Source organism: Lolium perenne, chromosome 6, assembly GCF_019359855.2.
Source record: "Lolium perenne isolate Kyuss_39 chromosome 6, Kyuss_2.0, whole genome shotgun sequence".
Classification (NCBI taxonomy): Eukaryota; Viridiplantae; Streptophyta; class Magnoliopsida; order Poales; family Poaceae; genus Lolium; species Lolium perenne.
In genome coordinates this window covers 174,858,190-174,930,278 of record NC_067249.2, presented here as the reverse complement: position 1 = coordinate 174,930,278, position 72,089 = coordinate 174,858,190, and the positions used below count along the sequence as shown (strand labels likewise).

At 41.8% G+C, this 72,089-nt stretch overlaps 2 protein-coding genes and 5 long non-coding RNA genes across 8 annotated transcripts in view; 6 read left to right on the top strand and 1 right to left on the bottom strand.

Moving 5' to 3' along the window:
• Window positions 1–19,048: 19,048 nt before the first annotated feature.
• LOC127306896 (uncharacterized) lies at window positions 19,049–24,933 on the bottom strand. The gene is made up of 2 exons (XM_051337600.2): window positions 24,542–24,933; window positions 19,049–19,243 (listed from the first exon to the last, which is right to left on the bottom strand). The coding sequence occupies exons 1-2, from the start codon at window positions 24,768–24,770 to the stop codon at window positions 19,170–19,172; spliced, it is 303 nt and encodes a 100-aa protein (XP_051193560.1). The 5' UTR covers window positions 24,771–24,933; the 3' UTR covers window positions 19,049–19,169.
• LOC139832097 (uncharacterized) lies at window positions 21,364–22,445 on the top strand. Its single transcript, XR_011746652.1, has 3 exons — window positions 21,364–21,692; window positions 21,811–21,877; window positions 22,354–22,445. It is a non-coding gene; the product is annotated as an uncharacterized lncRNA (long non-coding RNA).
• Window positions 22,451–24,132, top strand: LOC139832098 (uncharacterized). The gene is made up of 4 exons (XR_011746653.1): window positions 22,451–22,763; window positions 22,833–23,053; window positions 23,307–23,567; window positions 23,652–24,132. It is a non-coding gene; the product is annotated as an uncharacterized lncRNA (long non-coding RNA).
• Window positions 24,934–34,313: 9,380 nt separating the features above from the next.
• On the top strand, window positions 34,314–35,346 carry LOC139832096 (uncharacterized). Its single transcript, XR_011746651.1, has 2 exons — window positions 34,314–34,605; window positions 35,047–35,346. It is a non-coding gene; the product is annotated as an uncharacterized lncRNA (long non-coding RNA).
• A 17,515-nt stretch (window positions 35,347–52,861) lies between these two features.
• Window positions 52,862–55,570, top strand: LOC139832850 (uncharacterized). Its single transcript, XR_011747452.1, has 2 exons — window positions 52,862–53,161; window positions 53,375–55,570. It is a non-coding gene; the product is annotated as an uncharacterized lncRNA (long non-coding RNA).
• A 7,793-nt stretch (window positions 55,571–63,363) lies between these two features.
• LOC139832849 (uncharacterized) lies at window positions 63,364–66,055 on the top strand. The gene is made up of 2 exons (XR_011747451.1): window positions 63,364–63,646; window positions 63,860–66,055. It is a non-coding gene; the product is annotated as an uncharacterized lncRNA (long non-coding RNA).
• Window positions 66,056–66,471: 416 nt separating this feature from the next.
• The window catches only part of LOC127306897 (uncharacterized), a 5,933-nt gene continuing 315 nt past the window's right edge, over window positions 66,472–72,089 (top strand). The window contains exon 1 of one of the 2 annotated variants that reach the window (XM_071822802.1): window positions 66,472–67,632. In XM_071822802.1, coding sequence (XP_071678903.1) covers window positions 66,525–67,632 — 1,108 coding nt within the window. In that variant the 5' untranslated portion in view covers window positions 66,472–66,524. Of the gene's footprint in view, window positions 67,633–71,371; window positions 71,664–72,089 lie in introns of those variants that run through there. The other variant, XR_011747450.1, reaches the window with a different exon arrangement.

The following is a 72,089-nucleotide window of genomic DNA, read 5'->3' as shown; positions in this document are numbered from 1 at the left end:
TATCATCAATAATGTGGCATGGAACATAAGAAATTATCGATACGTCGGAGATGTATCACAAAACTCTTTAAAGAGAAAGTTAAGAAATGGCATGATAGAAGAATAATCAAAAGAGAATTTAATGTTGGGGATAAAGTACTATTGTATCGGTCTCGTCTCAGATTCTTTGCAGGGAAGTTACTCTCAAAATGGGAAGGACCATATGTCGTTGTGGAGGTGTATCGTTCAGGAGCGATTAAAATTAGTTCTCTCCAAGGCGATGCCTCACAAGTGGTGAATGGACAAAGACTCAAGCATTATATCTCTGGAGATTCTTATAATGAAGATGTTGATGTTATTCGAGTGGTAACTCCGGAAGCTTTCATCAAAGGTCAAATTGACAGTCCGGCAGAATTCGACTTTGAATAGGTAACAGTACTGGTAATAAAAAGTTTGCGTTTTACTTTCCGAACAATGTTTTTGCTGTTTTTGGAAAATATGAAAAATTATGAGATCGAAACGGAGTGGAGGAGACGCACGAGGGCATGCCCTCATAGGCCGGCGCGGGCCCCAGCCTGGCCGCGCCGCCCTATGAGGAGGCCTCCTCGTTGCCCCTCTCCGACTCTGGTTCGACCTGGTACTTTCCTTTTGTCGCAAGAATTTATTCTATATAATCCCCGGACCCCTGGAGGTCCGTATATCATTTTCTCGACGTGTTTTGTTTCGAGCTGTTTTCTGCCAGGATCTACTTTGGATCTAGATCCATCATGTCTTCGTCGGGAACTCCGAAGGACAGCTTCTTTGAGGACGTCGTCAACCCGTACATGAACGAGCTGAAGATGCACCCCAAGGAATTGTTGCTCGTTGATGGAGAGTTGCAGATCAAAGATGTCCAGGGTCCTAAGGGAGAAGGAAGCTTGGAGGACAGGATGGAGAAGCTAGAACAAGAGGTCTTCAACTACAAGAAGATGGCGGAGCGTGAAGTGGACATCTTCCACAAGATTGTGTCTGAACTCATTGATGGACACAAGAAGGAGACTGCAAAGCTGTGGGACGACATCCTCTCGCTTCACGACACCACCAACAAACTCCAAGCTCAACTCTATGATGTTCAGAATCAAAACTGTGAGTATGAAAACAGGTTTAAACACATAAGCTATGCTGCTAGTTTCAGGATTCCCGAAACCAAGATGTCGTTTGTTGATGGAGAGCCTCTTCCTTGGAAGTCTGATTATGGGAAGAATTCATCACCACTATCGCCGAAGGAGTAATTCATCATCGGTATTGGCACCCCCTTGGTTTGTTCCAAGTTTGGGGGAGTGCCGCGGTATCACATCATCACTACCTTTTACCTTTTATTATCAATTAGTGTCATATCATGAGTAGGGAAGTTATCATATAAGATGGGTTGCAGTGTGGAAGTATCTCTCCTTTAGTTGGTAGTGTATGTATCCCTTGGTGTGAGTTATCGTTATGGAATATTAATGAGAAGTCTTATCATTTACATATTGCACATCTTATTTTAGTTTGCAATCTCTATTATATAATTGATCTTGTTATTAGTATTGGTATCACTTTGGGAGCATGGAGTAAATCTATTTGGTTTTGGCAAACTTAGCATTGGTCAATAGCAACAACACTTTGAGGTTTAAGTAGAAAAGAGAAATACATGTAGTTGTTTCATTGTCCTTCCTTCTTGTTAGCTCTTAGCTTATTATTCTGAAGTTAAAATTGTTTGTGCTTACAAGGAAGATGCATGATTGTTTCTATCACATGTATACTTGTTTGTTTCCCTCAACTCCTATGCTTGCTAATCAACCTTGCTAGCCAAAAACCTGTACTGAGAGGGAATGTTTCTCGTGCATCCAAACCTTAACCCAAACCTATGCCATTTGTGTCCACTATAACTACCTACTACATGGTATTTCCTGCCATTCCAAGTAAATACTTCGTGTGCTACCTTTAAACAATTCAAAATTTATCATCCCTTATTTGTGTCAATGTTTTATAGCTCATGAGGAAGTATGTGGTGTTTTATCTTTCAATCTTGTTGGGCAACTTTCACCAATGGACTAGTGGCTTCATCCGCTTATCCAATAATTTTGCATAAAGAGCTTGCAATGGGGTTCCCAGCCCCGATTAATTAACCTTCATAATTTTATAAAAAGACACTCCTTCATGGTATGAGAATGATTGGAAGGCACCCGAGGATTCGGTTAGTGATACGTCTCCGACGTATCGATAATTTCTTATGTTCCATGCCACATTATTGATGATATCTACATGTTTTATGCATACTTTATGTCATATTTATGCCTTTTCTGGAACTAACCTATTAACAAGATGCCGAAGAGCCGATTCTTTGTCTGCTGTTTTTGGTTTCAGAAATCCTAGTAAGGAAATATTCTCGGAATTGGACGAAATCAACGCCCAGGGGCCTATTTTCACACGAAGCTTCCAGAAGACCGAAGAGTCAACAAAGTGGGGCCACGAGGCGGCCAGATGATAGGGCGGCGCGGCCCCACCCTTGGCCGCGCCGACCTGTCTCCTGGGCCCCTCGCGACGCCCCCTGACCTACCCTTCCGCCTACAAATAGCCTTCATCGCGAAACCCCCAGTACCGAGAGCCACGATACGGAAAACCTTCCAGAGACGCCGCCGCCGCCAATCCCATCTCGGGGGATTCAGGAGATCGCCTCCGGCACCCTGCCGGAGAGGGGAATCATCTCCCGGAGGACTCTACGCCGCCATGGTCACCTCCGGAGTGATGTGTGAGTAGTCTACCCCTGTATTATGGGTCCATAGCAGTAGCTAGATGGTTGTCTTCTCCTCATTATGCTTCATTGTCGGATCTTGTGAGCTGCCGAACATGATCAAGATCATCTATCTGTAATTCTATATGTTTTGTTTGTTGGGATCCGATGAATAGAGAATACTATGTTATGTTGATTATCAATTTATATCTATGTGTTGTTTATGATCTTGCATGCTCTCCGTTATTAGTAGAGGCTCTGGCCAAGTTTTTGCTAGTAACTCCAAGAGGGAGTATTTATGCTCGATAGTGGGTTCATGTCTCCGTGAATCTGGGGGAGTGACAGAAACCTCTAAGGTTATGGATGTGCTGTTGCCACTAGGGATAAAACATTGATGCTATGTCCGAGGATGTAGTTATTGATTACATTACGCGCAATACTTAATGCAATTGTCTGTTGTTAGCAACTTAATACTGGAAGGGGTTCGGATGATAACCTGAAGGTGGACTTTTTAGGCATAGATGCATGCTGGATAGTGGTCTATGTACTTTGTCGTAATGCCCAATTAAATCTCACAATACTCATCATAATATGTATGTGCATGGTCATGCCCTCTCTATTTGTCAATTGCCCAACTGTAATTTGTTCACCCAACATGCTGTTTATCTTATGGGAGAGACACCTCTAGTGAACTGTGGACCCCGGTCCAATTCTCTATACTGAAATACAATCATCTTGCAATACTTGTTCTACTGTTTTCTGCAAACAATCATCTTCCACACTATACATCTAATCCTTTGTTACAGCAAGCCGGTGAGATTGACAACCTCGCTGTTTCGTTGGGGCAAAGTACTTGGTTTGTGTTGTGCAGGTTCCACGTTGGCGCCGGAATCCCTGGTGTTGCGCCGCACTACATCTCGCCGCCATCAACCTTCAACGTGCTTCTTGACTCCTACTGGTTCGATAAACCTTGGTTCTTACTGAGGGAAACTTGCCGCTGTGCGCATCACACCTTCCTCTTGGGGTTCCCAACGGACGCGTGTCGAACGAAAAGACAATACGTCAATCACGCGCATCCAAAGAAATTTGGCGCCGTTGCCGGTGAGATCAAGACACGCTGCAAGGGGAGTCTCCACATCCCAATCTCTTTACTTTGTTTTTGTCTTGCTTTATTTTATTTACTACCTTGTTTGCTGCACTAAATCAAAATACAAAAAAATTAGTTGCTAGTTTTACTTTATTTACTATCCTGTTTGCTATATCAAAAACACAAAAAAAAATTAGCTGCTTATATTTGCTTTACTTATTTCAACATGTTTCCTTTTAATTTTACCGTAAAAGACATGCCGGTAGGACGCGGGTCTATAATTGGGAGAAATAATATAGAAGAATTTTTCAATCATGTTAGTACCGTTGAAGATTTTGAAGATAGACACTTGGTAGAACTTGCTCCTACTTATGAAATTGCTGCTGCTGCTTTAGTTCGCATGTTGGAAACTAAATTTGTTAATCTCAATCCTATAATCCAACACATGTTTCTTACACTCGGTGATATGGAAGAAGGGGAAAAGAAAGATTTTGTTTTAGAAACCCTTCTTAGAGAATTTGGTGGTATAGCAAGAGAGGCTAGAAAGGTCTTTATTAAATATAAGATGCTTGGTTCTTATACCAATTTTGTTAGTATCCTTGAAAAGATGGATATGGATAGAATTAAGTATACTAATAATGTTAATGATGGTGGGGAGATCAAAGCACCAATACCATGTAAGCTCCTAGCGATGAATGAAGCACTAGAAAATAACTATGCTTGGCTTGTTCCTGAAAATTTGTTTGATGAGAGTAGCAAGCCCAAGACTAATGAAAAGGGAGCCGCTAAAACTTATGTATCCAATATACTATGCATGGTTGAGAAAACTCCACACCCCGCTGTAGATGCACCATCCTTCGATAATACTTGATATACACTTTCTGTGCCCAGCTGAAAGGCGTTAAAGAAAAGCGCTTATGGGAGACAACCCATGTTTTTACTACAGTACCTTTGTTTTTATTTTGTGTCTTGGAAGTTGTTTACTACTGTAGCAACCTCTCCTTATCTTAGTTTTGTGCTTTGTTGTGCCAAGTAAAGTCGTTGATAGTAAGGTTCATACTAGATTTGGATTACTGCGCAGAAACAGATTTCTTTGCTGTCACGAATCTGGGCAAAATTCTCTATGGTAACTCAGAAAATTATGCCAATTTACGTGAGTGATCCTCAGATATGTACGCAACTCTCATTCAATTTGAGCATTTTCATTTGAGCAAGTCTGGTGCCTCAATAAAATTCGTCAATACGAACTATTCTGTTTTGACAGATTCTGCCTTTTATTTCGCATTGCCTATTTTGATATGTTTGATGGATATTTCGATTCCATTGACTTTCAGTAGCTTTGTGCAATGTCCAGAAGTGTTAAGAATGATTATGTCACCTCTGAACATGTATATTTTGATTGTGCACTAATTCTCTAATGAGTTGTTTTGAGTTTGGTGTGGAGGAAGTTTTCAAGGATCAAGAGAGGGAGATGATACAACATGATCAAGGAGAGTGAAAGCTCTAAGCTTGGGGATGCCCCGGTGGTTCACCCCTGCATATATCAAGAAGACTAAAGCGTCTAAGCTTGGGGATACCCAAGGCATCCCCGTGGGCATCCCCTTCTTCATCGACAACATTATCAGGTTCCTCCCCTGAAACTATATTTTTATTCCGTCACATCTTATGTGCTTTGCTTGGAGCGTCGGTTTGTTTTTGTTTTTTTTTTGTTTGAATAAAATGGATCCTAGCATTCATTGTGTGGGAGAGAGACACGCTCCGCTGTTGCATATGGACAAGTATGTCCTTAGGCTTTACTCATAGTATTCATGGCGAAGTTTCTTCTTCGTTAAATTGTTATATGGTTGGAATTGGAAAATGCTACATGTAGTAATTTGCTAAAATGTCTTGGATAATGTGATACTTGGCAATTGTTGTGCTCATGTTTAAGCTCTTGCATCATATACTTTGCACCTATTAATGAAGAAATACATAGAGCATGCTAAAATTTGGTTTGCATATTTGGTCTCTCTAAAGTCTAGATAATTTCTAGTATTGAGTTTGAACAACAAAGAAGACGGTGTAGAGTCTTATAATGTTTACAATATGTCTTTTATGTGAGTTTTGCTGCACCGGTTCATCCTTGTGTTTGTTTCAAATAACCTTGCTAGCCTAAAACCTTGTATCGAGAGGGAATACTTCTCATGCATCCAAAATACTTGAGCCAACCACTATGCCATTTGTGTCCACCATACCTACCTACTACATGGTATTTCTCCGCCATTCCAAAGTAAATTGCTTGAGTGCTACCTTTAAACAATTCAAAATTTATTACCTCTGATTTGTGTCAATGTTTTATAGCTCATGAGGAAGTATGTGGTGTTTATCTTTCAATCTTGTTGGGCAACTTTCACCAATGGACTAGTGGCTTCATCCGCTTATCCAATAATTTTGCAAAAAGAGCTGGCAATGGGATTCCCAGTCCCAAATTAATTAATAAAAATAGACACTCCTCCATGGTATGTGATTGTTGGACGGCACCCGAAGGATTCGGTTAGCCATGGCTTGAGAAAGCAAAGGTGGGGAGGAGTGTCATCATAATAAAACTAAAATAAAAAGGCACTCCTTCATGGTATGAGATTGTTGGCAGGCACCCGAAGGATTCGGTTAGCCATGGTTTGTGAAAGAAAGGTTGGAAGGAGTGCCACACAAAAATAAAATAAAATGGGAGCCGCTCTTTGAAGGTTTGTCTGGCAAGGGGGTTAGAGTACCCACTACCATTCGTTGACAATGATACGTCTCCGACGTATCGATAATTTCTTATGTTCCATGCCACATTATTGATGATATCTACATATTTTATGCACACTTTATGTCATATTCGTGCATGTTCTGGAACTAACCTATTAACAAGATGCCGAAGTGCCGATTCTTTGTTTCTGCTGTTTTTGGTTTCAGAAATCCTAGTAAGGAAATATTCTCGGAATTGGACGAAATCAACGCCCAGGGTCCTATTTTGCCACGAAGCTTCCAGAAGACCGAAGAGGAGACGAAGTGGGGCCACGAGGTGGCCAAACCATAGGGCGGCGCGGCCCAAGCCCTGGCCGCGCCGACCTAGGGTGTGGGCCCCTCGTGACGCCCCTTGACCTGCCCTTCCGCCTACAAATAGCCTTCGTCGCGAAACCCCCAGTACCGAGAGCCACGATACGGAAAACCTTCCAGAGACGCCGCCGCCGCCAATCCCATCTCGGGGGATTCCGGAGATCGCCTCCGGCACCCTGCCGGAGAGGGCAATCATCTCCCGGAGGACTCTACGCCGCCATGGTCGCCTCCGGAGTGATGAGTGAGTAGTCTACCCCTGGACTATGGGTCCATAGCAGTAGCTAGATGGTTGTCTTCTCCTCATTGTGCTTAATTGTCGGGTCTTGTGAGCTGCCGAACATGATCAAGATCATCTATCTGTAATTCTATATGTTGCGTTTGTTGGGATCCGATGAATAGAGAATACTATGTTATGTTGATTATCAATTTATATCTATGTGTTATTTATGATCTTGCATGCTCTCCGTTACTAGTAGATGCTCTGGCCAAGTAGATGCTTGTAACTCCAAGAGGGAGTATTTATGCTCGATAGTGCGTTCATGTCTCCGTGAATCTGGGGAAGTGACAGAAATCTCTAAGATTATGGATGTGCTGTTGCCACTAGGGATAAAACATTGGTGCTATGTTCGAGGATGTAGTTACTGATTACATTACGCGCAATACTTAATGCAATTGTCTGTTGTTAGCAACTTAATACTGGAGGGGGTTCGGATGATAACCTGAAGGTGGACTTTTTAGGCATAGATGCATGCTGGATAGCGGTCTATGTACTTTGTCGTAATGCCCAATTAAATCTCACAATACTCATCATAATATGTATGTGCATGGTCATGCCCTATTTACTTGTCAATTGCCCAACTGTAATTTGTTCACCCAACATGCTGTTTATCTTATGGGAGAGACACCTCTAGTGAACTGTGGACCCCGGTCCAATTCTCTTTACTGAAATACAATCTACCGTACATCGTTCTACTGTTTTTCTGCAAACAATCATCATCCACACTATACATCTAATCCTTTGTTACAGCAAGCCGGTGAGATTGACAACCTCGCTGTTTCGTTGGGGCAAAGTACTTGGTTTGTGTTGTGCAGGTTCCACGTTGGCGCCGGAATCCCTGGTGTTGCGCCGCACTACATCTCGCCGCCATCAACCTTCAACGTGCTTCTTGGCTCCTACTGGTTCGATAAACCTTGGTTTCATACTGAGGGAAAACTTGCCGCTGTACGCATCACACCTTCCTCTTGGGGTTCCCAACGGACGCGTGTTGTACGCGTATCAGACAACAACAAACACCTCTCAAAATTTTACTTTTATGCTCTCTATATGTTTTCAAAATCAAAGCTCTAGCACAAATATAGCAATCGATGCTTTCCTCTTTGAAGGACCATTCTTTTACTTTTATGTTGAGTCAGTTCACCTATTTCTCTCCACCTCAAGAAGCAAACACTTGTGTGAACTGTGCATTGATTCTTACATACTTGCATATTGCACTTGTTATATTACTTTACATTGACAATATCCATGAGATATACATGTTACAAGTTGAAAGCAACCGCTGAAACTTAATCTTCCTTTATGTTGCTTCAATACCTTTACTTTGAATTATTGCTTTATGAGTTAACTCTTATGCAAGACTTATTGATGCTTGTCTTGAAGTACTATTCATGAAAAGTCTTTGCTTTATGATTCATTTGTTTACTCATGTCATATACATTGTTTTTGATCGCTACATTCATTACATATGCTTACGATAGTATGATCAAGGTTATGATGGCATGTCACTCCAGAAATTATCTTTGTTTATCGTTTACCTACTCGGGACGAGCAGAAACTAAGCTTGGGGATGCTGATACGTCTCCGACGTATCGAGAATTTCTTATGTTCCATGCCACATTATTGATGATATCTACATGTTTTATGCATACTTTATGTCATATTTATGCATTTTCTGGAACTAACCTATTAACAAGATGCCGAAGAGCCAGTTGCTGTTTTCTGCTGTTTTTGGTTTGAGAAATCCTAGTAAGGAAATATTCTCGGAATTGGACGAAATCAACGCCCAGGGGCCTATTTTCACACGAAGCTTCCAGAAGACCGAAGAGTCAACGAAGTGGGGCCACGAGGCGGCCAGATGATAGGGCGGCGCGGCCCCACCCTTGGCCGCGCCGACCTGTCTCCTGGGCCCCTCGCGACGCCCCCTGACCTACCCTTCCGCCTACAAATAGCCTTCATCGCGAAACCCCCAGTACCGAGAGCCACGATACGGAAAACCTTCCAGAGACGCCGCCGCCGCCAATCCCATCTCGGGGGATTCAGGAGATCGCCTCCGGCACCCTGCCGGAGAGGGGAATCATCTCCCGGAGGACTCTACGCCGCCATGGTCGCCTCCGGAGTGATGTGTGAGTAGTCTACCCCTGGACTATGGGTCCATAGCAGTAGCTAGATGGTTGTCTTCTCCCCATTGTGCTTAATTGTCGGGTCTTGTGAGCTGCCGAACATGATCAAGATCATCTATCTGTAATTCTATATGTTGTGTTTGTTGGGATCCGATGAATAGAGAATACCATGTTATGTTGATTATCAATTTATATCTATGTGTTGTTTATGATCTTGCATGCTCTCCGTTACTAGTAGATGCTCTGGCCAAGTAGATGCTTGTAACTCCAAGAGGGAGTATTTATGCTCGATAGTGGGTTCATGTCTCCGTGAATCTGGGGGAGTGACAGAAACCTCTAAGATTATGGATGTGCTGTTGCCACTAGGGATAAAACATTGGTGCTATGTTCGAGGATGTAGTTACTGATTACATTACGCGCAATACTTAATGCAATTGTCTGTTGTTAGCAACTTAATACTGGAGGGGGTTCGGATGATAACGCGAAGGTGGACTTTTTAGGCATAGATGCATGCTGGATAGCGGTCTATGTACTTTGTCGTAATGCCCAATTAAATCTCACAATACTCATCATAATATGTATGTGCATGGTCATGCCCTCTTTATTTGTCAATTGCCCAACTGTAATTTGTTCACCCAACATGCTGTTTATCTTATGGGAGAGACACCTCTAGTGAACTGTGGACCCCGGTCCAATTCTCTTTACTGAAATACAATCTACTGCAATACTGTTCTACTGTTTTTCTGCAAACAATCATCATCCACACTATACATCTAATCCTTTGTTACAGCAAGCCGGTGAGATTGACAACCTCGCTGTTTCGTTGGGGCAAAGTACTTGGTTTGTGTTGTGCAGGTTCCACGTTGGCGCCGGAATCCCTGGTGTTGCGCCGCACTACATCTCGCCGCCATCAACCTTCAACGTGCTTCTTGGCTCCTACTGGTTCGATAAACCTTGGTTTCATACTGAGGGAAAACTTGCCGCTGTACGCATCACACCTTCCTCTTGGGGTTCCCAACGGACGCGTGCTGTACGCGTATCAGACAACAACAAACACCTCTCAAAATTTTACTTTTATGCTCTCTATATGTTTTCAAAATCAAAGCTCTAGCACAAATATAGCAATCGATGCTTTCCTCTTTGAAGGACCATTCTTTTACTTTTATGTTGAGTCAGTTCACCTATTTCTCTCCACCTCAAGAAGCAAACACTTGTGTGAACTGTGCATTGATTCTTACATACTTGCATATTGCACTTGTTATATTACTTTACATTGACAATATCCATGAGATATACATGTTACAAGTTGAAAGCAACCGCTGAAACTTAATCTTCCTTTATGTTGCTTCAATACCTTTACTTTGAATTATTGCTTTATGAGTTAACTCTTATGCAAGACTTATTGATGCTTGTCTTGAAGTACTATTCATGAAAAGTCTTTGCTTTATGATTCATTTGTTTACTCATGTCATATACATTGTTTTTGATCGCTACATTCATTACATATGCTTACGATAGTATGATCAAGGTTATGATGGCATGTCACTCCAGAAATTATCTTTGTTTATCGTTTACCTGCTCGGGACGAGCAGAAACTAAGCTTGGGGATGCTGATACGTCTCCGACGTATCGAGAATTTCTTATGTTCCATGCCACATTATTGATGATATCTACATGTTTTATGCATACTTTATGTCATATTTATGCATTTTCTGGAACTAACCTATTAACAAGATGCCGAAGAGCCGATTCTTTGTTTCTCATGCTTTTTGGTTTGAGAAATCCTAGTAAGGAAATATTCTCGGAATTGGACGAAATCAACGCCCAGGGGCCTATTTTCACACGAAGCTTCCAGAAGACCGAAGAGTCAACGAAGTGGGGCCACGAGGCGGCCAGATGATAGGGCGGCGCGGCCCCACCCTTGGCCGCGCCGACCTGTCTCCTGGGCCCCTCGCGACGCCCCCTGACCTACCCTTCCGCCTACAAATAGCCTTCATCGCGAAACCCCCAGTACCGAGAGCCACGATACGGAAAACCTTCCAGAGACGCCGCCGCCGCCAATCCCATCTCGGGGGATTCAGGAGATCGCCTCCGGCACCCTGCCGGAGAGGGGAATCATCTCCCGGAGGACTCTACGCCGCCATGGTCGCCTCCGGAGTGATGTGTGAGTAGTCTACCCCTGGACTATGGGTCCATAGCAGTAGCTAGATGGTTGTCTTCTCCCCATTGTGCTTAATTGTCGGGTCTTGTGAGCTGCCGAACATGATCAAGATCATCTATCTGTAATTCTATATGTTGTGTTTGTTGGGATCCGATGAATAGAGAATACCATGTTATGTTGATTATCAATTTATATCTATGTGTTGCTTATGATCTTGCATGCTCTCCGTTACTAGTAGATGCTCTGGCCAAGTAGATGCTTGTAACTCCAAGAGGGAGTATTTATGCTCGATAGTGGGTTCATGTCTCCGTGATACTGGGAGTGAGAAACCTCTAAGATTATGGATGTGCTGTTGCCACTAGGGATAAAACATTGGTGCTATGTTCGAGGATGTAGTTACTGATTACATTACGCGCAATACTTAATGCAATTGTCTGTTGTTAGCAACTTAATACTGGAGGGGGTTCGGATGATAACCTGAAGGTGGACTTTTTAGGCATAGATGCATGCTGGATAGCGGTCTATGTACTTTGTCGTAATGCCCAATTAAATCTCACAATACTCATCATAATATGTATGTGCATGGTCATGCCCTCTTTATTTGTCAATTGCCCAACTGTAATTTGTTCACCCAACATGCTGTTTATCTTATGGGAGAGACACCTCTAGTGAACTGTGGACCCCGGTCCAATTCTCTTATCGAAATACAATCTACTGCAATACTTGTTCTACCGTTTTTACGCAAACAATCATCATCCACACTATACATCTAATCCTTTGTTACAGCAAGCCGGTGAGATTGACAACCTCGCTGTTTCGTTGGGGCAAAGTACTTGGTTTGTGTTGTGCAGGTTCCACGTTGGCGCCGGAATCCCTGGTGTTGCGCCGCACTACATCTCGCCGCCATCAACCTTCAACGTGCTTCTTGGCTCCTACTGGTTCGATAAACCTTGGTTTCATACTGAGGGAAAACTTGCCGCTGTACGCATCACACCTTCCTCTTGGGGTTCCCAACGGACGCGTGCTGTACGCGTATCAGACAACAACAAACACCTCTCAAAATTTTACTTTTATGCTCTCTATATGTTTTCAAAATCAAAGCTCTAGCACAAATATAGCAATCGATGCTTTCCTCTTTGAAGGACCATTCTTTTACTTTTATGTTGAGTCAGTTCACCTATTTCTCTCCACCTCAAGAAGCAAACACTTGTGTGAACTGTGCATTGATTCTTACATACTTGCATATTGCACTTGTTATATTACTTTACATTGACAATATCCATGAGATATACATGTTACAAGTTGAAAGCAACCGCTGAAACTTAATCTTCCTTTATGTTGCTTCAATACCTTTACTTTGAATTATTGCTTTATGAGTTAACTCTTATGCAAGACTTATTGATGCTTGTCTTGAAGTACTATTCATGAAAAGTCTTTGCTTTATGATTCATTTGTTTACTCATGTCATATACATTGTTTTTGATCGCTACATTCATTACATATGCTTACGATAGTATGATCAAGGTTATGATGGCATGTCACTCCAGAAATTATCTTTGTTTATCGTTTACCTACTCGGGACGAGCAGAAACTAAGCTTGGGGATGCTGATACGTCTCCGACGTATCGAGAATTTCTTATGTTCCATGCCACATTATTGATGATATCTACATGTTTTATGCATACTTTATGTCATATTTATGCATTTTCTGGAACTAACCTATTAACAAGATGCCGAAGAGCCAGTTGCTGTTTTCTGCTGTTTTTGGTTTGAGAAATCGTAGTAAGGAAATATTCTCGGAATTGGACGAAATCAACGCCCAGGGGCCTATTTTCACACGAAGCTTCCAGAAGACCGAAGAGTCAACGAAGTGGGGCCACGAGGCGGCCAGATGATAGGGCGGCGCGGCCCCACCCTTGGCCGCGCCGACCTGTCTCCTGGGCCCCTCGCGACGCCCCCTGACCTACCCTTCCGCCTACAAATAGCCTTCATCGCGAAACCCCGATGCATCGAGAGCCACGATGCGGAAAACCTTCCAGAGACGCCGCCGCCACCAATCCCATCTCGGGGGATTCAGGAGATCACCTCCGGCACCCTGCCGGAGAGGGGAATCATCTCCCGGAGGACTCTACGCCGCCATGGTCGCCTCCGGAGTGATGTGTGAGTAGTCTACCCCTGGACTATGGGTCCATAGCAGTAGCTAGATGGTTGTCTTCTCCTCATTATGCTTCATTGTCGGATCTTGTGAGCTGCCGAACATGATCAAGATCATCTATCTGTAATTCTATATGTTGTGTTTGTTGGGATCCGATGAATAGAGAATACTATGTTATGTTGATTATCAATTTGTATCTATGTGTTGTTTATGATCTTGCATGCTCTCCGTTATTAGTAGAGGCTCTGGCCAAGTTTTTGCTAGTAACTCCAAGAGGGAGTATTTATGCTCGATAGTGGGTTCATGTCTCCGTGAATCTGGGGGAGTGACAGAAACCTCTAAGGTTATGGATGTGCTGTTGCCACTAGGGATAAAACATTGATGCTATGTCCGAGGATGTAGTTATTGATTACATTACGCGCAATACTTAATGCAATTGTCTGTTGTTAGCAACTTAATACTGGAAGGGGTTCGGATGATAACCTGAAGGTGGACTTTTTAGGCATAGATGCATGCTGGATAGCGGTCTATGTACTTTGTCGTAATGCCCAATTAAATCTCACAATACTCATCATAATATGTATGTGCATGGTCATGCCCTCTCTATTTGTCAATTGCCCAACTGTAATTTGTTCACCCAACATGCTGTTTATCTTATGGGAGAGACACCTCTAGTGAACTGTGGACCCCGGTCCAATTCTCTATACTGAAATACAATCTACTGCAATACTTGTTCTACTGTTTTCTGCAAACAATCATCTTCCACACTATACATCTAATCCTTTGTTACAGCAAGTCGGTGAGATTGACAACCTCGCTGTTTCGTTGGGGCAAAGTACTTGGTTTGTATTGTGCAGGTTCCACGTTGGCGCCGGAATCCCTGGTGTTGCGCCGCACTACATCTCGCCGCCATCAACCTTCAAGGTGCTTCTTGACTCCTACTGGTTCGATAAACCTTGGTTCTTACTGAGGGAAACTTGCCGCTGTGCGCATCACACCTTCCTCTTGGGGTTCCCAACGGACGCGTGTCGAACGAAAAGACAATACGTCAATCACGCGCATCAGTTAGCCATGGTTTGTGAAAGCAAAGGTTGGAAGGAGTGTCAACCAAAAATAAAACTTTATGGGAGCCGCTCTTCGAGAGTTTGTCTGGCAAGGGGGTTAGAGTACCCACTACCATTCATTGACAACAACAAACACCTCTCAAAACTTTACTTTTATGCTCTCTATATGATTTCAAAACTGAAAAAGCTCTAGCACATGATTTAATCCATGCTTCCCTCTGCGAAGGGCCTATCTTTTACTTTATGTTGAGTCAGTAAACATATTTCCCTCCATCTTAAGCAAGCATTTGAGTTGTTGTGATCAAATCATTTATATTGTGATCTATTTCATCATGCCTTTTACTCTTCCTTGTTTAGTACAAGTTTTATCTGAATGAATATAGCTTTGAAAGTTATCAATGATTATGAGGAGATTATTATGATTGAGTATGCAAGTTGTGCCATATAAGCTTTAACATAAGAGCGCTGCTCGATAGATAAGTACAATCTGTTAATTGTTCTCTGAACAAGAACGAAGTTTGCCATCACCAACTATGATTTCTTATGCACCTTTATTTGTGATTACCTTCTACTTGTTTCAAGTTGAATTATATGAGGAAGTTGTTCACTAGAATGTCTTGTGTGAATTAATATGATGCTTCTTGTCCGTATTTTGTTTATCGACTCTTCACTCCATAAACATGTGGTCCTGTTTACCGAGTTCAGTTTCGCTTGGGGACAAGCGAAGTCTAAGCTTGGGGGGGGGGGGGTTGATACGTCCATTTTGCATCACTATTTTATATCATAATTTACTGTTATTCATCGATATATTTCGTATTTAGAGGTGATACTTATGTTATTTCATCTATTTTGCATGTTTCATGATTATTGGAGAATCATGCATCGGAGTCAGGATTCTGCTGGAAAAAGCGCCGTCAGAATGCAATATTTCGGAAGATCAACAATTGACAGAAATTATATGAAAAATCCTATTTTTCTAGAAGACGAAGGGAGCCAAAAGGAGGAGCCGAGGAGGGCCTCCATGGGCCCCCCTCACAGGCCGGCGCGGGCCCTGCCCTGGCCGCGCCGCCATGTGGGGAGGGGGCCCACAGCCCCCTCTGGCGTCCTCTCCTTCACGTACTTCTTCGTCCCGAAAACCTAAGCTCCAGAGGATAGTCGCGAAGAGTCACAACCGCCTCTGCGGGGCGGAAAACACCAGAGAGAAAAGAGCTCTCCGGCAGGCTGAGATCTGTCGGGGAAATTCCCTCCCGGAGGGGGAAATCAACGCCATCGTCACCGTCATCGAGCTGGACATCATCTCCATCGTCATCACCATCATATCCATCATCATCACCGCCATCTCCACTGCTGCACGTTGATACGTCCAAAACGTATCTACTTTCCCGAACACTTTTGCTATTGTTTTGCCTCTAATTTGTGTATTTTGGATACAACTAACACGGACTAACGCTGTTTTCAGCAGAACTGTTCTGGTGTCTCGTTTTTGTGCATAAATCCAACTTTCGGGAAAATCCTCGGAATTTATGCAGAAGGCCCTATTTTCCCAGAGAACTGACGGAGCCAGAAGGACAAACCAGGTGGAGGCCCGAGGGCCCCACACCATAGGGCGGCGCGGCCCAGGGGGGGCCCGCGCGGCCATGTGGTGTGGCCCCCTCGGCCGGCCTCCGACGCCCTCCTTCGGACTATTTATCGGCCTCGACCTAAAAACGCACGGGGAGAAGTCGAAGTCGCCAGAAACCCTCCAGAACGCCGCCACATCGCGAAACTCCGTCGCGGGAGCCAGAAGTCTCCGTTCTGGCACTCCGCCGGGACGGGGAATTGGAGGAGATCATCGCCGCCATCACCGCCAATGCCTCTACATCAACCAGCCATGTTTCCCCCATCCATGTGTGAGTAATTCCCCCGCTGTAGGCCGAAGGGGATGGTAGGGATTGGATGAGATTGGTCATGTAATAGCATAAGATTGTTAGGGCATAGTGCCTAGTGTCCGTAATTGGTACTTTGATGATATTGTTGCAACTTGTTATGCTTAATGCTTGTCACTAGGGCCCGAGTGCCATGATCTCAGATCTGAACATGTTATTGTTTCATCATGATATTCATTGTTTATTGATCTTACCTCGCAAGTTGTATACACATGTCGTTGTCCGGAACCGATGGCCCCGAAGTGATGTAAATCGGGACAACCGGAGGGAATGGTAGTGATGTGAGGATCACATGTGTTCGCGGAGTGTTAATGCTTTGCTCCGGTACTCTATTAAAAGGAGTACCTTAATATCCAGTAGTTTCCCTTGAGGCCCGGCTGCCACCGGCTGGTAGGACAAAAGATGTTGTGCAAGTTTCTCATTGCGAGCACGTACGACTATATATGAAACACATGCCTATTGATTGCTTTGTACTTGGACACCGTTTTATTATTATCTGCAAATGTCCTGCTATGATTGTTACATGAGTTTCTCTCATCCATGCAACGCCCGTTCATCCGTCCCCGTGCCTACAGTATTTTAATCCTGCTGTTTACTATAATCACTACTGCTGTCTGTGTTACTCTGCTGCTGTTATTTCACTACTGCTACTGCTATAAAACTGTTACTACTGATAAACTCTTGCGAGCAAGTCTGTTTCCAGGTGCAGCTGAATTGACAACTCCGTTGTTAAGGCTTCCAAGTGTTCTTTGTCTCCCCTTGTGTCGAATCAATAAATTGGGTTTTACTTCCCTCAAAGACTGTTGCGATCCCCTATACTTGTGGGTCATCACACGTCGTCACCGCTGTAACAATTAGGGTTGGATCTTGATTGTTTGATAGGGGAAACTCTCCCGGTATTGATTTCTACTTGTTATTGATGCTATTGAGTGAAACCATTGAACCAAGGTTTATGTTCAGATTGTTATTCATCATCATATCACCTTTGATCATGTTCCATATGATGTCTCGTGAGTAGTTCGTTTAGTTCTTGAGGACATGGGTGAAGTCTAAATGTTAGTAGTGAATTATGGTTGAGTAATATTCAATGTTATGATATTTAAGTTGTGGTGTCATTCTTCTAGTGGTGTCATGTGAACGTCGACTACCTTTATGGGCCTAGGGGAATACATCTTGTATTCGTTTGCCAATTGCGGGGTTGCCGGAGTGACAGAAACTTGAACCCCCGTTGGTATATCGATGCAGGAGTGATAGCAGGACCTCAGAGTTTAAAGCTATGGTTAGATTTATCTTAATTACTTTCTTGTAGTTGCGGATGCTTGCAAGGGGTATAATCACAAGTATGTATTAGTCCTAGGAAGGGTGGTGCATTAGCATAGGTTCACACACACAACACTTATCAAAACAATGAAGATTAATCAGCTATATAAAGCGAAAGCACTAGACTAAATTCCCGTGTGTCCTCAAGAACGTTTGGTCATTATAAGTAAACAAACCGGCTTGTCCTTTGTGCTAAAAAATGATTGGGCCACTCGCTGCAATTATTTCTCTTGCACTTTACTTACTCGTAGTTTATTTATCTGCTACATAAAAACCCCTGAATACTTGTCTGTGAGCATTTACAGTGAATACTTCATTGAAACTGCTTGTCAACACCTTCTGCTCCTCATTGGGTTCGACACTCTTATTTATCGAAAATACTACGATACACCCCCTATACTTGTGGGTCATCAGACACGACTTTTCAAAAATATTTAACCCTGCTGTGGTGTACAAGTTGTATCCACACGTGACGACCATTTCCATTGATACCCTTGCAGGGGACACCAATGAAAGCGATCAACTACAACCTTTACCTTGCATCGACCTATTCCATGAGCCACGGCAAAAGGTTTTAACCCGCCACCGTAAGTCGCCCGTCTCCGACGCGGAACCGTTCGTTGTGTGCGGAGGTTGGTTTCCTAGGGACTTTAACCCCAGGGACTCTAACCCCCAGCCAACCCCGGCCACGTCCCTGTATGTATGCACCTCTTTGCAAATGTTTTTCCATCCTCATGCGTATGGCAAATGGAACGCTCAAACTAGGTAGCTCATGGATAGATCTAATCAAGTTAGTTGGTCGATGGGAGTCCCACACCTCCACGTGTGGCTGTACGCCCAGTCTTGGATCAAGTGACAAGAACTCGGGTCCTAGGGTGGTAGAACAAAACAACCCACCACATCCCAATGTGGCCTCTCGTCCACACCTTTTTAAGCATATTATACCACTCATACCATATACACTTTCCACGTCATCCTGTCATACTAGAATCATTTGAAGCTCCAGTCCGAAGACTGGAGTGAAAGCGCATAAACTAAGCATTGCTAAGCACAACAAATATAAAGGCTCTAGCGATGCATTCTAGCTTAGCCTAGGTATGCTAGGAGCATGGGGTAGGAGTGTTGTGGCTTCAAGGTAATAACATGCATCAAATAGGTATAACTCTACCTAGCGATAAAAGGCAGTGGAATCGGATGCAATATGTAAGAACCAGAATGGAAACATTTGTAAAACAAGTATGGACCAGGTTAGGGCTTGCCTTGACTGTCGACGGAGTTGTACTGCTCGGTGGCGTTATCGACCTCCATCTCGGACTCGTGCTCTATCGAGAAGAAGCAACACCGAAAAAGTAGAAATAACATTCAAGCATGGCATTGATGCAAGCAATCATCATGGATGACAATTTAAGTTGCAAGAAGTAAAACCTATGAACTACCGGGCGATTTAATCGGGACTGGAACGCTCGAAGAATGGCGTTCTGGTAAATCCCGGACATCACTTAAGGGGGTTATTTCTTGTTCTAACAAACTTGTGAAATGAAGTTGTTCAAATGACTTTGATTTGTATTCCAAAATGTAGATCTTATTTTTCTGATCATTTTGATATATTATTTTATATTTTTATGATTTAAAATGAATTTCTTTACTATTAAATGGGAGTTGGTCGTTTGACACTCAACGCACTTTGCGGTCGTCATTAAAATCATCCGGGCCGTCCAATATAACATCAACCCCTCCGCTCAACATCGGTCCGTCCATCAGATCCACTTTCACCGTGAGGTCCCTCCTTCCTTTGTTAGTACAATCACTGTTTGGAAAAACGAAAGAATGGCTGGAATCACGGGAAAGCGAACGGAATGTTGAGGATTTGATACACAATTAATTAATGTCAAATTAATTATCTTTCCAAACTACTCTCCACGGGAGACATGGCAATGATGTCATCCTCGCTGCTCGGGCTTCATTCATTTCTCTGTTCCTCTCCTCTCATCTTCCTCGTTTCTCCAATCGTCGGCGCGACAGCGACGAGTACCAGGCTTAGAGGCCTCGTCAACGGGAACTAGGTCCAGTAGCGGCGGCTCGCAGGCGAACAAGCAAGGCCAGGGCGGGTGTGGCTGGTGTGGCGGCTCGCAGGCGCGGCGGCGATGGCTCGCAGGCGAGGCGGCCGTGCAAACCCGAGGCGGGTGTGGCGGCGAGAATCAGGAAGGGAGGGCTGAAGTCAGGTAGCCGGTCCCTGTCCACTCGAATTTGGCCTCCTGCGCACAACCATAGCCTCTGCTCCGGGCGATTTGCATGTACAACTATGCAGGTTTGGTTGTTTTGATTGATGCGATGCCCCAGTGATATGGTACTTGCAAAATGATCTTCTAATGTCTTTGTTCAATCAAGCTTCTGCTGTTAAGAGTTAGACTGAGTTTCTTATTGTATTGGTACATTAGGATGTTATTAAATTGAGAAACATAGATGAATCTGTCCTCTACATGTTACTCTTGTTCTTTGCTGCTTGTTCACCAATTGTTTGTTTCATGCTTGGTGGCAACTTATATTGTTCTTTGGACTGTATCAAGCTGAGGTAATGGCAGAACTTATACAAGAGAGATGTACATATATTATCATGACTTAATGACTTAATAGTTATTATTTTAGGTGAATCATGTCTTGCCTTCTCTGATTCTGACCTGAATTAAGAGTGATATAAGTTTGGCGATTCTGAATTCTGATGATATGGAGTTGCATTGAGGCTGTAATTGCGCTGCAGGTGGAGACATTGTTCTTAAAGGTACCTATGAATTTGAAGCAAACATCTTAACTCTAACGGGACTGGGTAGCTGCATTCATGGTGAATTTATATGTTTGAATTCTGAATCTATGTTCAGAGAGAGAATAACTCTATGGTAATGAATATATATTTTACTTTATGATATGTATTATTTATTTTAGGTTACTCACGAGCATAAACACGTCTATGATGGTAGTGAAGTGATTGATTCTGTTGAGCACAACAAGAGGTACCTCAACCTGTGTATAAAAAGCCTTTTTTTCCTCTATCTCTCTGTTTACCTGATATAATAATAATATCTTAATGACAAGATTTTTTTCATTCCTCACATAATGTTTATGCCTTTTAGTTTTTAATCAACTTTTCTACATTTTACATGTGGCTGATATATCTGCATGGTTCATTATGATTTCTTAACAAGTTTTATTTGTATTCACGGGCGCGTGAGGTGGTATAAGGATGAACGGGCCTGAGGACGCGTAGGGTGCCTTTTTTCCTTTATCTCTCTGTTTCTGATATAATAATAATAACTCAATTATAAGATTTTTTCATTCCTCACATAAAGTTTATGCCTTTTAGTTTAATAAACTTTTCTACATTTTACATGTGGCTGATATATCTGCATGGTTCATTATGATTTCTTACCAAGTGTTATTTGTATTCATAGGCGCGTGAGGCGGCATAAGGATGAACGGGCCTGAGGACGCGTAGGGTGTAATCATCTTGCCGTCTTTCTCAACTCCCATGGCCGGTCGGCCTTGTTTTCATCCTAATTGGTTGTAATCTATGTCCAGTCAACCTAAGTGGTGGCTAGAGCATTTGGATAGTAGGACATTGGCATGGAGCTCAAAATATTGATATCTTTTCTTCCATTAACTTTCATATCCAAAATGTAATTGTTGCTTATGAATTCTCAAGATCAATTCTTTTGTCAGTTTCTCGTGGGCGCCTCTATTCTTATATGGAACAACCAGATGCTGGGAAGTTAAATGGTGCGTACATTTCAGAAAATGACCCCATCTAATATTTTTGTTCATGATAATTGTGTACAACATCTCCTTTTTTGTTCTTTTGATGTATTCTATGTAAATAGTTTGTTTCTTTCTTCAGATGAACTGTGCAGAGGTTTGATACTAGAGGAGACTGACATGGATTTGGATGGGGCAAAACACTTGCGGTAAAATTATACAATTGTCTGTATTTAAATGTTTAGTGGCAACATCTATCCAGCCCCATCATTTTATGCTTAGGACTATGCATGCTCTTCTGGTGGTCGATAGTCCATTTAGTTCTCTATTCTTTGGTTGATAGAAACTGACAGCATGCTTGCTGTAGTCGTTGAGATTTAACTAGCCGCACAGATACTTGGAATGCCCATCACATGTTGGATGATTATCTCATAAAAAGCATTAATTTGGCAATGCTTGGATAGTTTTGTTGCTAAAAAATTACTCTGTTTGATCGACATGCTTGGACATTTACTTGACAACTTACTGAAGGTGACTACTTAGCTATTCTATGTATCTTGGTTAATTCTTCTATACAGATCGCTCATATAAGTTTATTTTTGGTTGTTCATTGTTAGATGCAGTACTTTTTTATTATTAGAGAAATTTAAAGGATTTACTTTGTTGTTGTTGTATTCTTGTATAGGCTGCAAATCAAGAAGATCAACTTTCATATCTTCTTTGCTGCCTCTTCAGAACACAAGATAAAGCCATGAAAATCTTGATTTAGTATCACATGATGTCAATTTGATGATATGTGGTACTCCAAGCACTTAAATACAAAATTGTCTATTTTGTTTCACGGCCCTGGTGTCTCTTGTAAGTAGTATAAGCACATATATTCTTGTTTCCTTCCTCGAGGAACTTACACAATTACACAAGACCATTGTAGTTACTTAAGTTCACAAGCATAAAATTCCCGAAGTACCTAAAATCAGGGATGACTATAATGCTTTTACATGGATGATGGACGCCACAAATACTCAAATGGAGCAAATCCATGTAGTTGGTTTTGCTATATACTATCGACAGTCGAAGTTACTTCTGTAAATATAAGTAAGTTTTAATTCCACACTCACTTTATATTCACCTTTCTGCCACTCACATGTTTGTGATGCATTTCAGGCAGACCAAAGAAATCGTCAAGACCTTGAGCAAACTGAACAATGAATCCAGTTCTTCGTCTCTAGGAAGTATGCTCCGCCATCGCTCAGTTTCTCGCTTGCTCGTGGAAACAAAATTGATGATACTAGAGCAACTGTCAGTATGTTGGAGTTCGATTCTTCTTGACTGTCATCATTTCCTGGATGTTTGGGATGATTTTCTAAAAAAAATTGCTCTAGAAGGTATACTGATGCCACTCTGTTCAAACCCTGTGATTTCCATCGAAAGATTTGTATCATAGAGAGAGCTACTGGAATTTATTCAGCATTACCTTTTGCAATCTCTTGGTATATTAACTTCTTATCTAGAACTTTATTCATTCAGCATAGTTAGTGCTTGTGTCATTTAGTATAGTTAGCTTGTTCCCGGCCTTCCTTGTCGGGTCAGAGCAAATCAAGCCTCGAAAACCACTTCTAGGTTGATAACTGCTTCTAGGTCGCACATGGGCGGTTGGTCGTGGGCGAGGTGTTCCTGGACTCCTTCAACGATGATAAGAGGCCACCGTTGCTCGTCATGGATTGCAAGACCTATAACAAGAGCCCGACAAACTCAGGACGTCTCCATTCTCCCATCCATCAGAGACCAGGGGACTAGCTCCCTTAGCCTTGGGTGCAAGCTCCTGGCGGCGCTGAAGAAGCTTCTTTTAGAGGCCCAGTCCGAATTGCTGAGCGTCACCGTCAGGCGCAGCTTCGGCAGGTGCACAGAATTCCCTGTCTTTGTGTGAATTATGGGTGATTACCTCTGAATTTATCATGGGGACTCTCTGTCTTTCTGTTTTAGGCACGAGCTCCGGAATCTGGACCTGTACCTCATGCTCAGCGCTCTCTCTCTCTCTCTCTCCCCCCTCTCTCTCTCTGCAACTGTTCAATCTTTGCAACTAATGTGGTGCTCGGATCGATGAATCCCTTTTGTTGTGCCTACAAAAAACATGCATACTTGGGTGTAAAGCTGCATGAGCCTCCAGAGATTTTGGTGTTTTTAGTAGCAGATTAGGCATGTGATCGTGCCCTGTATTTAGTTGATGCACTGCAGTCTATATGTTATACCCTGTAAACATCAATCAATACAAGTTAAATACATATTCATTACTCTAAATTCCAATTCTTAGGGTGGAGTTTTAATTCTTTGTTTAGGATTCGCTTGTGCATATGGAGATTAGATAGAGTGCTGGAGCTTTTTCTCCAATCTATATGATGTCACCATTATAAATCCATCTAATAATTATTTTTATAGTTTTTATTTTTATTATTCCGTAGCAACGCACGGGCATTCAACTAGTACTTATTAATTTTACAATTTTTTTATCCATTTTCTGTAATTCCAGAAATTATCAAAATCCTGACAACAGGGCCCACGGTCATATATTTTTATTTTACAGAAAAAACAAACAAAAACAAAAAGAAAAAGCCACTTGGCACCGGGTCGCACCGGAGTCCACCGCCGGCGCCGGCGACGGGCAACGCAGGCGCTCCAGGGCGTCCGCGGATGCGGCGTTTGGCGCGTTAGGAGCGCCTCGTCGCGGCGAGTCGAAGGGTGGCGGTGCCGCCCGGATTTGGTCGCCGGAGCGGCCGCGCCGGCGAGCAGCGCCATGGCCGGACACGGGTGCGCGAGGCGGCGGCGACTGGGAGGGGGAGAGGAAGGGGAGGGGCGCATCGGCACCGGAGGCTCACCACGGGGTTGTCGGACAAGGTGGTGACGGCGGAGGAGGTCGGGAACGGCAGCGGCGGGGGCAGCCGGCGTCGGGGAAGAAGGGTGCGGCGAGGGCTCCTGCGACCTCCCCTCGTCGATTCCTTCGACGGGGAGGGGCAGAAGGACGAGGCGGAGCTGGTGGCGGTGGTGGCTCGGCGTGGGGCGGCGGAGAAAAACGGCGGCCGGCGAGCACGAGGGTTTGGTCGCCATGGGGATTTCGGGAGAGAGAGAGAGCACCAGGGGAAGTGAGAGGGACCGAGGGAGAGAGGAGAGAGGCGCGAGGGAGGGCGCCGGGTCGTCCTCCACGTCGAGGAGCGGCAGCAGGAGGTGGCCGCGCTGGCCTCCACGGCAGGGCACGCAGGTGCCTGCCTGGCAAGGGAAGAAGACACAGGGCAAAATCTAAAAAGCCCCCTGGCCTTTGGTGTTTTCTCTGCAGAAAAAGAACAACTCTAGAAAGCAAACAATGTGATGTTCTGGACTGTTTTAACAACCCTAAACTTTCAAAAAATGTTGTGCCAACATTTTCTGTATCAAAAATTGAGCAACTCATGATTAGCACAAGTACTACTTTTAGGGTTTCGAACAGATGAACAACACACAGATGAAACACACTGTTAGGGTTGCGGGTTTTATTTTAACGCGAAAATTTCTGAGTGAATTTTACATGATGCAAAGAGTGATAGGTCACTTTATTTCAAACAGGGATGTTACAACTTTGCCGAAATTCCCAAATATGAAAGGAGTTTGAGACAATCACATCTCATATTTTCGGGTTTCCGAAACTGCCTCTGTACTCTTCAGTAACATGTCGACCACGGGGGCATCCGGACTTTGATTGGGGCGAATTTTATGTCTAAAAGCAAGAGAATAAATTTCCCTACAACCTTGTCAATTGGCATTTTTTCATTTGATCTGCCTTCGGGGCCATCTTCGGAAAGAGTACTGCAGGGACACATTTCAGGAAACTCCAGATTTCACCATAATGATTGGTTTCCTTATGTATTTGCCTATTTCCTACACAATAAGGTATAAAACAAGAACTTTTGCACTTATAAATATAATAAAGTTGTATATAATAAGGATTTTCATATAATAAACTACCAAGTTCATGTAGGCATCTTACATGCATCCAAATCACACTACTATATATGGTTGGTGCTCCAACATTAGATTACATGAAATCGACATCTCCATGGATTTAGCTTTGAACTTCGTTGTTTCTGAACATGTTAATTCTTACAATATATAGAGCATAAATTTGAAGTGCAACCTTCACCATCGTGCCAAGGAGATACTATTGACTCGATGCAAAGAAGAGCTAATTCATGTTAAGAAAGCAAATCAGCTACAAATTGGTGACATTGCAGGATTGAAAAATCAACCGGGACTAAAGGGCTCGCTGCAGACTACGACCGACGGAAGCCTCTTTAGTCCCGGTTGGTGTCCCCAATTGGGACTGATGGTCCTATGGTAGATCGCCTTTTTTGCTTTGTAAAATACAAAAAAAAGATATAAAATTAAAAAATAAAAAATCTTTTCTGATGTAGGTAGGTTAGGTGATCTAGTTATTGTGAAAAATAACAAACATGCCTTATTTTGAAAAAAAATGTATATTTTGGTAAGATGGCAATAACTTTTGCATCCGAACTAAAAAAAATGTTTAATATATGAAAATATATCTAAGCGGAAAAAATTTGATAAAGGATAGAGGCCCGAGTCAAAATGCAAGAAAACTGCAACCTACTCTTGTTCTAAGAGTAGGCACATACATCGGTAATTTTAAAAGTTAAATAGTTACGATACTCGTAGAGCCTTCGGCGAATACAGTTTGGGCCAAGGTTCAAGCTCGCTAGTCAAGCTTGACCCAAACTATACACTGAGGTGTTGGTAGAACCACTTCTGAATTTCATTGGATAAGGTATGTTTGTTTTGAAGAACTCCTAGTTATTTTGTTCCCACACATGCGTATGTAGTTATATGTAATTATGCACATTACTGTAGTCTTTGGTTTCTGTTCATGTCCATCCCTTTTCGTTTACATGGTTTTCATCTTTGTGATCTATAAATTTTTCTGACACATTAGATTATGGTAGTGGGGAATAGTGTAAGCACTAGTTACTGAATACCTTGTTCGACTTTCCAACGTGATATGAAGCGCTCTATAATACTCCCTCAATTCCTAAATATAAGACGTTTTGGGATATATTTATGAAAAGACAAGTAGTGATTAAATACATGTGACAAAATATTGTTTATCTCCTTCCTAGTAGCTTCTTAAATTTAATCCAATCAATGTTGGAGGATCAACATCAATTTTGTTTGGAACAAGAAGGATGAGTACTCAAGTTACACTTTAGGAGGGAGTAGATAGTTTGGCATTGCAATTGTAGTTACCGCTTATGTGTTATTGTTTGTAGTATATTTTTGTCTTTTGAGGTTACACTCTAAAAAGACATAGAAGGACTCATCAAGACAATGTATGCAATGAAATGGATGAAGGATGCCATTCTTAGCAAACGGCCAGATAATACATTTCACACTACTATGGGTGGTGATCCCAACATTAGATTACATGAAATCGGCATCCCCATGGATTTAGCATCGAACTGGGTTATTTTATGAACATGTTAATTCTTACAATATAGAGAGCATAAATTTGAAGTGCAACCTTCACCTTCGTGCCATAAAAATACTATTCACTTGATGCAGTAAAGAGCTAATTCTAGTTAAGAAAGCAAATCAGCTACAAAATGGTGACATTGTGTGCAGGCCATTCGAAGATGGAAAAACCAATCGGGAGTAAAGGGGTTGCTACATACTACAGCCGGTGCGAGCCTCTTTAGTCCCAGTTGGTGTCTCCAAACGGGACTAGAGGTACCTTTAGTCCCGTTTGGAGACACCAAATGTGACTAAAGACTTTCTAGGTTTTTTTGCTCCACACTCCTCCCCGGTGGATCACCTTATCAGCTTTGTAAACTACAAAATAAAATGATAGAAAATTCAAAATAAAAATTCTTTTATATGTAGGTAGGTTAGGTGATCTAGTTATTATAAAAAATTTAAAACATGAATTTTGAATTATTTTTCAAAAATAAATATGTATTTATTTGTAAGATGGCAATAACTTTTGCATACGTACTCAAAAAAATGTTTAATATATAAAACTCTATCTTCGCGAAAAATGTTTAGGTAACGGCTGGAGGCCCGACTAGAATGCAAGAGTGACCTGCTCCTGTTCTAAGGGTAGGCACATACATCGGCAGTTTAAATAGTTAAATAGTTACAGTACCTATTAAGTCGTAGAGCCTTGGACGAATACATTTTGGGCCAAGGTTCAACGTCGCTAGTCGAGCTTGAGCCAAACTATAAGCTGAGGTATTGGTAGAACCATCATAAGACTTCTTAATATGATTGGATAAGGTATGCTTGTTTTGTAAAATTCCTCGTTATATTAGTACCATACATTTATATGTAGTTATGCACATTATTGTATTCTTTGGTTTCCAATTATGTCCATCCCATTTAATTTACATGGTTTCCATCTTTGTGATATATAAATTTTTCCGGCACATTACATGATTGTAATGGAGAATAGTGTAGGCACTAGTTACTGAATATCTTGTTCGACTATCTTGTTCGACTTTCCACCTTGATACGAAGCACTCTATAATACTCCATCCGTTCCTAAATATAAGACGTTTTGTGATATATTTATGAAAAGACATATACTGATTAAATACATGTGAAAAAATATTGTTTATCTCGTTCCTAGTTCCTTGCTTAGACTTAAACCAATCAATGTTAGAAGATAAGCATCAATTTTGTTTGGAAGAAGAGGGATAAGTATTAAAGTTACACTTTAGAAGGGACTAGATAGTTTGACGTGGCAATTGCAGTTACGTCTTATGTTTTATTTTCTAGCATATTTCTGGATTTTACAGTTACACTCTAAAAAGACATATAAGAATCTTCAACATGCATGTATGGAATGAAACGGATGAAGGATGTCGTTCTCAGCAAATGGCCAGATAATTATTTTCGCACTACTATGGTTGGTGATCCCAAGATTTGATTACATGAAATCAGCATCTCCATGTTAATTCTTACAATATTGAGAGCATCAAATTGAAGTGCAACCTTCACCTTCGTGCCAACGAAATACTATTCACTTGGCCCAGTGCAGAACTAATTCATGTAAGAAAGCAAATCAGCAACAAATCGGTGACATTATGTACATTCCATTGCATGATGGAGATACCAACCGGGACTAAAGGGTTTGCGGCAGGCTGCGGCCGGTGCGAGCCTTTTTCGTCCCGATTGGAGACACCAACCAAGACTAAATAATTTCTAGTTTATTTTCTCCACACACCCCCTTGGATCGCCTTTTTCAGCTTCCCAAAATACAAAAGAAAATGATAGGACATTAAGTATTAAAAATCCTTTTAGATGTAGGTAGGTTAGGTGATCTAGTTATTATGAAAAATAACAAACATTAATTTTGAATTATTTTGAAAAAAGGTATTTTTCAGTAAGATGGCAATAACTTTTGTATACGAACTAGAAATAAAAATTTAATATATGAAAATTTATCTACGTGAAAAATGTTTCAGTAAAGGCTGGAGGACTGAGTCGAATGCAAGAAAAGAGCAACCTGCTCCTGTTCTAAGAGCGGGCACATACATCGGTAATTAAAAAGTTAAATAGTTACGGTACCTATTAGCTCGTAGAGCCTTGGATGAATACAATTTGGACCAAGGTTCAAGGTCGCTTGTCGAGCTTGAGCCAAACTATAGGCTGAGGTGTCGGTACGTACAACCATTATAAGACTTCTTGATATGATTGGATAAGGTATGTTTGTTTTGACAAAGCTCTGGCTATTTTAGTCCCACACATGCATTTGTAGTTATGCACATTATTGTATTCTTTAGTTTCTGTTTATGTTCATCCCATTTCATTTACATGGTTTTCATCTTTGTGATATATAAACTTTTCTGGCGCATTACATGATTATAGTGGAGAATAGTGTAGGTATTAGTTACAGAATATCTTGTTCGACTTTCCACCTTGATACGAAACTCTCTATGATACTCCCCTTGTTCCTAATTATAAGTCGTTGGGATATATTTATGAAAATACATATACTGATTAAATATATGTGAAAAAATATTCTTTATCTCCTTCCTAGTCGTTGCTTAGATTTTATCCAAACAATGTTGGAGGATGAGAATCAATTTTTTTTGGAAGAAGAAGGATGATTATTCAAGTTACACTTTAGAAGGGACTAGATAGTTCGACGTGTCAATTGCAGTTACCGCTTATGTTTTATTGTTTTTAACATATTTCTTTCTTTTTCAGTTACACTCTAATAAGACATATAAGGAATCATCCATAGGCATGTATAGAATGAAACGGATGAAGGATGTCGTTCTCAGAAAATGTCAGATAATGCATTTCACACTACTATGGTTGGTGATCCCAAGATTAGATTACATGAAATCGACATCTCTATGGATTTAGCTTCGAACTTGGTAGTTTCTGAACACGTTAATTCTTACAATATCGAGAGCATAAATTTGAGGTGCAAGCTTCACCTTCGTACCAAGGAAATACTATTCACTTGGCGCAACGAAAAGCCAATTCATGTTAAGAAATCAAATCAGCTACAAGTTGGTGACATTGTGTAAAGGCCATTGCAAGATGGAGATACCAACTGGGACTAAAGGGTTGCGGCAGGCTGCGGCCGGTGTGAGCCTCTTTAGTACTTTAGTCCTAGTTGGAGACATCAACAGGGACTAAAGACTTTTTAGATTTTTTTGCTCCACCCCCCGTGGATCCTCCTTTTTAGAAATGTAAAATACAAAATAAAATGATAGAAAATTAAAAATTAAAAATCAGATGTAGGTATGTTAGGTGATCTAGTTATTATTAAAAATAACAAACATGAATTTTGACTTATTTTGCATAAAAATTGTTTTCCTTTGGTAAGATGGCAATAATTTTTGCATACGAACTCGAAAAAAATGTTTCATATACAAAAATCTATCTAAGAAAAAAATGTTTCAGCAAAAACTAGAGGCCAGAGTAGAATGCAAGAAAAGTATGACCTGCTCCTGTTCTAAGAGTACGCACATACATCGGCAATTTTAGAAGTTAAATAGTTATGGTACCTATTAGCTCATAGAATCTTTGGCGAATACAGTTTGGGCCAAGGTTAAAGGTCGCTACTCGAGCTTGAGCCAAACTATACGCTGATCAAGGTGTTGGTAGAACCATCATAAGAATTCTTAGTATGATTGGATAAGGTATGTTTGTTTTGAAGAAGTCCTCGTTATTTTGTTTCACACATGCATATGTAGTTATGCACATTATTGTATTCTTTGGTTTCGTTTATGTCCATCCCATTTCATTTACATGGCTGGTTTACATCTTTCTGATATATAAATTTTTCCGAAACATTACATGATTGTAGTGGAGAATAGTTTAGGCACTAGTTACTAAATATCTTATTCGACTTTCCACCTTGATATGCAGTGCTCTATAATAATCCCACTATTCCTAAATATAAGGCGTTTTGGGATATGTTTATGAAAAGATAGATACTTATTAAATACATGTGACAAAATATTGTTTATCTCCTTCCTAGTCAATCATAGATTTAATCCAATCAGTGTTGGAGGATGAGCATGAATTTTCTTTCGAACAAAAGGATGAGTATTCAAGTTATACTTTAGAAGGGACTAAATGGTTTGACGTGGCACTTGTAGTTAACTCTTATGTTTTATTGTTTTTAGCATATTTCTATCTTTTGAAGTTACACAGAAATACAGATAAGGAATCATCAAAAGTCATGTATGGAATGAAATGGATGTAGGCTACCATTCTAAGCAAACAGTCAGATAATGCATCTCACACTATTATGGTTTGTGATCCTGACATAAGATTACATGAAATTAGCATCTCCATGGATTTAGCTTCGAACTTGGTTGTTTCTGAATATGTTAATTCTTACAATATCGAGACCATAAATTTCAAAAGCAACCTTCACCTTCATGCTAAGGAAATACTATTCACTCGGCCCAATGAAGAGCTAATTCATGTTAAGAAGCAAATCAGCTACAAATTGGTGACATGGTATGCTGGCCATTGTAGGATGGAAAAACCAACTGAGACTAAAAGGGTTACTGCAGACTACGGCCTGTGCAAGCCTCTTTAGTCCTGGTTGGTGTCCCCATCCGAGACTAAAGGTCTACGTCTAGTCGCGGTTGGCGAACCAATCATGACTAAAGACTTTTTAGGGTTTTTTCTCCACACCCACCCCCTTGAATCGGCATTTTAGCTTTGTAAAATACAAAATAAAATAATAGAAAATAAAAATCCTTTTAGATGTAGGTAGGTTAGGTGATCTAGGTATTATGAAAAATATAAAACATTATTTTTTCTTATTTTGCAAAAAATGTATTTTTCGGTAAGAGGCAATAACTTTTTCATACGTACTAAAAAAATGTTTAATATTTTAAAATCTAACTACGCGAAAAATGTTTCGGTAAAGGCTAGTTGTCCGAGTCAAATGCAAGAAAAGTTAGACCAGCTCCTGTTCTAAGAGCATGCACATATGTCGGCAATTGAAAAATTTAAATAGTTATGATACCTATATATTAGCTCGTAGAGATTTTGGCCAATACAGTTTGGGTCAAGGTTCAAAGACGCTTGTCGAGCTTGAGCCAAACTATAGGCTGAGATATTGGTAGAGCCATCATGAGACTTCTTAATATGATTGGATAAGGTATGTTTGTTTTGAAGAAGTTCTCGTTATTTTTTCCCACACATGCATATCTAGTTATGCACACTAGTGTATTATTTGGTTTCCGTTTATATTCATCCATTTTCATTTACATGGTTTTCATCTTTTCGATATATACATTTTTTTGACACATTACATGATTGTAATGGAGAATAGTGTAGGCACTAGTTACCGACTATCTTGTTCGACTTTCCACCTTGATATGCAGCGCTCTATAATACTCCCTCCATTCTTAAATAAGGCGTTTTGGGATATATTTATGAAAAGACAGATATTGATTAAATCCATGTGACAAAATATTGTTTATCTCCTTCCTAGTCTTTGCTTAGATTTAATCCGATTAATATTGGAGGATGAGATCAATTTTGTTTGGAACAAGAAGGATGGGTATTCAAGTTACACTTTAGAAGTGGTAATTGTAGTTAATGTTAATGTTTTATTGTTTTTAGCATATTTCTGTCTTTTTCAGTTACAATATGAAAAGAGAGATAAGGAATCATCAACAGGCATGTATGGAATGAACTGGATGAAGGATGTCGTTCTCAGGAAACAGTCAGATAATGCATTTCGCAATACTCTGGTTGGTGATCCCAACATTAGATTACATCAAATCGGCATCATCATGGATTTAGCTTCGAACTTGGTTGTTTCTGAACATGTTAATTCTTACAATATCGAGAGCATAAATTTGAAGTGCAACCTTCACCTTCGTGGCAAGAAAATACTATTCACCCGGCGTAATGTAGAGTTGATTCATGTTAAGAAAGAAAATCAGCTACAACTTGGTGACATTGTGTACAGCTCATCCAGGATGGAGATACCAACCGAGACTAAAGGGATTGCGGCAGGTTGTGGCCGGTGTGAGCCTTTTTAGTCCCGGTTGGTGTCACCAACCGGAATTAAAGGAACTAAAGACTTTCTAGATTTTTTTGCTCCCCCCTCCCGTGGATCACTTTTTTTTTAGCTTTGTAAAATACAAAAATTGATAGTAAATTCCTAATTAAAAATCCTTCTAGATGTAGGTAAGTTTGGTGATCTAGTTGTTATGAAAAATAACAAACATGAATTTTCCTTTATTTTGCAAAAAAAAATTGGCAGATGGCAATAACTTTTGCATACAAACTCGAAAAAATGTTCAATATATGAAAATCTACATATGCGAAAATATTTTGGTAAAGGCTGGAGGCCCGATTCGAATGCAACAAAAAGTGCGACATGCTGCTGTTCTAAGATTAGGCACATACATCAGAAATTTAAAAAGTTAAATAGTTACGATACCTATTAGCTCGTATAGCCTTCGGCGAATACAGTTTGAGACAAGGCCACTATTCGATCTTGAGCCAAACTATACGTTGATTGAGGTGTTGGTAGAACCATCATAAGACTTCTTAATATGATTGGATAAGGTATGTTTGTTTTTAAGTTCTCGTTATTTTGTCCCCACACATGCATATGTAGTTATGCACATTATTGTATTCGTTGGTTTCTGTTTATGTCCATCCCTATTTATTTACATGGTTTACATCTTTGTGATCTATAAAAAATTTCGGCACATTACATGATTGTGGTGGAGAATAGTGTTAGCCCTAGTTAATGAATATCCCGTTCGACTTTCCACCTTGATATGTAGTACTCTGTAATGCTCCCTCCATTCCTAAATATAAGTGTAATATCCCAAATTTTTGGAGCTAATCTTTTGTGCTTACTCAATTATTTTGTATAGGCTTTTTGGAATGGTTGGTTAGAGAAGAGGAAAACAAAAAAAAAACGTGTGTAGTAGTGCTTGAGCTCAAGACCTGTTGTTCTAAAACCTGTAGCTTTAACCATCTTAACTCATCGTGTTTCTAGTATAGAACCATCATCTTTTATTTTTTGTGGCCTCTTCAGTACGGGAGGTAGAGAAATCATGGGCTGGGCTGGGCTTTCTGAACGAGAGTCAGACACATTTTGCGGTCGCCCTGCCCTGTATACGAGGTTGTATTGGCCGCCGCCGCCACCGTTTTACCCTAGATTATTTTCTAGCGCTTTTGCCCCAGGCGCCGCCGCTGTGTCCTCCCGTTTGGCAACGTCGCCGCCATCAGTTGTCGCTGCCCCTGCAATACCTGCGAGGCTTTGCCGCTGCTCTTGACGGTTCGTCTTCATCAAGCAGTTTCGTCGGTCGATAGTCAGGCAATCACCTCTGTTTTGGTGTTGGTACTTCCGGTTCGGAATCCTACAATCAACAGTTTATGCCCCGCGGTTGAGGCAAGTTCATGACGGATAGTGAATTTTGCATATCTCTATTCACTCGGTTTTTTATTTAATGTTTATGATCTGATCATGATGCAAATGATAATGATGATGATGACCCATGCATATTATGCATACTGCATACTCATGATGACAATGATGATAAGGTGACCTACTTTGGTGGGCACAATGCGACCTTCATTGATGGGTTGCGACCCACTTTGGAGGCACCCTCCACTAGTTGGAGTGAGTAGATGCCGCCGGGTGTCTACTCAAGCGATACCGGTATCCGCGATGTGATGTGATGAGCATATAGGCATATAGGACATCATAATATGTTCTAATGGATTAATGATGGATTATGATGTGTTGGTGTTCCAATTTATGTAGGGTTTACTATCTGATTGTGAACTTGTTGAGTCTTTGTACTCACCCTTGTTGTTTCTATGTTTTTAGGTAATCCTTGAGGACGTCATGCATGGGGAGTTTTGGGAGTAGTACCTTCACCAACGTCACCTCACGTTTCACACTTGATTCATCTATTTGTTGGAACCCAGAATTGGATAGCTTGAGTCTATTATGTCATTTTTGGTCATGAGTCTTGTGGAAGTTTGTCTCTTAAATTGCTGTTGGTTTTACCCATTGGTTATGGCAACTGGTATTCTGTGCGGATGTTAGTTTCTTTACATGTGTTCGCAGATTTGTTTATGGCCGAACGTGGTGCTAGTTTTGCTGGTGATGTAACTTGCCTTTATATGTACTTGCCCGTTTCCGATGTCTTGAAAAAAACAAAGGAGGCTCTGTCGAATTTTTCCTAAAATGTCTTAGCAATTTCTGCTTGTAACGTATGTAGTAACGTCTCAAGTGCTATTTTAGCTTGGGGTGTTACAGTTGGTATCAGAGCGGGCTTTAGGTCCGTGGTATGTAAATAAAATAAACAAACTTAAAACTTGACACACTGGTGCACAGTAGGATGGGTTGGGTCATGCATTGCATTTACGCTTCTGTGTATTCTTATATTTGGATAAGGTTTATGCCCTTAATTTTTTTGAATGGTTGGCTGATAATTGATAATGTGATGTATAGTTATGCCGCCGAGAGCTAGAGGTCGCGCCCGTGGACGTAATGCCCGTGGTCGTGGAGGCCACAGTAACCATAGCGAGGAATCTGATGTAGAGGTTGAACATAGTCATCATGATGGAGGCAATTCTGGAAATAATGATGGACATGATGGCCAAGAGACTACTTGTGGTGACCCGGCATACCACTGCATGGTGTAGTATGCAAGTGTCAACACCCGGATTTTTAAGTCCAGATGCCTGTCATGCCATACATCGCAATCCCAGGAATATTGTTGTTGCGAGACATAACAGCTGAATATCATAAGTCATCATTCATTACATACCATAGTCGTCTTTACAAATAGGGATCACATGATCCCATAGTACACACAGAGTCGATCTAGGGATCAACATTCACCCAAGTTCATAGTTTCATAGCGGAAGCGTAACGTAGAAGGGACTCTCTAGTCCACAGGCCAACGTCTGACGTCAGAAGGCTCCCTAGTTGTCGTGGGCGTCCTGCGGGTCGTCTTCTTCAAACTGTGGTTCTGCTTCGAAATCTGGCCATTTGAATAGCCAGGGACACAGCCGTGAGTACTTTAAAGTACTCGCAAACTAATACTAAGGTAAGTACTAACAATTCTAGTAAGGGGGTGCTCAGCTCTAGTTTATTTTGCGTAAAGCTAATTTTATTTCACAAACATTTTTTTTGTAAACCACTCTTCATGTGCTAACTAACTCAAGTGGGAACATTAGTGTCATTCCCACAACCAGGTTGTGATTCCAAGTCAAAGTCTCCATTCAAGTTCAAAATCATAAGTCATCCTTCAGCATTCATAGTTTTCGAAAAGTTCTGATGACGGAACAGTATGGCCTTTCCAACTGTCCATAACCGAGGACGCGGCTATTCGAATAGGTTTAACTCTGCAGAGGTTGTACACTTGTGCCACAACAATTGCAATAGCTCGTCAGGTAATCGGCCCTGATTTATCGTACGCAGACGCGAACTACCAATCATAACCTTTCATTTACATACCCTAGTATAGGCACCTCTCCCCATGAGCTTGGCCTCCCGGTGAAGACCAACTGTCAACAGGGAACCGCACAGTGGCTTGGGCCGGACATTCACCTCATCGCGCATCATATCGTATCATCTCAGTTGTTGTGGTAGAGGCAGCTTTCGGCGTAACCCCGATGATGCTTGTTTAGAGGGAACCCATACTAAGACACACAAACTTCCAGTTAAGCCCTACCCAGATTCAGGTATTGTGGGGGTACGGTAAAATTGGAATGGTATCGCATCCGAACCCAACCATCAGTGTTTTTGTAAAATTCACCGAGTCATTCACCGGTCATAATCACCTTCAAAAATCATTCAATGGAATGCATCTTCATCCCAAGGTTTCGAAACTCCTTTAAAAATCTCTCAATAGAATGACTCGTCATTCCAAGGTTTTCGAAATCATTTCAGTTCCCAGTCTCCCACATGGAGTAGCCACTTTCAAATCAGCACTAGCATCTATGCAAGAGGGATGCTAAGTATTTGGTGTGTTTCTAGGCTAAGTTTGATACTCTTGTACTAGTCCAATACTAGCCAAGTGAATCATGAATCAACAAGTACTTCGATAAAACAAAGGTAAATAAAGTTTGTAAGTACAAACTGGAAATTAAGATCATAAGCCTAAAGTAAAATAGGGGAAGGCCTTGCTCATAGAGAGCTTAGCAAGTTGCAAGAGTATTATCTTGCAACCAAAATGGTTTGCCTCAAGCTAGCTGGCATTGGTGGTAGCTTGCTACCTTTACTACTTTAATCACCAGCTTGCACTTTGACCAAAGTTAACTATAAAAGTAACCCATCTAGAAAACAAGTAAGAATTTGTAAAATCAAAAGTTAGGATGGGTTCATATAATAAAAGGTAAGAAACAGGGTGCCTTGCCCCAAGGGGGCGTTGCACCTTGCAAGAATATTAGTTTGCAAACTAAATATCTTAGCTTGCAAACAATATCACCTTGCAAAGGTAATTTCTATCAGTGCTAGCTTGCGTTGGTAATAACTTGCAATACTATCACTTGCTGCTGATTAACTTGCATCGGTATTGGCTTGCCTTGGTATGAAGTGAGGGTCTAAGTTCTCTTCTCCTTTCTCCTTGTTGTAGAAGTCCTCCCCTTCTGATGGTCTGTACTAGCGTCTAAAATACGAATACGGGGTACACGATCATCATACCAAACTTACATACTAACTAATCTCATACAAGTTTCACACAACTTAACTCGTATCACACACTACTATTAAGTGGGTGGAGGTGTTCTTCCTATTTAAGAAAATAATTTTCTCTCATACTAACTTATGTGTTACTTTTAATTACTTAGAGAAATACTTTCCTCTCATATCTTATTAAGATTTAATTTCTCTTATGAACAAAATATGACCTAGGTTGACTAAAGTCAACCTCTTCATACTCATCATTTAAGAAAATGATTTAAATGAGGTTTCATACCTCATACAATTTAATACTAAAAAGGGTAATGATTTAAGGTCACCAAATACTCAATATGAGATTATATAGACCATGGTCCATACCTCATGTTGAAATACTTGAGAACAAGATTTAAATGAGAAGGAAAACCTCTCATAAGATTTAACACATAGTTGTAACTAGGTTAACAACTACCATTGAGGTGATTTCTCATCCTCAACAATTCATTGGCTATTCTAACATCAAGTGTAATTACACCCATTTATTCTATTCACACAAAAACTACACTTAGGGTGCATTGGTTGTGTGGTTTGGAAGGGTAATTTCCTCTCCTTACATGGAAATGATAATTTCCATCTAGGGTTGGAAAAACACTTCTCTCTTATTGAAATCTTCTTAGGATTTAATTTCTCAAACAATCATGCATGAAATCATGTTGACCCAAGTCAACCATTCATCATTATTATTTGAGAAATAGATTTAAATGAGGTAAAATACCTCATACTATTTAATAACACTACAATGATTTAAATCTCTAAGGAATTCATATAAGTGGGTTTGGCCAGGGGTCCAAACATCACATGAATTCCTTTGAGACAAGATTTAAATGAAGCATAAGACTTCATATGAATTACTTAATAGTTTTGGACAATATCCACTAGTTAAACTAGCCATATTATCCATTACTTAAACTAGGGCATGATCATGCAAAGTGACCACACCATTTTATTGCATAAACAATTAGTGTAAGTCAAATGTGAGCTATTGGAGTTGGAATCAACTCAATATCTCTTTTGGTTGATTTTTGAGATTTATTTGAAGTCACAAAACTCCCTGACTTGTTATTTATGTCACATTAATTCTACACAAGATCTGGAAGTGGGACTAGTGGCATTTGGTAGATAATTTCACTAGCTTTCCAACGGTATAAAATTGGTAAAATTTGGCCAAGTAGAATTGGAGATATTTGATTTCTAGCAAGGCACCAGTATTTAAATTTGGGTTTAATTGTTTTTAACAAATTCAAACGAAAAGGGCTGCGCGGGAAACTAAACGGGCCGGCCCAGCTGTGCTCAGAAGGCAGCGGGTCAGCCTGATGGGACCCCACGCGTCAGTGGGTTTTAAAACCCGAACCGGTACGCAGCGATATGAACCATTGGATTAAAAGAGAATCGGACGGTGGCGGAGCGTCACCTTCCGCGACGGTGAGCAAACCCTGGCGCGGCAGAGGGGGTCGTCGGCGGCTGGTCGGAGGCTCGGCGAGGGTTGGCGATGCGGGCGAACGACGTTGTCGAGGACGAGGAAGCGAGAGGCGCAGACGGCGGCTCGAATGGTGGCTGGAGCTTCTCCTCCGTCGAGCTGCTGCGGCGGCGGTCCCCGGTGAAATTCCGGCGGTGGAGTGGACAATGTGGAGGAGCAAGGGCTAGAGGAGGTCGACGAGAGGTAGGGGAGCAGATGATGTGAAGGAAGAAGGGCGGGGAGCTCTATTTATAGGAGGGCGAGGAGGCCGACGGGGCAGTGGTGGTGGCGACATGCGCGCGGCGTTGCCGGCGATGGAGAGGGGTAGGAGGGAGCAGGGTGAGGTAGGTGGCGTCCAGGCGGTGCTAAGAGGCTAGACGGCGAGGTGGGGGACGGTCTGGTGGCGACGCATTGCGTCCAGGTCTGCGGCGGCGTTCGCGGGAAAATGGCGACGGTGTCGACGGCTACGGCGCTTGCGCGGGGCACGGCGCGTGTACGGCGGGTTCTGGTCGCGGCGGCGAAGCTCGTCGTGCGCCGAGGGGGTCCAGGGGAGGTGTGCTGCGGCGGCGAGGCGACTCGTGGCCAGGGCATGTCCACGGGCGCGCGCCCGACGTCCTCGGCATGGCCCTGGGCGCTCTGGGCACGACATGTGCCAGCCCTCGAGTCTTCCTCTCCGGCACTGGTGGGGCGCGGCAGCGTCCGGGAGGTGGGGTGGCGCTCCAGGGACATGGTGGGCACGGTTTGGTGAGGAAGGAGAGAAGAAGAGGGGGAACATGGCCGGCATGGCATGGCTATGCCATGCTTGGCTAGCTCCTCTAGGGTTTCTGTGGGTGGTGAGGCAGAGAGGGGACCAGGGGACAGGGTAGAGAGGTTTAGGGACTTAGGGTTGGGTGTAGGACACTATTTGAAATAGTGGCAAATAGTTCCCTATTTGCATTTCACAAATTTTGTCCAAATTTGATTTAGTTCAAGAGGTTGACTAATTTTGAAAAGGGTGCAATTGGTTTGATCCTAAATGACCAGAGGCAAAGAGAGGTGGTGGTGGAATTTAGAAATTCAAAATCTAGCAAAATCCCTAAGTGGGAGATTGTTCCACTTAATTAAAAGTGCCAACTTTGGAGGGGCATAACAATTGATCAAAGATGATTTTGGCCAGGGGGTCTTTACCAAAGTTGCTCTCCTTGATGTCCTCTTGGATGACATGCAAAGAGTTGGGAAAGTTCAGTTTGAAAAACTTGGAATAGAGAGGCTCAAAGTAGTGACCAGAATAATAATGGCAGAATTGACCATTATTGCATGTGATCCCCAAATGAGTTTGAAATTGATTTGAATTGGGTTTCTTGGATTCCAAAAGTTGTAATAAATGTTTAGTAACATTATTCAACTAATGGTGAAGGCCAAAATGGGTTAGGGTCAAAATTTAGAAAAATGGCATAAGCCATATGTGAGGGTTTTGTGATTTTTCCACCTTTATTCTTTTATTTTTCTTTGCTTCAATTTGACCAGAGGGGGGTTTGTTTGATGCTAGAAGAAGTTGGATGCAAGGTTCCAACCATTTTGAGGCAAGGTTGGTGCCTAGGTCAAGATTGGATAAATTGGCCCTAAGTATAGGTGAGGGAAGAAAATGGAATTATCCCACTATTGGATTTCTTTCCATCTGATTGGACTTGTCTTGATTCTAAAGTCATTCCTATTAGTTTAGAAACATTTTCAAACCATTGAAACCATTTCAAATGGTCTTGCTCCAAGATTTGTAAAATTGGCCAAAACACATAAGAGGTGACAAGTCAAGTTTTTCTTATTTTTGTAAGATGCTCCCCTTGCTTTACTTGAGCAAGGGTGAGGGTCAAATTAGGGTTAGCGTGGGTTCAGAGATGGTTTCACCCATTTTGGTAAAGGTAGAAGTGCATAGGACAAGAATTTGTGAAAATGGCTAGGGGTCACATATGCCTCTATGCATATGTGGCACTTGATTTTTAAATTGGGCTAGGCTTGACCCAAAAGATGTGTATTGAGAGTTTGAAAAGGTAAATAGGAGTGATCCAACCATTCAACTTCAGGTCTAGGGTCAAGATCCTCAATTTCATAAATTTGATATTTTGCTCTCATATGCCTCTATGGCATTATTACTCTCTTTTTGAAAACCTTGTGTTCCACTTAGGATTGTGTTGGAAAAGTACTAGATAAGGTTTAAGAGGTCTTTCCAATTCTCTACATAAAGTAGAAAGGCCTAGGGAAAGTTTTACAAAATAGCCATAGGCATATATGCCTCCATTCTTAAATAAGATTTTTCCTTTTTATTTTATTCTTCCAAGATTGAGGACAAGAGGGGTGAGGTTTAGGGTTTAGTAATTTCTGCAATGGTTCACCACCATTTAGCAAAAGAAAAGGGGTAGGGTTTCAGATTCACATATTAGGGCTATAGGCCCACATATGGTTTTTTTCCTTTATTCAGGGTTTCTCAAAATAGATCAAAGGAGTTTTGAAAAGGTTAAGGCTTAGGGTTCTTCTTATTTGATTTCTTTCTCTTTTTGTTTTTATTTGGTTTGTGATCTTTACTTGATCACTCTAGGGTTTTAGGGTGGGTCACATAAGCATACTAACACTCATCAAGGCAAGAACACAAGTAATAGATAGGAGCAATAAGCCTAATACCTTATATAAGAAAAGTTTTTGTTGGTTCTCATTTTTGGAAAAAGTAAATTCCTTTTTGCTTTGTTTTGAAATTTGGGGTGTTACAAACCCTTCCCCCTTAAACAAATCTCGTCCCGAGATTTTAAGAGGAGTTAGGTTCCTAGGAGAGATTGGGCGGTTTGATTTAGTAGGAAACATACTTGTCATGTTCCGAGATGCTTCTTGTGCTTCGGCGGTCTTCAGGTGGTAGTAGCGACCGGTGCGGTTGTTCGGGTAGTTTGGAGCAAACTTTCTTCTAGTTGCGATATGGTGCTGCTTGTGCGGTGCAGAGGGGTTGGCGGCGATCTTGGCAAGCTTCTTGCGGCATTCATTGGAGAAATGACCCACAGTTCCACATTCATAGCAGGTTACCGTTGACTTGTTTGTTTGTGCGATGGGTACAGCATTGCTTCCAGTCCTGGGGGCATTATTGGCGGCTTTCACCGGGCACTTACTAGAGTAGTGACCAGTAGCACCGCATGCGTAGCAGGTCACATTGGACTTGGCTCTGGGGGCATGGTGGAGTACTGGGATGAGCCGTTCTAGTGATGCTATCTTCACGCGGAGGCGGGCAATGAGGTAGTCCTTCTTGGCGTGTTGGTGGCGAAGTGCCTTGCGCTCCATTGCAAGGATGCTGATGGCTTCAGTCATCCTGGCGTGCTCAGGGTGTATCTGCTTGGCTTGGGCACGGGAGTTGTTGCGGGTAGGAGGGGCCATCTGATCATCGAAGTAGATAATAAGGTAAGAGGGAAACTTCTATGGTTTGTTTGAGTTAAAATTCAAGAATCGAAAACTTGAAAACTTGAGGAGTGTTGAGGGGGTAAAAACCAGCAACACTTTTTCATTCATACCAAACATCACACATTACAAACCTAACACACCGTTGGTTTGAAGAACCATTCATTCGTTCTACGATACAAGGGGATCCTGATACAAATCACACCTACTTAAGTGCTGGAGTGATACTATTCTCTCGGGTGGACTCTTCTTCTTCACGGTTGAGGTGCCTGGCGTGAGGCGAGGGCGTTGTCCAAATCCCTGCAGGTTTTGTACTGCCTGAAGTCCTGAGGTGCTTCGTAGGGGTTCATCCTTGGTTGCGGTGGGGGCATGGTCATTGGTTCTCCCCAGGGGTCATGTCTTGGGTAGTAGATGAAGCGAGTGTTCTTGATCTTGTCCTTATTTTGTCCACACAGACGAAAAATTGCTTCTTGCATCGCTTCTGCTAGTCCTTCCTTCCAAGTGTTTCCTGTTACAGCAATCCAAATGGTTTCCCATACCGGGGCATCAAGCTTTCTTCGTAGATCAGTAGAAACGTCCCACTGAGGCGGTTCTCCTGACTTAGCTTTGAGTGGCATTCCGAAAAACTTGGGGTACGGGTGCCCTAGATAATCCACTAGTTGCTTCAACTCTTTTTCGAACTTGAGGTCGCCTTCGGGACCAAGCTGATAGGACTCCCATTGGTACGTCATCTGGGAGCAAAGAGGAGTAAATTAGAGAAGTAGTCAAGTGTGCAAATTTTTGGTGTAAGTTTGCAAAGGAAGTAGAGATTGCTCATTTTTTTTTTTTTTTTTTTTTTTTTTTGAAAAAGGATTTCAAGGATAAGAGTAAGAACCAGTTTTCCCAAATATTCACTTCATTGGTTTTTGAAACTAAGTTTTTCAGACGTCCATTCTAACTAGGGTCTCCTAAGGTCAAACAATGGCTCTGATACCAACTTGTCAACACCCGGATTTTTAAGTCCGTATGCTGTCATGCCATACATCGCAATCCTGTGAATATTGTTGTTGCGAGACATAACAGCTGAATATCATAAGTCATCATTCATTACATACCATAGTCGTCTTTACAAATAGGGATCACATGATCCCATAGTACACACAGAGTCGATCTAGGGATCAACATTCACCCAAGTTCATAGTTTCATAGCGGAAGCGTAACGTAGAAGGGACTCTCTAGTCCACAGGCCAACGTCTGACGTCAGAAGGCTCCCTAGTTGTCGTGGGCGTCCTGCGGGTCGTCTTCTTCAAACTGTGGTTCTGCTTCGAAATCTGGCCATTTGAATAGCCAGGGACACAGCCGTGAGTACTTTAAAGTACTCGCAAACTAATACTAAGGTAAGTACTAACAATTCTAGTAAGGGGGTGCTCAGCTCTAGTTTATTTTGCGTAAAGCTAATTTTATTTCACAAACATTTTTTTTGTAAACCACTCTTCATGTGCTAACTAACTCAAGTGGGAACATTAGTGTCATTCCCACAACCAGGTTGTGATTCCAAGTCAAAGTCTCCATTCAAGTTCAAAATCATAAGTCATCCTTCAGCATTCATAGTTTTCGAAAAGTTCTGATGACGGAACAGTATGGCCTTTCCAACTGTCCATAACCGAGGACGCGGCTATTCGAATAGGTTTAACTCTGCAGAGGTTGTACACTTGTGCCACAACAATTGCAATAGCTCGTCAGGGGTAACTGGCCCTGATTTATCGTACGCAGTACGCGAACTACCAATCATAACCTTTCATTTACATACCCTAGTATAGGCACCTCTCCCCATGAGCTTGGCCTCCCAGTGAAGACCAACTGTCAACCTGGGAACTGCACAGGGCTTGGGCCGGACATTCACCTCATCGCGCATCATATCGTATCATCTCAGTTGTTGTGGTAGAGGCAGCTTTCGGCGTAACCCCGATGATGCTTGTTTAGAGGGAACCCATACTAAGACACACAAACTTCCAGTTAAGCCCTACCCAGATTCAGGTATTGTGGGGGTACGGTAAAATTGGAATGGTATCGCATCCGAACCCAACCATCAGTGTTTTTGTAAAATTCACCGAGTCATTCACCGGTCATAATCACCTTCAAAAATCATTCAATGGAATGCATCTTCATCCCAAGGTTTCGAAACTCCTTTAAAAATCTCTCAATAGAATGACTCGTCATTCCAAGGTTTTCGAAATCATTTCAGTTCCCAGTCTCCCACATGGAGTAGCCACTTTCAAATCAGCACTAGCATCTATGCAAGAGGGATGCTAAGTATTTGGTGTGTTTCTAGGCTAAGTTTGATACTCTTGTACTAGTCCAATACTAGCCAAGTGAATCATGAATCAACAAGTACTTCGATAAAACAAAGGTAAATAAAGTTTGTAAGTACAAACTGGAAATTAAGATCATAAGCCTAAAGTAAAATAGGGGAAGGCCTTGCTCATAGAGAGCTTAGCAAGTTGCAAGAGTATTATCTTGCAACCAAAATGGTTTGCCTCAAGCTAGCTGGCATTGGTGGTAGCTTGCTACCTTTACTACTTTAATCACCAGCTTGCACTTTGACCAAAGTTAACTATAAAAGTAACCCATCTAGAAAACAAGTAAGAATTTGTAAAATCAAAAGTTAGGATGGGTTCATATAATAAAAGGTAAGAAACAGGGTGCCTTGCCCCAAGGGGGCGTTGCACCTTGCAAGAATATTAGTTTGCAAACTAAATATCTTAGCTTGCAAACAATATCGCCTTGCAAAGGTAATTTCTATCAGTGCTAGCTTGCGTTGGTAATAACTTGCAATACTATCAGCTTGCTACAGATTAACTTGCATCGGTATTGGCTTGCCTTGGTATGAAGTGAGGGTCTAAGTTCTCTTCTCCTTTCTCCTTGTTGTAGAAGTCCTCCCCTTCCTGATGGTCTCCGGTACTAGCGTCTAAAATACGAATACGGGGTACACGATCATCATACCAAACTTACATACTAACTAATCTCATACAAGTTTCACACAACTTAACTCGTATCACACACTACTATTAAGTGGGTGGAGGTGTTCTTCCTATTTAAGAAAATAATTTTCTCTCATACTAACTTATGTGTTACTTTTAATTACTTAGAGAAATACTTTCCTCTCATATCTTATTAAGATTTAATTTCTCTTATGAACAAAATATGACCTAGGTTGACTAAAGTCAACCTCTTCATACTCATCATTTAAGAAAATGATTTAAATGAGGTTTCATACCTCATACAATTTAATACTAAAAAGGGTAATGATTTAAGGTCACCAAATACTCAATATGAGATTATATAGACCATGGTCCATACCTCATGTTGAAATACTTGAGAACAAGATTTAAATGAGAAGGAAAACCTCTCATAAGATTTAACACATAGTTGTAACTAGGTTAACAACTACCATTGAGGTGATTTCTCATCCTCAACAATTCATTGGCTATTCTAACATCAAGTGTAATTACACCCATTTATTCTATTCACACAAAAACTACACTTAGGGTGCATTGGTTGTGTGGTTTGGAAGGGTAATTTCCTCTCCTTACATGGAAATGATAATTTCCATCTAGGGTTGGGAAAACACTTCTCTCTTATTGAAATCTTCTTAGGATTTAATTTCTCAAACAATCATGCATGAAATCATGTTGACCCAAGTCAACCATTCATCATTATTATTTGAGAAATAGATTTAAATGAGGTAAAATACCTCATACTATTTAATAACACTACAATGATTTAAATCTCTAAGGAATTCATATAAGTGGGTTTGGCCAGGGGTCCAAACATCACATGAATTCCTTTGAGACAAGATTTAAATGAAGCATAAGACTTCATATGAATTACTTAATAGTTTTGGACAATATCCACTAGTTAAACTAGCCATATTATCCATTACTTAAACTAGGGCATGATCATGCAAAGTGACCACACCATTTTATTGCATAAACAATTAGTGTAAGTCAAATGTGAGCTATTGGAGTTGGAATCAACTCAATATCTCTTTTGGTTGATTTTTGAGATTTATTTGAAGTCACAAAACTCCCTGACTTGTTATTTATGTCACATTAATTCTACACAAGATCTGGAAGTGGGACTAGTGGCATTTGGTAGATAATTTCACTAGCTTTCCAACGGTATAAAATTGGTAAAATTTGGCCAAGTAGAATTGGAGATATTTGATTTCTAGCAAGGCACCAGTATTTAAATTTGGGTTTAATTGTTTTTAACAAATTCAAACGAAAAGGGCTGCGCGGGAAACTAAACGGGCCGGCCCAGCTGTGCTCCAGTGCGCAGCGGGCCGCCTGACAGCGGACCCCACGCGTCAGTGGGTTTTAAAACCCGAACCGGTACGCAGCGATATGAACCATTGGATTAAAAGAGAATCGGACGGTGGCGGAGCGTCACCTTCCGCGACGGTGAGCAAACCCTGGCGCGGCAGAGGGGGTCGTCGGCGGCTGGTCGGAGGCTCGGCGAGGGTTGGCGATGCGGGCGAACGACGTTGTCGAGGACGAGGAAGCAGAGGGCGCAGACGGCGGCTCGAATGGTGGCCTGGAGCTTCTCCTCCGTCGAGCTGCTGCGGCGGCGGTCCCCGGTGAAATTCCGGCGGTGGAGTGGACAATGTGGAGGAGCAAGGGCTAGAGGAGGTCGACGAGAGGTAGGGGAGCAGATGATGTGAAGGAAGAAGGGGCGGGGGAGCTCTATTTATAGGAGGGCGAGGAGGCCGGCGGGGCAGTGGTGGTGGCGACATGCGCGCGGCGTTGCCGGCGATGGAGAGGGGTAGGAGGGAGCAGGGTGAGGTAGGTGGCGTCCAGGCGGTGCTAAGAGGCTAGACGGCGAGGTGGGGGACGGTCTGGTGGCGACGCATTGCGTCCAGGTCTGCGGCGGCGTTCGCGGGAAAATGGCGACGGTGTCGACGGCTACGGCGCTTGCGCGGGGCACGGCGCGTGTCTGGCGGGTTCTGGTCGCGGCGGCGAAGCTCGTCGTGCAGCGAGGGGGTCCAGGGGAGGTGTGCTGCGGCGAGGCGACTCGTGGCCAGGGCATGTCCACGGGCGCGCGCACGACGTCCTCGGCATGGCCCTGGGCGCTCTGGGCACGACATGTGCCAGCCCTAGAGACTTCCTCTCCGGCAATGGTGGGGCTAGGCAGCTTCAGGGAGGTGAGGTGGAGCTCCAGGACATGGTGGGCACGGCTGGTGAGGAAGGAGAGAAGAAGAGGGGGAACATGGCCGGCATGGCATGGCTATGCCATGCTTGGCTAGCTCCTCTAGGGTTTCTGTGGGTGGTGAGGCAGAGAGGGGACCAGGGGACAGGGTAGAGAGGTTTAGGGACTTAGGGTTGGGTGTAGGACACTATTTGAAATAGTGGCAAATAGTTCCCTATTTGCATTTCACAAATTTTGTCCAAATTTGATTTAGTTCAAGAGGTTGACTAATTTTGAAAAGGGTGCAATTGGTTTGATCCTAAATGACCAGAGGCAAAGAGAGGTGGTGGTGGAATTTAGAAATTCAAAATCTAGCAAAATCCCTAAGTGGGAGATTGTTCCACTTAATTAAAAGTGCCAACTTTGGAGGGGCATAACAATTGATCAAAGATGATTTTGGCCAGGGGGTCTTTACCAAAGTTGCTCTCCTTGATGTCCTCTTGGATGACATGCAAAGAGTTGGGAAAGTTCAGTTTGAAAAACTTGGAATAGAGAGGCTCAAAGTAGTGACCAGAATAATAATGGCAGAATTGACCATTATTGCATGTGATCCCCAAATGAGTTTGAAATTGATTTGAATTGGGTTTCTTGGATTCCAAAAGTTGTAATAAATGTTTAGTAACATTATTCAACTAATGGTGAAGGCCAAAATGGGTTAGGGTCAAAATTTAGAAAAATGGCATAAGCCATATGTGAGGGTTTTGTGATTTTTCCACCTTTATTCTTTTATTTTTCTTTGCTTCAATTTGACCAGAGGGGGGTTTGTTTGATGCTAGAAGAAGTTGGATGCAAGGTTCCAACCATTTTGAGGCAAGGTTGGTGCCTAGGTCAAGATTGGATAAATTGGCCCTAAGTATAGGTGAGGGAAGAAAATGGAATTATCCCACTATTGGATTTCTTTCCATCTGATTGGACTTGTCTTGATTCTAAAGTCATTCCTATTAGTTTAGAAACATTTTCAAACCATTGAAACCATTTCAAATGGTCTTGCTCCAAGATTTGTAAAATTGGCCAAAACACATAAGAGGTGACAAGTCAAGTTTTTCTTATTTTTGTAAGATGCTCCCCTTGCTTTACTTGAGCAAGGGTGAGGGTCAAATTAGGGTTAGCGTGGGTTCAGAGATGGTTTCACCCATTTTGGTAAAGGTAGAAGTGCATAGGACAAGAATTTGTGAAAATGGCTAGGGGTCACATATGCCTCTATGCATATGTGGCACTTGATTTTTAAATTGGGCTAGGCTTGACCCAAAAGATGTGTATTGAGAGTTTGAAAAGGTAAATAGGAGTGATCCAACCATTCAACTTCAGGTCTAGGGTCAAGATCCTCAATTTCATAAATTTGATATTTTGCTCTCATATGCCTCTATGGCATTATTACTCTCTTTTTGAAAACCTTGTGTTCCACTTAGGATTGTGTTGGAAAAGTACTAGATAAGGTTTAAGAGGTCTTTCCAATTCTCTACATAAAGTAGAAAGGCCTAGGGAAAGTTTTACAAAATAGCCATAGGCATATATGCCTCCATTCTTAAATAAGATTTTTCCTTTTTATTTTATTCTTCCAAGATTGAGGACAAGAGGGGTGAGGTTTAGGGTTTAGTAATTTCTGCAATGGTTCACCACCATTTAGCAAAAGAAAAGGGGTAGGGTTTCAGATTCACATATTAGGGCTATAGGCCCACATATGGTTTTTTTTCCTTTATTCAGGGTTTCTCAAAATAGATCAAAGGAGTTTTGAAAAGGTTAAGGCTTAGGGTTCTTCTTATTTGATTTCTTTCTCTTTTTGTTTTTATTTGGTTTGTGATCTTTACTTGATCACTCTAGGGTTTTAGGGTGGGTCACATAAGCATACTAACACTCATCAAGGCAAGAACACAAGTAATAGATAGGAGCAATAAGCCTAATACCTTATATAAGAAAAGTTTTTGTTGGTTCTCATTTTTGGAAAAAGTAAATTCCTTTTTGCTTTGTTTTGAAATTTGGGGTGTTACAGCAAGTCTGATATAACACCAATGAAACACCACTCCACTAGCATTATATCGCTCAGAGTGGTACAACAGAAACATATGCGGGTCCAAGGCATGTCTATAGAATTACATACAGACTCTGTTACATAAGATCAGCACAGCCTCCTACTTTACAATGAGGTAAATCTGCAAATAAACTCCAGAAGAACGACTCGAAGTCTAATCCTATCACGAACTCTATTTGTAGAGTATTTGACTAGCTATAGGGGCTATGAATAGATTCTAGCTAAATAGGAGCTAGGTTTAGGAAGCTAGTTCCCTTCTATGGCTAAACTAGGTTTTCTCCTTGTTGGATGTGGTATCTGACTCCTCTGACAGGGTCCTGCCTCTTGAAGTAGTTGTTGACTCCTCAGCCTTCGGGTTGTACTGTAGATCCTCCTTCGATGCCTCCATATCTAAGCAGGGGATTTAAGAGTGGGATGAGTACGAGCGTACTCAACAAGTTCATTATAGGAAAGAGGTGTTTAATGCACTAGCTACGGCATTAGACCAGAAAGTCTAATACCAATGCAGGTTTTCATAACCATTTCTTCAAAAGGTTGCTTTTATTCAGAAGAACTATGTCCGTCAGCCTTCACCGGTTTACTAGAACTTCATGGAGCTCCTTTCCGGCCGCGTTAGCAGTTCCATATCCTGGAACAGGGAGTGACAGGTCACGGTTCTTTACACTCTGCAGAGGTGTGTTGCTTTACCCATAAGAGATCTTAACCTTGGTGCCAACCGGGGGCGACCCGTCCACACTTCCTTTGGTGTGAGGCCCGGTATAAGGTCATAGCCAATCATATTCCTCCGCTACCTCATACACCCACCCGTTATTGCAAACTCCGACCCTGGGTCCTCGTCGGTCCACTTACACCACTTAGGGACGGACCCCGACCACGACAACAGTTCAGGTCTCTACCATGAACTCCTTCGCCGGCAGCTGCAACCCATCATAGACCGCAATAACCGTGGGGACTTCATCGGGACCCCCACCCTACCACTTGTCCTCTCTTGGATCAAGGGTACCACTTGTCCTCTCTTGGATCAAGGGTCTACGGTAAAGCGCATCCGTTGATGTACAAGAGGTGGAAATACAATTGACTATTCCGTCCCACTCCAGATCTTATGGTTAACACGGGTATTACGGCACAAGAATCACTGGACGACATTTGTTGTTTAATCCTAGATGGATATAAACCCTTGCAATGGAACCTCCACCATATCAACACAATCCATGGTTCCATTGCCCACCACATAGTCATATTCATAGTTATGAAAATAGTGGTTTTGCTTTTTATGCAATAGTGATAAACATAGTACTTTGTAAGTAATTTGGTAAAAATACTCAAATGACATGAGCAAGCGATGAACTTGCCTTTCTTGACTGCAAGATTATGCAGGCAAGGTCTTCGATACGCAATAACTCCAAATTCTGAAATAGCATCATCGTCCGGTAAGGACGATGTTTAAAAGATTGGCAAGGATGCAATAATGCATAAGTATGAGATGCAATCGCTCTAAACGTGACCTAACCCCGATGATTTAGGATTAGTGAGTTGAAATGATTTGTTTAGGGTGTGTTGCAGTTTTAGGGTGGTTCTCAAACAAGGTTCTTATTAGGGTTGTGTTGTTTTAGAATCATAAGCAAGTGATAAAATGCATAGTAACAATCATACACACCAAGGGATAGTAGTTGTATAATAAGTAAAGATCAGTTGTGAATTTTAAGTCCTATAGTGCATGGTTGATGATTATTTATTATAAAAGAATAACTTTTGAAGAACATGTTCTTTAATAAAGAACAAGTATGACAATTGGGTTTGTGTGGTTCTATGGTTTCCTATGGTTCCAACTGGTTTCTGGAGTAAGTATTAGATGGATCCTCAGCATGATGAATTTAGATGCATCTAGTACTTGCATGGTTTTAGTTGGGTATGGGCACATAAAGTAAAGTACTACACATGTTTTTATTTTAGTTGATAATGGGGTTATACCAATGAATTATGATCAATGGTAATGACATGGAAGTTACAAGTTAGGTTTAACTTTTATTTGGTATGACTTCATCACATAGGGTTTTGTTCTTGGGTATATGATTTGGAAAAGAATATTACTCAGTCAAAGACAATAGGTTAACTTAATTCATCCACTATGACTACGACCTAGGCATATGGTATATGGGTAGTAGGTATAAATTATATGAAACTTATCTTTTAAGATTAAAAAATATTGAGTGGTAATAACTTAAGCTCGGTTGGACTAGTTGTGGTGTTAAGGATTAAAGTTTGATATCATGCTCCTAATGGTACACCATTGGAATGATTACATACTAACAAGTTATGGTTATATTGGTATATGAGTTAACTATATAAATTAGAATGATTTGTCTACGAGAAACACATGATTTAGGCATTACCTCCTATCTAAGGTTTAATTCATAAAGTTATTTCATGTAATCACACATGGTTATGCATAGCTAGTCAAACAATTGGATTGGGATCAAGGATGTACAATTATATTTACTAAATCATGTTTAAATAATTATGACAATTTTTATAACATGATTAAGGTTGAATTATTATTTTGAAAAATGTCATAAATTCAACTTAAGCACAAAATATATTTTTAGATTTCAAACTACAATTTGCATTTTTAAAATGTTTGTTTGATACTTTAGAGTAATTTTATCTATGCAAAATTAGATTAGTGACTAATTTTATTTAATATGTAAATATTAAATCTACACAAGTGTATGTATTGGTATTGGTACTACCGTATTATCTAGGCATGTGTATGCATTAGTGCTAGCCACACGAACAGACTAAAAAGCAGATAATCAAGCCATATACGTACGAGTCCAACACGGCCCAACCCCTCACGTCTCTCTCGCTCATTCTCTCTCTCTTTTTCTCCTTTCCCCGTACGAGAGCAGCCGAATGCCCCCAATTGCCATTGACGCGGGCGCCGCTCCGGCCGGCCGCCATTCTTCTCCGGCCTCGCCGCTTGTCAGATTTGTTCCGCCGCCATGTGCTCTACCCCCGCCATATTTTCGATTTGTTATTCACGACCCCGCTCGCACGCATCTCCTGCAACGCCGCCGCCGCGCACCACCTCGTTCCCGACGGTCTCAGCCCTCACCGACGCCGGCGAGGTGAGAGTCTTGCTCGCTTTGACGTGCTCTACAACCTGATCCCGCTCGATTTAATCCTCCCTGCTTCTTTCGTCCACCCCAACCCCAGAAACCCTAACTAGACTGCTGATCAATTCGACCGCCGCCGGCCTCTTCTGGCGCCGCCGTCTGCCGGCGCGGATCCGGCAGGGTATTCTCCGTTCTGACTCGACCATGCTAATGGTCATGTTCCAGGTGCCCCTCTTGGCTAGCCATGACTACTGCTACTCGACCCTGGCGGAACGGCGATGTGTTTGCAACCCCGGCGTCAGTGTATTGATGGTGTGGTGCTGGTGTAGAGATGAGATGCTGCTGCTCGGACGGTGTCGTGGTGGCGCTGGTGTGGTGGTGTACTGATGGTGATGCTGCTGCGACAATATTGCCGTGTCACCTTCTGCAGCCTCGACGCCAGTGGGATGGCGCTAAAGATCTAACCTCGGCGTCGACTACCCCGCCTACGCCATGTATTGCACTGTGAGCTAAATCCCACTCCTCTCCACTCTGTCTATGACCATATCTTGGCGGGTTGGACTTGTGTGTGGTTACTTGGTTAGCCATTTAGAGGAATTTGGTACTGGTTCTATAATTCTAATGGTCATAGGCTGTGATCTTACGCTAATTAATTTATAGTGAAGTGGTTCTTGGTTCCTACGAGTGAGCATAAGCAAATGCTCAAAATTGACTCGCTGATGCTATTGTTTTTAATTCATCTAGTAGATAAACATTGATCTACATGTTTTGGTAACTTTTGGGATGAAGAAATAAATAGGACAAATGTTGCTGCGGGTAAAATGACTATATGCATCTTATAATGCATATAATCCACATATATTTATATAGGTTAAACAAGTTGTAATTGTTGTGTTGTTTGTGCTGGTAAAGCCTTGATCAAATTGGTCAATGCCATGTGCTTAAGTTGGTGCCTCAATTTGGATGACCTGATCATCCACGGCTTGTGTGGCTTCTTGCGATTTCATCTTTGAGCAATCTGACCTTTATCGGGTGATGAACTGGAGAGTTTAGTTATGCCTCTGTTTATCTCATTGATTAGTTGAGATATGTTGGAATACAAACGCTGGTGTTTATAGGAATATTATTTACTTGATACATTGCTTGGTGAGATCATATTAATGCTCATGGTGCTTTTGCTGCTGAATCAAAATAATCCACTGATCACTATTATGTTATGTAACAGATATATCTATGTGCTATGCGAAGTGGATACTTGGCCATTTCCAGGACATGGTTTACTTGTGGCTTGATGTATTTGGATGGTACGTATTGCAGTAGGTGGTCTTGGTGATTTCCACTGTAGTACTGTTGTGACTTCAAGAATGTGTAGAATAATTTCTTGGTTCAGATATTAACCTTTTTTTTGGGGGGTTATACAACCAATAGCTGATGGTTTAACTTAAAGATTTAATTGGTAGCTTTTATTGCTCTAGTTATCCATGTGCCAATCTTGACTACAATGGATTTCTGTTGTGATGTCTTGGTGATAAGAATCATAGTTATGATTTCCTTTCATCAAAGTTGGGTGCTAGGATATCTATAGCTTTTATTAGTTCCCAGTGTTCTTTAAGTTTTTACTGAATGATGTTAAAAACCTTTAAATCTTCCTTTTGATTCCGAATCCAAAATGACTGATATGATGCTGGTAAAGCTTTTAGAGTCAGATCCCATATGATCTGATCCAAGACAAGTTGTATACCTCACTCCAGCTTCTATACAGGGTGTGGGGGTTTTGATAAGCTTCTGGTCTTGATGAATCTTCACCTCCTTGAGCTAAGCCTGCTCCTCCTGGTCGTAGCTATGTCACCATGGCTCTTATTGCTTCTTCTGAGTCCTGATTTGGTTTTTTTCTACTGATTTCCTGGCTTATTTCTTGAGGATGATCTGGTGGTCTAGATGAAGAACATATGCTGTTCTTAGGTGTTCTTGGGCTGGTTGATGGGCGTGAGAGGAAAGGTGGTGCTTAGACAGTGTTTGGGCTGCAGGCAGAGGCTTTTTATATGCCTACCTGCTGGTTTGCCCAGCCGACAGCACAGCCATGCAAGCCTATGTGTGTGCTGCTAGCTTGCTTGGCTGGTGTATGTGGCCGGGTGCAGCTCCCCTTGAGGATCAGCTCAGCCACCAAAATATCTATACTGTTTATCTTATTCAAACCTTGCCATTTGGCGATCACTTTTCTTTTTGTGCTTTGTTTGTTTTGCAGGTGATCGAGTTGTATAAGAAGATGATGTTGATCTTTTAGATTTAGTTTAGGATTTAGTTTTCCTTTTCTCATACTTGTAATTATAATTGTAATATTCTTTTATTTATTTATTTCTTATTCATTTGTAAAGATATTGTATTATTGTGTTAATATCAATAAAGAACTGTTTTGCTTTATGTATAATAACTTTATTATTGAATTGCTTGTCTTGTAAATATTGCATGACTATAAATGTATTCAAGTGTTAAGTATCTATTTCAAGGTTTATATTTTGTTTTGATTATATTATGTGGCATAATGGTTTAGAATTCAAATTCCAATTGAAATTCTTATTTGAGTTTCTATCTTTCATATACGAATTTGAATTCAAATTATCTCCCCCAAAACACATGACTTCACAAAGGTCATGTCGAAATTTGTCGCACTCACATCGATGACCTAAATCAATTCCACCGACATAAGAGAATCATCGATCTCTTTGTGTTTTAAATAAAAGCGCGAAATTTCCCCGGATTTTCGATGCATGAATGCAATGCAAAATTCTGTGTCCTCTGTTTTTTGTAACCCCAATACCTGGGATATTACAGTCTCTACCCCTTAAACTAAACTTCGTCCTCGAAGTTTGAACTCTCTCACGTTTCAGAGTGTGGATCTGACTTGTGCAGACTACTTCTTTTCTCGAACTCCGTGGTGATCTCACTAGATATAATTGAATATATCCCTTGTCCAGATTCTTCCTGGAATCCAATAGTGTCGGTTTCTGAATCATGGCTTCTTACTTTAATTCCATGATTCCCTGCAATACTATAATCTTGTTTGAATATTCAATGATTGAGACTTCTTCTGGTGTTGTTGGTCTTAACTGAAGACTAATTTTGATAACATACTCCTAATTCATAAGTAGGTCTTTGTTTTCCCTTATTACCAAAACTGCAATAATGGTACTTGGTAAGGTACTTACCATTCTGGGCGGGCACAAAAAACCGTAACCGAAGACCGAACCCGAAAAAACCGAGACCGAAACCGAAAAGACAAAAAATTCGGTCCTCAGTTACATGTTCGGTCCCAGGAACTAGATGACCGAAATAAGTATGGTCTGTTCGGGCATCGCTGATGGGAGACCGAAAAAACCGTTATGACCGAAGATTCCTTGATTCCGAAGGGTAAAGCCCATGTACGCACGTAATGGCCTAGCTAGGCAGCCTTATTTTGTTGCTCCATTCGTATTTATTGCTTGTTGGCCCGCTCGAGTGTCCAGGCAGCTCGTAGTGTCCTTTCCTTTTCTATTTCTTCTCCCTATCCTAGCCGCCTGACGTCTCCAAATCCTCTGAGCCTGTCGCCTCCACATCTTTGAGCTCGCCGGCCGACGCGACAGGGGTAAGCCTGCACGACTCTACCCATCCAGCCGGCCAGTCGCCAGCCCCAGTGGCAGGGCCGTGCATCCACGCTGGTACGCCGCCACCCACCCAGCGAATCCTCGGCTGCCCGTCCGCCGTCGCCAACTCGCCATGGAGCCAACCGCCCGCTCGACAGCCGCTAACTCAACCAGTGCGGCTGCTCCTTCCTATCTCCACCTCTCCTCCATTCCCTTCTCTAGCGTCTACTACAACCTTGAGCAGCTATAAATCGATGTGGCGAGAGGCGTGGTGAATAGAACATCGTTCAAGATTCAGAAAAAAATAGAACATCGGTCTATTTGGTCATGACCGAAGACCGGACCGAAATAACCGAAGACCGAATAGCAGAAAACCGTAAAGACCGAAATTATTACGGGTATCGTTTCTAGATGACCGAAATTATGAAAGACCGAAAAGACCGGACCGAGCAAACCGAACAAACCGAACGCCCGCCCAGACTTACCATAGATATGGTCTTGACAGTTTATTTCCCTAAAAATGGTTTAGACTCACTTAGTCTATCCAATCATGGATTATGATTGGTACCTAAAACTATTTTGGTTTCTTTAGGTTCCATGAAAGGAATCTTTCAACTGGACTTTAGTTTTGGTATAGTCAATATCCTTCGGTCTTTGGCCTTCTCGAGCTGTATTTGGTCTACGGTACTTTCTTCTTCCAACTTCATTAGCATTAGCTGACTTGAGCTTAAGTACTTCTGAGTAAATATTACTCACTTGCTCAAGTGATAATCCAATTCTTACTTCCTCGCGGTAAAAACCTCGGCTTCTGGTCTGACATCCTTCTGAAAGTAGTGTTCGACAATCTTATGAAAATAAGATCGAACTTTCTATCAGTTCAGACCTTCATCAACTATCTTGCTCAAAGTATTGATTCATATTGGATCCAACTGATCACTCGCTCCCCCCCCTTAGGGTTGTCCTAATGGTTGTTAAGCTCATCTTCCCCAACCAACTAGCTCCTTGGTTAGGCTATATGTCTTTTCCTTGGGTTTCTATTGTACTTTTCTAGGGTATCCTATTTGGATTGATTGTGTACCCACATGGCTGTGAATACCAGTACGATATGTTAGTTGGTTATGCAACTATGGTTATTCCAACTTTACACAGGACAAGTGTGTTGCCCATGAAAGCTTGAGCAATTTAAAGATATTATTCTGCAACTAATATTGTGCTAAATGAAGAAGCTGTGTTCAACATACTGATTGGGTCAGAACAAGTATGGTCAAAGTCCTATGCATCCGTCCTTGTGCTCCATCCACTTCCTTGTTCGAACTTCTTAGATGATGAGCTCCCCCGATGATTTGAAAATTGGTTCATTGCTTCATTTGATCTTCGTACCAGATATGGATCCGGGCATTCTGATTTCATATGACCTAGTTGTCCACATCCAAAACAGGTAATATCCTGTTGCGTGCAATCCTTGGCATAGTGACCTTTTCTTGCACAGTTATGGCATCGAACTTGACTATAAAACGGTGTGATTGTCTCATCTCTAGTTTGGAAATTCATCTCTGACTGAGTTTGTTGTATCTGAATTGGTTGTGGTTCCAACCTTGCCTTCCGTTTTCGTTCATTCTGCACTTCTTCATAATCATTCTCCAAAGTAATTGCAGTATCCACTAGCTCGTGGAACCTTGTGCATTTGGTTAGATTCAACTGCATTTTCAGGAATGGATTCATCCCTTTTAAGAACCTTTTTATCCTTTTCTCCTCTGTGTTCACATCCTCTGCTGCATAACGTGATAAACGATCAAACTCTACTAGGTATTTCCATACCGACAAGTCATTCTGCTTCAAGGTCTCGAACTCTCTTCTCTTTAGTTCCATGATACTTTCAGGAACCTGGGCTTCTCGGAACTTCTTCTTAAACTCGTCCCACGTGAAAACATGTCCCGAAGGTTGAATTAGAATCACGTTATCCCACCATGACGCTGCTAGTCCTGATAGTAGATAGGTGGCATATCTAACCTTCTCTTCATCATTACACCGAACTGTCTTTAATTTCCGCTCAGTGTCCCTCAACCAATCATCCGCATCCATAGGTTCTGGTGCGGTAGCAAAAGTTAGTGGATTGGTTTGTAGGAATTCCGTAAGACTCACTCCTTTTGACCCTCCATTTCTGATACCTCCATTATTCTCACGTATCAAACGACTGAAAAACTCATTTTGTTGTGCTAAGTTTGCTGCTCTATCCTCAGCCATCCTTTCCATGTGCTCAAAGAATTCTTGCCCAAGCAGGACAGGGGTTGATGTTGACGATCTAGTGGCAGAGAATGCCTCTTCCATCTGCTTAGCTTCTCTTTCCTGACCTTCTTTTGCCTCCCTCTCTTCATGAGTCGTTACTATTTCCTCAGTTGGTTGGTAACTCGTCTCTCCCTCACGCGATCCCATTTACCCTCTAGACCTGGAACATCAAGAAAGAACTTAATGATGCAACATGCATTTGCACACCAAGGTCAAACTTCATGCACAGATCTAGTCAATCAATGAAAATCCAATAAAATCCAAGAAGATTCAGCTTTGTGCTTATAATACACATCATCATAGGCCTGAATAAAATAGTTGAGTAAGACATCTCTAAACATCAGGCTCTGATGTGTAGTATATAACACCACATAAGATAGGTTTAAATCGTGATACTTAGCACGAATATATGGGATTCTACTATTTGTCTCACCCTTTACCTTAATTGCACATTTGCAATGAGATAAACTTGAAACAAAATGGTCTAGGATAGTTAAGGTTAACCTAATTTTCTTTGGAATTACTAACTTAGTTTCTATTATGTTGAGGACTACCTCACATGGTATCTCTAAGTTCTATCATGTCTACTCTAAACAGATATTTATTAGGATATAGCTCCTATACTTTCAAGTGTTTCTCCCATAAACATATGGTCATGATGTGCTTGGCACACTTCCCATATTTTTGGAACACAATTCTTGCACTATTGTTGAACAACTGGCTTCTATTATTCTCCTCCTAACTGTTTATGATGTTCTATTCCATCACATAATGATTCTCAGGTGAATCTTATTTGATTACTATCCCTACCATGTATGTAGACATATTTTATTCCTATCTCTCTTTCTTACCTTCCATGATTGACTCATCATGGTCTATGCTACCTCATATGACTCATAGTTATCACTTACTATCAATTGTTTCACATGACTAGATAATTTTTCTTACTCATTACTTAACTTGGTCTACATATTCTATTAGGATATCTTAATTATCTTCATCACTTGATATAACTCCTATTACAGTTCTGGATAACTCTTACTTAATCATAACATATGTTGGTACACATCTTCCAATAGGATATCTTCCTTATGGTTGTATCCTCTCTTTGGACTATCATGTATTGTATACCAACTGTGATATACTCATCTATTGTTTTCAGACTTCAACGGTGTGCTATATGTTTGGGATTAGCTAACTAACTTAGGAAATATAAGTAAGAAAGGTTGACTCAAGTGTGTCAGGGTTATTCTCAAGTGAATACCCATCTCAAGTCATAATAAGTTTTTGGTTTAACTAAGACAACTTCCTATAGACACTACCAATCCTATAGGTCTCCTTTAAAGGGTTTTAATCCTAGAGTCAAAGCATTTGCTCTGATACCAACTGTGGCGACCCGGCATACCACTGCATGGTGTAGTATGCAAGTCTGATATAACACCAATGAAACACCGCTCCACTAGCATTATATCGCTCAGAGTGGTACAACAGAAACATATGCGGGTCCAAGGCATGTCTATCGAATTACATACAGACTCTGTTACATAAGATCAGCACAGCCTCCTACTTTACAATGAGGTAAATCTGCAAATAAACTCCAGAAGAACGACTCGAAGTCTAATCCTATCACGAACTCTATTTGTAGAGTATTTGACTAGCTATAGGGGCTATGAATAGATTCTAGCTAAATAGGAGCTAGGTTTAGGAAGCTAGTTCCCTTCTATGGCTAAACTAGGTTTTCTCCTTGTTGGATGTGGTATCTGACTCCTCTGACAGGGTCCTGCCTCTTGAAGTAGTTGTTGACTCCTCAGCCTTCGGGTTGTACTGTAGATCCTCCTTCGATGCCTCCATATCTAAGCAGGGGATTTAAGAGTGGGATGAGTACGAGCGTACTCAACAAGTTCATTATAGGAAAGAGGTGTTTAATGCACTAGCTACGGCATTAGACCAGAAAGTCTAATACCAATGCAGGTTTTCATAACCATTTCTTCAAAAGGTTGCTTTTATTCAGAAGAACTATGTCCGTCAGCCTTCACCGGTTTACTAGAACTTCATGGAGCTCCTTTCTGGCCGCGTTCGCAGTTCCATATCCCGGAACAGGGAGTGACAGGTCACGGTTCTTTACACTCTGCAGAGGTGTGTTGCTTTACCCATAAGAGATCTTAACCTTGGTGCCAACCGGGGGCGACCCGTCCACACTTCCTTTGGTGTGAGGCCCGGTATAAGGTCATAGCCAATCATATTCCTCCGCTACCTCATACACCCACCCGTTGTTGCAAACTCTGACCCTAGGTCCTCGTCGGTCCACTTACACCACTTAGGGACGGACCCCGACCACGACAACAGTTCAGGTCTCTACCATGAACTCCTTCACCGGCAGCTGCAACCCATCATAGACCGCAATAACCGTGGGGAGTTCATCGGGACCCCCACCCTACCACTTGTCCTCTCTTGGATCAAGGGTACCACTTGTCCTCTCTTGGATCAAGGGTCTACGGTAAAGCGCATCCGTTGATGTACAAGAGGTGGAAATACAATTGACTATTCCGTCCCACTCGGATCTTATGGTTAACACGGGTATTACGGCACAAGAATCATCGATCGACATTTGTTGTTTAATCCTAGATGGATATAAACCCTTGCAATGAAACCTCCACCATATCAACACAATCCATGGTTCCATTGCCCACCACATAGTCATATTCATAGTTATGAAAATAGTGGTTTTGCTTTTTATGCAATAGTGATAAACATAGTACTTTGTAAGTAATTTGGTAAAAATACTCAAATGACATGAGCAAGCGATGAACTTGCCTTTCTTGACTGCAAGATTATGCAGGCAAGGTCTTCGATACGCAATAACTCCAAATTCTGAAATAGCATCATCGTCCGGTAAGGACGATGTTTAAAAGATTGGCAAGGATGCAATAATGCATAAGTATGAGATGCAATCACTCTAAACGTGACCTAACCCCGATGATTTAGGATTAGTGAGTTGAAATGATTTGTTTAGGGTGTGTTGCAGTTTTAGGGTGGTTCTCAAACAAGGTTCTTATTAGGGTTGTGTTGTTTTAGAATCATAAGCAAGTGATAAAATGCATAGTAACAATCATACACACCAAGGGATAGTAGTTGTATAATAAGTAAAGATCAGTTGTGAATTTTAAGTCCTATAGTGCATGGTTGATGATTATTTATTATAAAAGAATAACTTTTGAAGAACATGTTCTTTAATAAAGAACAAGTATGACAATTGGGTTTGTGTGGTTCTATGGTTTCCTATGGTTCCAACTGGTTTCTGGAGTAAGTATTAGATGGATCCTCAAAGATGATGAATTTAGATGCATCTAGTACTTGCATGGTTTTAGTTGGGTATGGGCACATAAAGTAAAGTACTACACATGTTTTTATTTTAGTTGATAATGGGGTTATACCAATGAATTATGATCAATGGTAATGACATGGAAGTTACAAGTTAGGTTTAACTTTTATTTGGTATGACTTCATCACATAGGGTTTTGTTCTTGGGTATATGATTTGGAAAAGAATATTACTCAGTCAAAGACAATAGGTTAACTTAATTCATCCACTATGACTACGACCTAGGCATATGGTATATGGGTAGTAGGTATAAATTATATGAAACTTATCTTTTAAGATTAAAAAATATTGAGTGGTAATAACTTAAGCTCGGTTGGACTAGTTGTGGTGTTAAGGATTAAAGTTTGATATCATGCTCCTAATGGTACACCATTGGAATGATTACATACTAACAAGTTATGGTTATATTGGTATATGAGTTAACTATATAAATTAGAATGATTTGTCTATGAGAAACACATGATTTAGGCATTACCTCCTATCTAAGGTTTAATTCATAAAGTTATTTCATGTAATCACACATGGTTATGCATAGCTAGTCAAACAATTGGATTGGGATCAAGGATGTACAATTATATTTACTAAATCATGTTTAAATAATTATGACAATTTTTATAACATGATTAAGGTTGAATTATTATTTTGAAAAATGTCATAAATTCAACTTAAGCACAAAATATATTTTTAGATTTCAAACTACAATTTGCATTTTTAAAATGTTTGTTTGATACTTTAGAGTAATTTTATCTATGCAAAATTAGATTAGTGACTAATTTTATTTAATATGTAAATATTAAATCTACACAAGTGTATGTATTGGTATTGGTACTACCGTATTATCTAGGCATGTGTATGCATTAGTGCTAGCCACACGAACAGACTAAAAAGCAGATAATCAAGCCATATACGTACGAGTCCAATACGGCCCAACCCCTCACGTCTCTCTCGCTCATTCTCTCTCTCTTTTTCTCCTTTCCCCGTACGAGAGCAGCCGAATGCCCCCAATTGCCATTGACGCGGGCGCCGCTCCGGCCGGCCGCCATTCTTCTCCGGCCTCGCCGCTTGTCAGATTTGTTCCGCCGCCATGTGCTCTACCCCCACCATATTTTCGATTTGTTATTCACGACCCCGCTCGCACGCATCTCCTGCAACGTCGCCGCCGCGCACCACCTCGTTCCCGACGGTCTCAGCCCTCACCGACGCCGGCGAGGTGAGAGTCTTGCTCGCTTCGACGTGCTCTACAACCTGATCCCGCTCGATTTAATCCTCCCTGCTTCTCTCGTCCACCCCAACCCCAGAAACCCTAACTTTACTGCTGATCAATTCTGCCGCCGCCGGCCTCTTCTGGCGCCGCCGTCTGCCGGCGCGGATCCGGCAGGGTATTCTCCGTTCTGACTCGACCATGCTAATGGTCATGTTCCAGGTGCCCCTCTTGGCTAGCCATGACTACTGCTACTCGACCCTGGCGGAACGGCGATGTGTTTGCAACCCCGGCGTCAGTGTATTGATGGTGTGGTGCTGGTGTAGAGATGAGATGCTGCTGCTCGGACGGTGTCGTGGTGGCGCTGGTGTGGTGGTGTACTGATGGTGATGCTGCTGCGACAATATTGCCGTGTCACCTTCTGCAGCCTCGACGCCAGTGGGATGGCGCTGAAGATCTAACCTCGGCGTCGACTACCCCGCCTACGCCATGTATTGCACTGTGAGCTAAATCCCACTCCTCTCCACTCTGTCTATGACCATATCTTGGCGGGTTGGACTTGTGTGTGGTTACTTGGTTAGCCATTTAGAGGAATTTGGTACTGGTTCTATAATTCTAATGGTCATAGGCTGTGATCTTACGCTAATTAATTTATAGTGAAGTGGTTCTTGGTTCCTACGAGTGAGCATAAGCAAATGCTCAAAATTGACTCGCTGATGCTATTGTTTTTAATTCATCTAGTAGATAAACATTGATCTACATGTTTTGGTAACTTTTGGGATGAAGAAATAAATAGGACAAATGTTGCTGCGGGTAAAATGACTATATGCATCTTATAATGCATATAATCCACATATATTTATATAGGTTAAACAAGTTGTAATTGTTGTGTTGTTTGTGCTGTTAAAGCCTTGATCAAATTGGTCAATGCCATGTGCTTAAGTTGGTGCCTCAATTTGGATGACCTGATCATCCACGGCTTGTGTGGCTTCTTGCGATTTCATCTTTGAGCAATCTGACCTTTATCGGGTGATGAACTGGAGAGTTTAGTTATGCCTCTGTTTATCTCATTGATTAGTTGAGATATGTTGGAATACAAACGCTGGTGTTTATAGGAATATTATTTACTTGATACATTGCTTGGTGAGATCATATTAATGCTCATGGTGCTTTTGCTACTGAATCAAAATAATCCACTGATCACTATTATGTTATGTAACAGATATATCTATGTGCTATGCGAAGTGGATACTTGGCCATTTCCAGGACATGGTTTACTTGTGGCTTGATGTATTTGGATGGTACGTATTGCAGTAGGTGGTCTTGGTGATTTCCACTGTAGTACTGTTGTGACTTCAAGAATGTGCAGAATAATTTCTTGGTTCAGATATTAACCTTTTTTTTGGGGGGTTATACAACCAATAGCTGATGGTTTAACTTAAAGATTTAATTGGTAGCTTTTATTGCTCTAGTTATCCATGTGCCAATCTTGACTACAATGGATTTCTGTTGTGATGTCTTGGTGATAAGAATCATAGTTATGATTTCCTTTCATCAAAGTTGGGTGCTAGGATATCTATAGCTTTTATTAGTTCCCAGTGTTCTTTAAGTTTTTACTGAATGATGTTAAAAACCTTTAAATCTTCCTTTTGATTCCGAATCCAAAATGACTGATATGATGCTGGTAAAGCTTTTAGAGTCAGATCCCATATGATCTGATCCAAGACAAGTTGTATACCTCACTCCAGCTTCTATACAGGGTGTGGGGGTTTTGATAAGCTTCTGGTCTTGATGAATCTTCACCTCCTTGAGCTAAGCCTGCTCCTCCTGGTCGTAGCTATGTCACCATGGCTCTTATTGCTTCTTCTGAGTCCTGATTTGGTTTTTTTCTACTGATTTCCTGGCTTATTTCTTGAGGATGATCTGGTGGTCTAGATGAAGAACATATGCTGTTCTTAGGTGTTCTTGGGCTGGTTGATGGGCGTGAGAGGAAAGGTGGTGCTTAGACAGTGTTTGGGCTGCAGGCAGAGGCTTTTTATATGCCTACCTGCTGGTTTGCCCAGCCGACAGCACAGCCATGCAAGCCTATGTGTGTGCTGCTAGCTTGCTTGGCTGGTGTATGTGGCCGGGTGCAGCTCCCCTTGAGGATCAGCTCAGCCACCAAAATATCTATACTGTTTATCTTATTCAAACCTTGCCATTTGGCGATCACTTTTCTTTTTGTGCTTTGTTTGTTTTGCAGGTGATCGAGTTGTATAAGAAGATGATGTTGATCTTTTAGATTTAGTTTAGGATTTAGTTTTCCTTTTCTCATACTTGTAATTATAATTGTAATATTCTTTTATTTATTTATTTCTTATTCATTTGTAAAGATATTGTATTATTGTGTTAATATCAATAAAGAACTGTTTTGCTTTATGTATAATAACTTTATTATTGAATTGCTTGTCTTGTAAATATTGCATGACTATAAATGTATTCAAGTGTTAAGTATCTATTTCAAGGTTTATATTTTGTTTTGATTATATTATGTGGCATAATGGTTTAGAATTCAAATTCCAATTGAAATTCTTATTTGAGTTTCTATCTTTCATATACGAATTTGAATTCAAATTATCTCCCCCAAAACACATGACTTCACAAAGGTCATGTCGAAATTTGTCGCACTCACATCGATGACCTAAATCAATTCCACCGACATAAGAGAATCATCGATCTCTTTGTGTTTTAAATAAAAGCGCGAAATTTCCCCGGATTTTCGATGCATGAATGCAATGCAAAATTCTGTGTCCTCTGGTTTTTGTAACCCCAATACCTGGGATATTACACTACTTTGAAAAACTGGTTGGAACTAAAGGCTGGCGATTTCCATGGGAATGGGACACCGATGGATGCATCGTCTTGGCTGAGTACCATGGAGAAGTATATGGCTGCTATGGAGTTACCGTCGCACAAGCGGGTTCTCTTTGTGGCTTTCAACCTTAAGGGTCTTGCTGATGCGTGGTGGACAGGAGTTCGTGATGCATATGTTCCTGTTCATGGGGAGCCCACTTGGACTGTTTTTGTGCAGCAGTTCACTGACAAGTATTATCCACAATCATTCAAGGATGAAATGTCAGAGAAATTGAAGAACATTAAGCAAGAAAAGCTATCTGTGGATGAGTATGAGGCTGAGTTTAGCAAGATGGTTCTCTTTGTTGATCGTGTGAGGCATGATGAGGCAGAGAAAGCTAGGGCATTTTTCCGAGGACTTAATTCTAGATACAGAGAGGTGATGGGAGCGAGGCCTCCGAATGATTACATGTCCATGGTTAAGCAGGCTAGAGGAATGGAGTTGGAAGTTCGACTCACTGCCATGGAGGACGGTCGTACAGGAGGTTCTAGTGGCACAGGTGGTGATCATAAGGGAAATCACCGTGGCGGTAGTGGGTCTACTCAGCGACCCCCTTTCAAGAAGTTCAAGGGAAATCACCGTCCGCAACAAACAACAAAGTTCAAACAATCCAATTCTCAATCTTCTTCAGTGCCACGCTCTTCTTCATCCACTCCATCCTTTCGTCCAGTACCTGGGCAGGGCATGATCTGTTTCAAATGTGGCGAGGGACACCATGCTTCTGAGTGCGCCTGGACTGGAGAGTGTTATCACTGTGGTAAGCCAGGTCATATGGGACGTGTATGTCGTGAAAACCCTGCTAGCATTATTAAATGGGAGAGGACATCTGCTGGCTCTACCACCACGTCATCTCGAGGGTCTGTAAACATGTTAGCTGCTGCTCCCACTCCTACTCCACAGTTTCCTCCAGCTTATGCACCACCTCCTGGTTATGTATGGCAAGCTGTTCCGCTTATGTCAACTCAGCATCCTACACCGTCTGCTCCGCTTCAGTTACCTGCACCACCTCACCATAGTGTTGGGACCCCCTCTGCTCCGCCACAACCTGGGGTCTACGCCATGCCGACTAGTGCTTCTTTCGGGCGTCCAGATGTCATGACAGGTACATTTCCGGTTGATTCTCTTGATGCACTAGTTCTCTTTGATTCTGGAGCTACTTATTCATTCGTCTCGCTAGAGTTTGCAAATAAGGCCAATTTATCCCGACAACAGATTGGACAGTCAGTTGTCGTTAGTTCTCCTGGCGGTCTGATTTCGTATTCCATAGTTTGTCCTGGTTGTGTGATATCTATAGATGATCAAGACTTTGTAGCTAATCTTATAGTCATTCCGTTGAAGCCCTTTGATGTTATTCTTGGCATGGATTGGCTACATCGCTACCGAGCCATGTTATCGTGTTTTTGGAAGACTGTCTCACTTCAAGCCCCATCTGGAGAGGAGTTGATCTTTCAGGGAAATGCCCCTCCACACTCTCTATTCGTCTTGGCTAGCTTATTTCCTGGGCAGCGAGTTGTCAAGACAGGGTTTCTTTTGGCTCTTGCTGAGACGTCGAGTACTACAAAATTAATTGAAGCTATTCCAGTGGTACGAGATTACCCAGATGTATTCCCTGATGAGCTGCCTGGTATGCCACCAGAGCGGGATGTGGAGTTCCGTATTGATCTTATTCCTGGAACTCGACCTATCTCTATGTCTCCTTATCGGTTGTCACGACCATTTCAAGAGGAACTGAAGAAACAATTGGATGATTTGTTAGCCAAGGGTTTGATACGGCGAAGTGTCTCACCTTGGGGGGCACCTGTTATGTTTACCGCCAAGAGGGATGGTAGTTGGAGAAAGTGTGTAGATTATCGTGGTCTTAATGCGGTGACCATCAAGAACAAGTATCCATTGCCCCGCATCGAGGACTTGTTTGATCAACTGAATGGAGCTAAGGTGTTCTCCAAGATTGATCTCCAGTCTGGCTATAATCAAATTCGTGTGCGGGAACAGGATATTGAGAAGACTGCCTTCTCTACCAAATATGGGCATTATGAATATAAGGTTATGTCTTTTGGACTTACCAATGCTCCTGCCATTTTTATGGAGACAATGAACAATATGCTACACCGGTTTCTTGATAACTTTGTGGTAGTGTTTATTGATGATATCCTCATATATTCAAAGACAGAAGAGGAGCATGAGCGTCATTTGAGACTTGTGCTTGAGACTTTGAGGAAGAATAAGTTTTATGCGAAGCTAAAGAAATGTGAATTTTGGCTTTCAGAGGTGGCTTTCCTTGGTCACGTAATTAACCAGCAAGGCATCATGGTAGATCCTAGCAAGGTTTCTACAATTTTGGACTGGCCGAGACCATCCAATGTAATGGAAGTAAGAAGTTTCCTAGGATTGGCGGGTTACTATAGGAAGTTTGTGAAGGATTTTTCTATTATTGCCAAGCCAATGACAAAGCTAACCCAGAAGGATGTGAAATTCCAATGGACTAATGAATGTGAGAATAGCTTCTCTACTCTCAAGAATAGTTTGGTGACTTCTCCAATTCTTACCCTTCCTGAACCGGGTAAGCGCTTCACAGTCTACTCGGATGCTTCTCTAATTGGACTTGGGTGTGTACTGATGCAAGATGGTAAGGTTATTGCTTATGCCTCTAGGCAACTGAAAAAGCACGAGCAGAACTATCCTACTCATGACCTAGAACTTGCAGCTGTGGTCTTTGCGCTCAAGATTTGGAGGCATTATCTTTATGGAGAATCTTGTGATATTTTTACTGATCATAAGAGTCTCAAATATCTCTTCACACAGAAGGAATTGAACTTGAGACAAAGACGGTGGCTAGAACTGATAAAGGACTATGACTTGACTATCCAGTACAACCCAGGGAGAGCGAATGTGGTTGCAGATGCCCTTAGCCGCAAGTCTGTACCTCCCACTGTAGATTGTCTAGTTGCTGATTTTGAACGGATGGACATCTCATATTGTTTTGCTGGTGTAGCCAATGAGGAAACACAATTCATCCTTCAATCAGCTATTCCAGATAGAGTGAGAGAAGCACAACAAAGTGATCGAATGCTGCAGCAAGTGCGTGCACGCATCTTAGAAGGTAGAATTGGTGAATTCACTATAGATGGGACCGGGGCTATCCGGTTTCATGGTCGTCTTTGTGTGCCACAAAAGTCTCAGGTGAAGGAGGACATTCTAAGGGAGGCACATCGTACCCCTTACACCGTTCATCCCGGAGAGACAAAGATGTATCAAGACCTGAAAAAGACTTATTGGTGGAAACGAATGAAAGTTGATGTGGCCAAGTATGTCTCCACTTGCGGAGTTTGCCAACGAGTAAAAGCTGGGCATAAGAGGCCAGCGGGACTGTTGCAGTCTTTAGAAGTTCCGGAATGGCCCTGGGATGACATTGCCATGGATTTTGTTGTTGGCTTACCTCGTACACGGAGAGGGAAGGATGCAGTTTGGGTGGTCGTGGATCGACTTAGCAAGGTTGCTCATTTTATTCCTATCCGCACCACTGACTCTGCAAGTGACTTAGCACCAGTATATGTACGGGAGATAGTGAGGTTGCATGGGGTTCCTAAAACCATTACCTCTGATAGGGATGCTAATTTTGTATCAAAGTTCTGGGAGAGCTTGCAAAGTGCTTTGGGGACGCAATTGAGACTTAGCACGGCGTTTCATCCACAGACCGATGGCCAATCAGAGCGTACAATCCAGACACTCGAAGATATGTTGAGGTGTTGTGTCCTTTCTTGGCAAGGGAGTTGGGAGGATCACTTGCCACTTGTGGAGTTCGCTTATAATAACAGTTATCAGGCTAGCATACGGATGGCACCCTACGAGGCCTTGTATGGAAGAAAGTGTAGGTCTCCACTATGTTGGGATGCCGTGGGCGAGAAGGCAGTGTTAGGACCAGATTGGGTTCAGCAAGCCACAGAGAGGGTAGCAGAGATTAGACAGAATATGTTGGCAGCACAAAGCAGACAAAAGAGTTATGCTGATTCCAAGAGGTCGAATGTTGAGTTTCAGGTTGGTGAGGAAGTACTCTTAAGGGTGTCACCCACTAAAGGTGTTATAAGATTTAACATCAAAGGAAAGCTCAGTCCGCGGTACATTGGACCTTTCATGATAGTGGCACGAGTAGGAAAGCTAGCCTACCGACTTGAGTTGCCCGAGACAATGAAAGGTGTGCATAATGTTTTCCATGTCTCTATGCTGCGGAAGCATTTTCGTGATCCAGAACGACAAATTACCATGGAACCATTTACGATTGAACAAGATTTAACCTTTGAGGTTCGCCCTGTGAGGATACTAGATGAGTCCGAGCGAGTAATGAGAAATAGGACGTTAAAGTATGTGAAGGTTCTCTGGTCACAACAAACCGAGCGTGAGGCGACTTGGGAGCTTGAGTCTCACATGCGCGAGAAGTATCCAGAACTGTTTATGGCTGGTATGTGATGCATGAATATGTTTTTACTTGTTCCGTTTAGTTTTGCGAGTAGAGTAAAAGAAAGAATTCGGGGCGAATTCTGTTTAAGGGGGTAAGAATGTAATATCCCAAATTTTTGGAGCTAATCTTTTGTGCTTACTCAATTATTTTGTATAGGCTTTTTGGAATGGTTGGTTAGAGAAGAGGAAAACAAAAAAAAAACGTGTGTAGTAGTGCTTGAGCTCAAGACCTGTTGTTCTAAAACCTGTAGCTTTAACCATCTTAACTCATCGTGTTTCTAGTATAGAACCATCATCTTTTATTTTTTGTGGCCTCTTCAGTACGGGAGGTAGAGAAATCATGGGCTGGGCTGGGCTTTCTGAACGAGAGTCAGACACATTTTGCGGTCGCCCTGCCCTGTATACGAGGTTGTATTGGCCGCCGCCGCCACCGTTTTACCCTAGATTATTTTCTAGCGCTTTTGCCCCAGGCGCCGCCGCTGTGTCCTCCCGTTTGGCAACGTCGCCGCCATCAGTTGTCGCTGCCCCTGCAATACCTGCGAGGCTTTGCCGCTGCTCTTGACGGTTCGTCTTCATCAAGCAGTTTCGTCGGTCGATAGTCAGGCAATCACCTCTGTTTTGGTGTTGGTACTTCCGGTTCGGAATCCTACAATCAACAGTTTATGCCCCGCGGTTGAGGCAAGTTCATGACGGATAGTGAATTTTGCATATCTCTATTCACTCGGTTTTTTATTTAATGTTTATGATCTGATCATGATGCAAATGATAATGATGATGATGACCCATGCATATTATGCATACTGCATACTCATGATGACAATGATGATAAGGTGACCTACTTTGGTGGGCACAATGCGACCTTCATTGATGGGTTGCGACCCACTTTGGAGGCACCCTCCACTAGTTGGAGTGAGTAGATGCCGCCGGGTGTCTACTCAAGCGATACCGGTATCCGCAATGTGATGTGATGAGCATATAGGCATATAGGACATCATAATATGTTCTAATGGATTAATGATGGATTATGATGTGTTGGTGTTTCGATTTATGTAGGGTTTACTATCTGATTGTGAACTTGTTGAGTCTTTGTACTCACCCTTGTTG

Excerpts from the sequence above, each read along its gene's own strand:
- LOC127306896 (XM_051337600.2), bottom strand. The coding sequence starts at position 24,770 with ATGGCGACCAAACCCTCGTGCTCGCCGGCCGCCGTTTTTCTCCGCCGC. Across the intron at positions 19,244-24,541 it reads CCTTGTCCGACAACCCCGTG|AGCACGAGTCCGAGATGGAG; the intron begins GTGAGCCTCCGG and ends TCTTCTCGATAG.